We start from the raw sequence: 65,583 nt of genomic DNA on the forward strand, positions 1-65,583 counted from the left end.
TACAAGCTCCAATCATGTGCTGTACTTGAGCTTGAGTCTTAGCAGAGAGAAGCCCCTAGGCCTAGGGTGAGAGTGAGACGGTTACTTGGTAAAGGAAAAAGATATACTAATTGTTAAATATAAATACATAAAATAAGATGTATTACCTTCAGTGTGTGTGTATATATATATATATATATATATATATATATATATATATATATATATATATATATATATATATATATATAGTTAAGAATTAATTAATTAACTAAGAATGATGAAAATATTTAAATTAAGAATTCTATTTAATAAATATTCATAAAATTAAATAATTTAATTAGTAATTATATTTGATGATATTACTTGTAATTAGAGAGATTTTTTTTTCACTGATAAATGTGGCTTGAATTACTAATTTGTCTAAATATATTTCACTTGCATGAGAAATAAATAGATGTCTTATTTATAATAAATTAAGAATATATTTTTTCGTTTCTAATTATAAGACTTTTAAAAATTTGTTTGACCTTTTTATAAGATTATTTTTTAATTTTTCAATGTATTAAATTTTTTTCGTACATATCCTTATTAAATTATGTTAGATCATGTCAAGAATCTAGAAGGGGTTGAATTTTTAAAATCTTTACCAAATCATTCTTAACATTGATTAAAAATAACCATTTAAATCAATCAAAGTTTTCTCAAAAAACCTTTAGAAAACAGAAAATTTTATGATGATCTTTTGAAATCGATTTCACTCCCAAGATAATTACAAAACTCTAAGTTGTAGAGAATGAGAATCATACAAAAGTTTATGTTGATTGACTCTAATTTGAACTTACATCTAGTTTGTTCTAAGTCCTCTTAAAACACCTACTATATAGAGAACATTAGTACAAATACTATGCACACACAATTCTCTAATAGAAAACAAATATTTCTCTTGAATCCTATAAGAAAATATCCAGAATTAAAACTCTCAATTCTTCAACATCCCTAGTAACTCTAACCAAGAACAACACTTTAAAAAGATTAAAAGATAATGATCGAATACACCAAAAATGTGTAACTCTTCGATTTTCAATGTTTCTTCACATGTTGATCAATACATGATTGTAAAATGAGTGATTCTTTGATCAACTTTAATCTTTAGACATATTGTAGTGCTATTCTTCTTTAAGATTCTCTTCAAATATTTTTTTACAAATTCTGAACAAATCAAGAGTTTTTCTTTTTAAAAAATAAAACACACAAGGGTATTTATAAATTTTTTATAGTTAAAACAAATCTAATCAATTATAAAAACTGGTAACATCAAAATTCTCTTTGTTCTATAATTTCATAAATTGGTTAATTGATTATCAAAAAAGGTAATCGATTAATTTGTTTCAATATGAGAATATCGGTTCCTTTATTGTCTGGATAATCGATTATAGATCCAAATAGAGAACTTCTCTTTATTTCCTGAAACTGGGTAATTGATTATCAAATGAGATAATCGATTATCCTAAGCTGCATAATCTTCCTTTTTTGAAATTGACTTGGGCAATCGATGACCAAATGAGATAATCAATTAATTTGATGTTGCTAACTAAATTTCAAGTAGAAGTGAATTCTTAAAAAACTTAAAAACAAAGAAATATTCATATACTTCACAGCTGATCAAATATTATGCATGTAACAGATAAAAAATAAGATACACATATGCCTAGATTAAAAACAATCAATACAAATGCTTCATCAATCAAAATGTGTTGGACATTGTAAAACTATCAAACTAAAAATTAAATTAGGGCTTCATGCTTTTCAAGCTTTGTTTTAACAAATTATTCTCTCTTTAAACATTAAAAAACAATTATGTGAATAGAGAGATAAAAAAATGATAATTTTAAAATAATAATACTAATAATTGATAAATTTAAGTTAATTAGTAAAAAAAATTATGGGATGTGAAGGTGAATTAGTTAAAGAATTTTATAATTATGTACCGAAAAGTAAAAGATTACTCGTATAATAGTATAGAACAGTTTTTTTGGTAATATAAATCACTTAAAGATAAAGTTGGTTTAAAAGTGTGGGGCACGGAGAGGCGAGGGAGTGAGGGACTAGCACAGAAAGATATTGTTTGGTGTACGGTGGTGAGTGTCGACGCTGCCACTCTCGCCTGTGTCTGTGATGTGAGTTCCTTCCATTCCATCTCTCACTATGCATCTGTTACTTCTTTTTTCGATTGAATTTAAACATAATTACCAATTCAGTACTATTACTTTACACGTTCTTCTCCTTTTCTTTTAATTATAATTCCTCTACTCTTTTTACCACTGCTTTACCCATATCACCTCACCCACCTTTCCCCAGAATTATTTCTTATTTCTGCGATTCAGAAATTTGTGTTCTATTCAGGTTAGTGCGGATGATGATATGGATTCGGACTTAAAATGTAGCAACGTTTTTTATTAATTGTCTCACTTTCCCATTGTTAACTTAGGACCACTTGGTTTATTTATTTTTCGATGTTTCCTTTTAATCTTTTGAAAGGGTTGCTATTTTTTTCTTTCTTTTTTTCGTACAAATGTAATTAGCAAGATTGTACCGAAAGAAAAACTAACCAATCAGGTGAAGTTGCTTTAACCATTCAACTTAAAAAAAAAAATGTTCCTTTGGTAGTGCCAATCATGAATGTTTTTGAAAGTAATAAAGGGGTAAACATACAGCGTATACTAAAATTAACTTCAAAATTATTTGGATCTCTTTCATTTGGATGCTGCATTCCACAGCCCTACGAGCTCCAGAGGTCATCATCTTATTCTTTCTAGGTTTCTCATTTTTTTTTTTTTATGTTTTTTCGTCATTTTGTGTTGGAATGGGTAGTGATTGCATGCTAGTGATTTCATCCTGAGTTTCAAGTATATATAGATTAGAGAACTTAAACTTAATAGTAGTCGAAATTGTGCTTGGACTATCTTTATAGCTCCCACGATCTCTTATTTTTCTGGTTTAAAATTCGACTCTTTATCCATGTGAACAATTTAGTTGTCCTTCTCCAGGGTGTGATAATTTCTTTTGAAGCAACTATACAGTTCAATGATCCAACTGCCACAAAAATGCATATATTCTCTGCTTGCCATAATGATGTGCAATTATCCGTATGGATTTTGATTCTAATTATGACAAATAAAACTGTATACTTTTAGTATTTTGTGTATTAGGTATGTGTGTGAGAATTTGGAATTTTGGTTTGGTTGGAAGCAAAGTTTTAAATTGCGGTTATAGTTGTTGTTTCGTTGAAATTCTTGATGTTGCGGAAAATTGTAAACAAATGTGGCTGATGCAGCCACAACTGCAGTTGTGGTGACTCCAAAAGCCTTGACGTTGTAGTTGAAATTGTGCTCACAAACTGTTTTTCAAAACCTTGGTTGGAAGTGGATTTGATTAAATCTCAAGGAGGGGTTTTTTTTTCCTTTAGTTTAGTTTCTGTTGTGCTAGGAGATCAAGAATCCTTGTTTTCTCTGGTTGGTTGAGATGTTAGACTGTTATAGGGACGTATAAAATTCAGACAAGCAACCTTTTATGGGTACTGAACCTGTGATTCAACTAATAGCTGAGAGGTGCCGAATGAAATTGCTTTTGGAAAGTGTGGCCTGATGATGAGAACTTGTGTTTTTATTTTATATTTATATACTGTTGTATAGTTTACAGACTACTTTTTGGACAAAAATGTGCACGGTGTGATTGTGTATAATACTGAGCAAGTCAAGGTCCAATGTTTCACAGTCTTGATTATAAGCTAAAGCATATTCTGTTGGGCACTAATTGAATTGCAGCTGGAAAGTATTGATGTACAAGTTTTACACTTTAATTTTGTTGTTGCTTTGATTTACTGCCTCATCGTGTATTGTTCTATACTTGTTTTTTGCATGTGTTTATTATAAGAATCAATATGAGGTGGATTAATAAATCAAGAAGTTCTTTTTGTGAATCAGTGTGTTACTCAGAGTTTTGAGTGATGGTTATATTTAACAAAGGCACTTGTTAAATTTGATTTTTAAAACTAAATACACCTTTGCATCTTTACTTGCCATTGTTTTCAGCAGAAATGGAATCTGATGCACCGACATGGGGAGACAAACTCATGTTGAGGGGATTGTCATTCCATGGTTTTCATGGAGCAAAGCCTGAAGAAAGGACACTGGGCCAGAAGTTCTTCATAGATATAGATGCTTGGATGGATCTCAAAGCAGCTGGCAAATCTGATCACTTATCAGATTCTGTTAGTTACACAGAAATATATGAGTGAGCAACCAACAAATTCAGCGTGTCATTGTTCCGCTTTCATTGTTTGATTGCATAAATTGCTAGTAGCGCTCTTCATATTGGTAATTTGCTAATCTAATAGCTGTAGATCTTATTAACATATCAATAATTGGTGATGCAGTATAGCTAAGGATGTTCTTGAAGGGTCACCTCACAATCTTCTGGAGTCAGTGGCCCAAAAAATTGCAATCACTACTCTTACAAATCATAAAGAAATATCTGCTGTCCGAGTGAAGGTTGGAAAGCCTCATGTGGCAGTTCGGGGTCCAGTTGATTACTTAGGCGTTGAGATTCTTAGACGCAGAAGCGACTTGTCAGGCTAGAAATTTCATATTTATTGCTGCACAATTTTTATATTTTCACATTCCACTTGATACAAAAGTAATGTAACTCTTTCCTTCATGCCCCATTAGTCTTTTCTCTCTTAAGCAATCTTGCTAATGAAATTAAAAGATCAAAGTTAGGCATATTAAAGGAACTATACAATTAATTTGGATTCTCCAAAACAAAAAATTGCAGTGAGACAGTTATTTAATGAGTTGCCTAAGTGTGTGAGTAAATTTTATATGTAACTAATTAACTATCATAGATAGAATATTCAAGAAGCCTGAAAAGAATAACCTTCGGATTTCAATTTTTCCTTATGAAGAGAACTATGTTCAGTCTTCCAAAAAAAAATAAATTATGTTGATAACAAATTCTTTATTTGTAATTCCTCCCATATCTTTTATGGGCTTATAAAAGCTTGAATGTATAACTTTAATCACATTTCATAACTTTGAACCGAAGGAAATTCAAAGCCAATAACTATCGTCTTGTCGTCTTGATGTCGACAAAGATAATCAATGCATGATTGTAGCTTCGATTTATGATGCCTGACTCATCAGATGAAGTAGGCCGTTATAATTAATAAATCGTACTGAACAAAGCTTATTCAATGACCATTTCTTTTTCAGATTAGCATCCCATGCTAGAAACATTCTTGCTCTTCTTTCATCTTCCAAAATTCACAGACATCCGATATTATATCGTCAATTCGTCATCATTCATGTTTGGTACCATCAACCAATTTAGTGCTCAAAATTATAATACTAGTATCCTTTTAGTCTTGAAATTATCACACATAGGCCATTTTGATCCTTATTTAGTCCCAATTATCAAAACTTTAGGAACTATAATAACCATTATTTGATAGTTTTAGAAGCAAAAATGACATTTTTTTTTTAAAAAAATTAAGGATTAATTTCATTACCAGAAATAGGATATAGGAGAATCTTAAAATAAGTTATTTCTAATTCCTCAAAAGAAAAAAAATATATCATTTAGGTATGTAACATCATGCCCAATAAAATTACTCTACTTCTACAAAAGAGATTTTATTAATACTTTTTGTATTACAAGATTTGAGATGATTTACTCAACAAAGTTTTTTTTATTGAAGGTTGATTGTAAACTATTTTTCAATGTTCTTCAAAATGATATTACAACCTTGTTCCAAAACAATTTTTTACATGAGCTCTATTATCTTGCTTTGATTTTGAAATTATTTTGTACATTAAAAGAGAGAAAAATTATTACATAATTTTCTTACTGAATTATATTTTTAAGGAAAAGAATGAGTGAAAAATAAAAAACTTGAACAAAAATCAATACGCCCTCCTCTGGGACCTTTAACACTACCACTTCAAAATTTGATTCAATAACATTAAGAATTGTCGATCTATAAATTGTCAATATTAGCGATGTCAAATGAGTTAACTCAACTCAACTTGTCCTTAAAGATAAACTACTATTATATACATCAACTACACAGCAAATGCAAATAAATTATGCTACTAATATAATAAACTATTTAAATATTTTAATTTTAAAATTACAAAAAAATTAAAAAAAATCTGAACTTGATGGGTAACTCAATCCAATCGATTATTGACTTGTCGGATTAATGGGTTGCATTGGGATGAGTTATGTAAATTGGTGGATTTAATCATGCAATTCAACTAAACTCAGTTAAACGGATTCCTTGTCAATCCATTTGCTCAAATTGTTCAATAAGGGACACCACTACCTATAAAAAATCTTGTAGTTCTGTCTTACAATAAATTTATCACCATACAATATCACAGTATCCCTGTCAAACCTTTTTACCTTGTCTCCCCAAAACCTCAAAAACCTGAACATCTTTATCATGAAAAATCAGCTTCCCCCAATTCTCATCCTAGTAACTTGAAAGAGAATGGTTCCTAGAAAAATCACTCGATATATTTTTGCTCAATTGTGGCAATACCCTTGTCAAGATCCTTTGAAAAGTTGGAGATTCTATGAATTCATCCTTATTTACACTAATTCCATAGAGATTACTCACAATACCAATAAAGACGGGAAAATTATATATTCAAAAGTCAAGATTATTAAATTCTTAACTCCAAGATTACAAACAATCCATACATTATCTTATACCTTCTCAGGGTCCTTTAATTTCCAACTCTATAATTATCAAGATTATTGTTATATCTGATACAACATGCATGCTTTATTATAATTAAGCTTGACCAACACACTTGAGTCTTATGGTTCAAGAGAGGAATTTCTTTAAAATTTTCAAAATGGTTCATTAAATGGTTTTAAGACTTTGGATCAATAACAAACATCTTTCCTACTTATGCCAAAACCACCTATCAACCTTTCAAAGAAAATAGAAATTTTATCTTAGGATTTATCCTTGTTTCTTTTGTTGCAAGTCTAGGTATTAATTGGATTATATCTTGGGATTATACTATTATCAAGATCCTTCAAGGTTTAGATGTCCAATATTCGGTACAATACTACAATCAATAAAGATAAAATGGTGGGTCAAATTTGACTCGAAAATGCTCACCAAAGAAAAAGTAAGAGGATGACTTCAAAAATCACCTCAACATAAAAAAGAGAAGGCAAAGAAACTATTCAATATTAAAATGGGTGCTGGCTATGGTAAAGTAGCTAAAAACTGGTCCACGGGTGAAGCACTTTATTTCACCTGCTATCGCAGGTAAATGACCGGGTGTTTATTACAAACTAAAATTGCTAAAGTAGGTCTGTAATAAAATAAAATTGTTAAAAAAGGTCTGTTAATTTTAACAAAGGAGTCAAATGAGATAGCAGTAGTGAACTACTAATTAGTTTAAAACAGGTGCTTGATCATTCATAGTTATTAGATAATCTTATATTGAATCATGTACAATGTGGAAAGATAAGGAATTTTTTTTGTAAAGAACAAGTTCAGCCAATTAGCATATAACCCTTTCTACATTAAATAGAAAAATCGCGTGCACACAGTATGCAATAGAACACAAATTCGTCCAGAAATTACGAATTACAAAACTACGTTGAACACAAACGAAAATATTGTCATTTTGGGACCAAATTTGCCCCCAGAACCCTTCACGTGGCTTCCACAATCTTTTTCCATTGAACAATCACCAAAAATTTACAGAAACAAAAACCCAGACTCGAAGGAAAAAACCCATATCTAAGAATCAGGTTGGGGTTATACTTATAGTGCTTCTGTTTGGGATCGATAAATTATGGATACCATAAAATCAATCAAAAAATTAAACAAAAACCCAGATCTGGAGAAAAGAAACCCAAAATAATTAAACAAGAACCTTGTAATTTCTGAATGAATAATTTGCAAATTCAACCCTAAATGATAATTTTATATAGGGACTAAAATGCAAAATCCTTAAAATATACTAACCGGTTGCACGTAAAGAATCTAAGCCGTTTATTTTTTTTATTAATATATCTAATAGTAAATTGTAATGCGTCACCGGTGAAGCAGTTTTTAACCGTAGACAGAACCATTAAAATGAAGCATTGTTTCTTAAATACAAATCCAAATTAATGATTTCTTTAACCTCAACAAAGGATATTTTAGAAAGATTAAAACAGATTATGTCTACATAAATCACACACAAACACACGAGGCCGAGAAGATGAAAAGGTGGAATCTAATAGTGAGTATATCCAATCAAATGAGGATATGCAATCCAGCGTTTGCATTTTGAATAAAAGACAGATCACTAACAACAAAGAGGAACAATTTCAAACCTGATACAAGATAATAACATCACAAAATTTAGAATCGCATGGAACAAAATCCCTGGACTTTGAATCACACGAAAACTAGATATAAGAAACAAAGTCTCTTTAATTAATTAAGAAACACTAACCATTACCACCTATATCAATGATTGTTGGTGATAAAAAGATATCTCATTTATATTAAAACGTTTATGCTCTTTCTAATCGTGATGAATTCATATCATAAAATATTAAATAACTCTATGAAAATTTACTGGATCTAAAAATTCATTTTTAAAATACTCTTAAATTTATTAAAAATTCTTCAAAGGAATAACTTATTAAATATTCTTAAAAAAATAACATATCAGTACTCGATGATTTAAAAAAAAATGAAAACGTACATAATTGAATTTTAATTAATGATATCTGGTACATGTAGATATTATCTAGATGGATGATGCTTGTCAAATCACATTCATTCATGTCACCTCATTAATCGGGTCAACACAGCCGGATTTGCACCACTTGATTGGATTTTTTTAAAAAAATCACATTCAAAATATAAAAATTAATTATTTCAATTTACATCTCTCATAAATATTTATTAACATAAGTCAGAATTAGAGTATGAAATAAGTCTTATATGTATGTATATGTGTATGATCATCGATGAAAATTAATCACTATTTTTATCATAAATACTTTATATTAATATTATTCTTAAGAAGAAAACTTATTTTTAAATTTAAACTTTTCATTTCAATTTTTACAAGTTAGATTGAAATAAATCAAATTATAAATAATTTTACATTTAGGTAATAAAATCTCTATTTAATAACAGAAATTTTTTAACTTTCATTTGATTAAGACAAGAGAAAAAAAATATTAGAAAAAGTGTTATATTAGTCAGAAAACATTAAGGGACTTGAAGGGTTGTGAACCATTTAATCCCTATGAATCAACCTAGACAAACGCTCTTGCCTTTCAACTTTGTACTTAAGGGGTTATAAATTGTTGGATCACTATGGACCGATCTTTGCAAGCGTTCACACCTATTAGCTCAGCGTTAAGGAGTTGTGAATCGTTCAATCTATAGGTTGACTATGTTGTGCCTAATGAGAAATCTTTCACTCATTTGTTGCCTTTTGTACATTTGAGTCCTTTGTCAAGTAGATATGCTTAGTATATATACAATCGAGTTATCAAGCCTAATGTCGCACAAAATGAAAAGATGTGTATAGTGAAAAGGTTGTGTCGTCTTCTTACATGTGATAGACTTGGGCACAAATGCGTGACAACTATAAAGATCTTACCACTCTTTGACATATCAAGGTTATAAGCCACATTACAAATATATCAAACAATGAATTATCACCATTGTCATTTAAATACCCTATTTTTTTTTAGAGAAAACCACTGTATAAATACATTTATGCATCTGAGTAATGGGGTATTGGGATTTTTGAGTCTTTCTTTAGTTTTATGACTCTTCAGCAAGTGATTACACTTGAACATGGTATTTGATTATCATCTTGAGCATAAAATTGTGATTAGATATATCATTTTTTCTTAAAATAGATTGTTTTGGTAAAAGAAAAATTAATTAAAATCCAAATAATCAATTAAAAGAAAAAAATATATAATTAATTAAAAATTATTGACGATACTTTCTCTCATATTTTATTGTATAATTGGTTAAAATTTATTGAAAATAATAATTTTTTTAGATTTTATTTCTAATTTAATGATTTTCTCTTTTAATTTATATTAAATAAAAAATGAAATTTATTAATTTTTAATAAATTGTAATAAAAATAACATGAGGAAGAGCATTAAAGAGAGTTATCCCTAGCATTTCTTGTTAATTAATTGTATTATGTGTTTCAATTTGGGGGAAGAGAGACAGACACGTGCATGGTAAGTTGCTTGTTGTCTTGTTATGGTTCATACACCACCTATTGTACCAATACTTGTACTCACCACGTGGCCTGAGTCTTACCTTCTTTATTAGACTTGTAAATACCAACCTAACCTCAATTCAATTCATTGACTATGATACGTCACATTTTCTTCCTCTGCACCTTGCCCTACAAGGATTAACCATTCACTCATTCTCACCCTTCCTTCCATGATTGTTTCCACCTCGGGGTCTGTGTACACCCCTATTCTCATACACCTTTCCTTTTACCAAAGATGATATCTTCTTCTAAAAGGACCTTTAACACCCTCCAAACGGATCTCTATAAATAATCCAAACATACCATAAAACGACAAAATAACACTACCAGAAATCAGAATACTTTATAACTCACTTTTATTATTATTATTTATTGAAAGTTGTTATAAATCATACTAAATCACTTCTTATTTAATGTAGTAAGTTATATTTATGATTTTATAGTTTTAATCATTTTTAATTAATAAAAGTGAATATGCTGTTTCCAAATTCGAATCCATGACCAACAAGTCACCAAGGCACAACTTTACCGCTGCACCAGAACTCACCCTCAATAAAAGTGAATATGTATAAAAGAAAAAATTATTGTATTGTGTGAGACCAAAAGAACATGAAGTCCCAGCTAATTTCAATGAGATATACATATGTTATTAACTATTTTCTAAACTAAAAATAAATATGATCATGAAATACGTTGATCAATTTATATGAAATTATTTTAATTTAATAAATGATTCTGGGTTCAAAACTTTAAACGTTATTACATTAAATTCTCAAAAAGAGAATTTTGTCATATAATAGTAATTGTTAAAAAGAAAGTGTTCCTCATAATATTAAACTTGGTTTGGTTGTTCCCATGTCTGCTGGCCTCCGCATGGGTGTTTTCACTTCAGAAAACTCTGTCTCCTCTCTGAACGGTGAGGACAATTGAGTTACTCTTTGGTCGATGCAAATTTCAGCCTTTTCTTGTTAAAAACCACAAGTGATCCACCGAAAGTTTCGTGTAAGTGAGTTTTGTTTTAATAATAAAATTTGCTTCTTAGATTGGATATTAGCGCCTCTGTTTTAGCCATTATGAATGGTCTTTGAGTTTGGTTCTGCTCACGTGGCTTCATTAATTTTTGTCACCCTTCTTTCTTGGGGTGTGTGTGTCCTAATTCTGTTAACAAGTGGCTCAAATTTTCAATAATTTCTGAGTTCATTGGCGCAACCTTGGTAGCTCAGACTCAAATCTTCAAATGGATATGTCATACTCATAAGAGTTATGCATATAACCACTTTCTTGGCCTTTATTTTTTCTTTTTGTTAACATTAGTGGGGCTAGTGATGTGATACAATATGCTACTTTTGTGCTGCTTCGATGAGATGTGAAATTCAATTTAACCTTAATGGATGGCTAGCTAGTCTTGTTTTTGGAGAATGTTCAGTTCAGAATCTTAGAATTATTATAACATAAATGGTTGTTTAGCACATGACTTTCTGATAGAAGGCTCGTTCTTTTTTCCTTAGAGATATAGAGATGGTGAAAAAAGGAAACATTGTGCAGTATAGGGAAAGGTTGGACAACACCCTTGCCTTACCAGATCTGACTAATGAACAGACACTCAAAACGCTTGTCAAAAGTCAACTCCAACGTTCTTCAGAAGTGGAAATCGAGGGTAATAGCATTCCCTTATTTGCTTTGAGCTCTTTGGCACAAAAAAGGGTACTAGCTGACAGGTGTTGTTATTTTAGGTAGTTATGTTTATCTTTTTTTATATTATTTCTATATTTGGTTTTGCAGGATGTAATGAGAAAGAAGTAGAAACCAAGACTACAGAGCTATGCAACTTTCTTGATATGTTGAGAAGTGCTTCTGGAGACAATGGCGGAGGATCTGGTAGTACATCACACACTGATTGGAAAGTAAGCTATATTATGTTTTGTTTTCTTGATATTTCAATTGCTTATTTAGATCATCATCCGTTGACTTAGATCTTGAACATTCCTGTCTTGGTCTTATTTACCAGACAAAACTTTGATACAGTTTCACATTATTTTGTGGCGTTGTTCTCCATTAGAATTAAAGTTTTACCTAGATAATCTAAATTCAGTATATTGACATTTAATGAAATTTTTATTAAGCGGATTACCAAAGTAAAACTCCAATTTTGATTGAAAAACAGAACCAAAAACACCTATAGAATTACACCTATGTTTTGTCCTTATTTACCTAACTGGTGAGTTCTTTTAATAGAAATCAGAAATTGACATTGGCTGATCAACTTCTTGCTTCAGTGATTTACCTATTGATAATTCAATGTACTGATGCATTCTTGTGTAATATTTGTGTGTGCTGGGTGCTGCTTATGCTTTGGACAGTAGATATACGCGAGTTGTTCCATCAACTTGTAAGTTTTGACAATTTTACTTCTTTCAACAGTTAAAACAGGATAATGAAGAGTTTCGTGTTATGTATCGTGAAGGACCAGAGGGAACTCCCATTCATACATTGCTAGTTGAAGGCTATGTAGATGGACCTCTAGATCTTTGTGAGTCATGTTATAATGAGCCAAAAAAATTTAGCATCGCCCTTTTGATTAGTTTAATAACAAAGGTCATGTTATGATTTTAACATGTGAATTTGTTTTTGGTACTGACATGTGAAATGTTAACCTTCGTTACACTTACAGCTTTATGCCTATCGTGGGAGACCCCTCTCTACAAGAAATGGTAAGAATCATATTGCAATATGTGCTTTTAATTTTCTATTTAAGGTTAGAATTGAAGTTATACCAATGAATTCAATTAGAGTTACAAGCCCATCCTATTTGCATCCTTTTGACATTATTTTTGTATAGCATAAAAATTATTTGAATCTATGTTAGGGGATCACTATAAAAATCTCAGTGATACTTCTAGCTGATATCCTTTTCACAATTTTCATTGTTTCAGGTGGCCTCAGTTTACTATTCCCAGTTTCAAAATTTTAGTATCTGATCGTTTGCAGAGGGTCCAAATTGGGGAACAAATATCACTAGTTAGGTTTGTCTTTACCTGCATCAGTTAAAAAAGATTTACTTTTTAGTGTCACTGACCATGCTAAAAGCCTTTACTTTTGAATACTTATATTGCTCATTGTGGAAGAAAGGATGAAGGTTCCATGGCCGCTGGCTACAAGGGAGGCTATAGTGCATTATTATCTGTTTGAGTACTATCAAGATGACTTAGTAGTTATTCTTTTGAATACGGTAGTACCCTAGACCCTTCTTTATTTTTTCTCAAGAAAGTTAATTACTATAAACTAGATCTAAGCTCCAAGAAATGTGTGTTTAATTTGGTTTTAGGTTCATGAGTCAAAAATTGATGATTTAAACAAGGATGCAATTCCTGAAGCAAAGGATGTCGTGAGAATTGATTTGGTGGGAGGCTATGCTATGCAAAAGGTGACATCAGAAAGAAGTTATTTTCGGTGAGTTTTAAGTAAGTACTAAAAAATTACAAGTAACTTGGAGTGTGGAGATCAAAGGGGAAAACCAAAGATGAGTACAAGTATTGAGTAATCTACAATGAAAGTTGGTATGGTACCAAAGAAATCTAGAGTTTTGGTATAATTGTTTTTTATGCCAATATATAGTTGACCGAGCTTGCACACAGTAAGGAGAGGAGGAGAGAGTTTGTCGTACTGAATTCCTTAAATTTTCAGAATTATTATAGAATTTCTCGATGTGAATATGATATTTTAAAAAAATTCGATTATGAGTACAAAATATATATTAAATAAAATAAAATACAATTACATTAATATATATTTCTTATATTTCATGTATTTATTTTACTTTAATTCCTTTTTTCTTAATATAATTGATATTTATATTAATTTATCATTATTGTAATATTATTAGACTAATTGAACTGGCTTTAATTTATATACTAATGGTTTTGCTTAACTTCCAAAATGTGGGGAAAAAATGAAAAAGGATTTTGGTCAGCAATCGTTATTCCAACACTTTTTTTTTGTCAAATTTTGTAGGATAATAGCAAATTTGGATTTAAAGCTAGATTTTGTACCTCCAACCCTCCTAAATTTCATTTCAAGGCAGCTCATCGGCAGTGGTTTCAGGCTTTATCAGAAGGTTGTAGATTCTTTTCAGATTGTTTTTGTTATTAAGCATCATTGCATCAACCAATATTGACTTTGTTTCTACTTTCTGGCATCCAACTAATAAGATCAACAAATTCTTCTAAAAACAAAATGAACAAGTTATAAGTAAATGTAAGGCAGCATTATGTTTTAAATTCTAAAGATCGATTCTTTATTGTTATTGTTGTTAATATTATTTGATAAAAGAGTTGTTTTTATCACACGGAAATCAGGATTAGAGGGAAAAGGAAAAAAGGGATAACATTCGTTCTCATTAATACGGATTCTTTAATTGCTACATGTATTTAACTCGGGTCTTGCTAATGATTGTCTGAAAGACTCTTGTAAGGAGTATTTGACAATTGACACACAACTAAATACTTCTTATTACTTAAAAATGAAGTACTAAATAATGTTTATGCTTTTAATAATAAACACTTTCCTTTTCATTCAATACTTTCTATTTCTGTTTCTTTAACTGGTGCTCCAAGGGAACTGTTAACATTCCCCTTAACTTATCTAGGAGAATTTGCCCTGGCTCATGAACTTATAGTCACTTTATTTGCAATGGCTAGTTAGAAGATAGGTTGCAGCTTATTTACCATTTTCTGCTTGCTCATGTATACTGCATTCAGTGCATTGTTATATTATTATTTTTCATCACCTTTTGACATTAACCAATTTCTCATACTGTTAAAGGCTGTGACTTCTATGATGGGCAATGATAAAGATAAAGACTTCAGCAAGGCCTTGGAGGACTCATTGTATGTTAGAATTCGTGAAGCTCTATTAAGCACTAGGAAATCAAAGGCTATGGATGGTGAAGAGCTTAAGCAAGATGCAAGCATTGTTCCTACAGAAGAACTTGTTCAAAGTGAGGACGGGGCAAAAGATGTATCCTGTGATGATAGCAGCAACCAATGCGCAAATAATTACAATGGAGAGACTTTAGATGCAGGTAGTGAAGAGATTGTACAAATTGATGAGGATGTCAATAAGGTACTTGGCGTTCCAATTGAGGAAGGTGATTCGTTGAGTGTACTGATGGAAAAGGAAAATGGTGAGATTGTAGATGCAGATAACGAAGAGATTGTAGAAACAGTTAGTGAAGAGATTGTTGAGACTGAGAAAGATGTCAACAAAGTGCATGGCATTCCAGTTGAGGAAGATGATACAAAGAGTGTACTGAAGGACAGAATGAATGTATATATACGCTCAGACGTGAGAAATGCTATAGAAACAATAGAGAGGGTTATTTCAGTAGTTAGAAAATGTGGATTTCATCCCCTCGGGTCCACTTTAAACTCTGCTGGTGAAGAGTTCCCCTGCATGGAAAAAGGTGGCACAGTTGATTCAGATTCTGCAAAAGTTATTGAAGTATGTTTGAAAAATGAGGATAGTGCCAAAGTATCAAGCAGCAATGTAGTGGAGGAAAATTTAGAAGAACCTGGGACGATACAAAGCTTCAGGTGATTTATTTTATTTACTCTAACTCTTGTTATTTAAAGGAACAAAGATTTTTGAATAATATTTTGGGAACATCTAATGCAATATAAGCCAACTAGTTCATAGTGTAGTTTTATTATGAATATGTATTTAACTGATGCTCTTGTTCTTTTTGGTACCTTCAGGCACACAGGAACAAATCCTAACTTAAAGGAAGTAAACTATAAGAAAATAGTACCGGCTTCACCAGAGCAGAATCTTTCAATACCAATTGAAACAAGCCAGGCTGATTCATATTCTTTGAAAAATGGGACAATTCTGGACCAAACAATATGTGATAACAAGCAATTAAACAGTGACGCAGTCCAAGATATGACTTCATATGACCTGAAAAAGTCAACCAGGGAGATGAAGTATCGATACTGTTGTTTTATGCATTAGCTAAAAAGAGAAAAGTTTGAAAGCCAATAACAAGAAAATAGGGTACTTAGAGGCATGAGGTCCACTTGCCAGCATGTTTGGTGAATATTTTGTATTTATCCGAAGATCACTTGTATAATGGTCATATATGTTGGACTAGTTTTGTCCCTTATTCTATCAGAAATATAATATATGTAATGTCAAATTACTGTTATTATTGCTGCTCAGTCTTTCTCTAGAATTAAGTTTATTTAGAAATATATGATTGATTAATTAGGTATTAGATATGCGTAGTCTATGAATGTTATAATTTAGTTTTATTTTGTTCCTAGCATACTTGGTGTGACTTTTATCCTCCATTCACTAATTAAAAATAATTTATATTGTGTTATGATATTTTTTAATCATTAATATTTTTTTTATAAAAATATTGTAATTTAGATTAGAATTAAAGCTATGTTAAATTGATTCGCAGGTCCATATTTTTACAAAATTCAGTTTGAGTTCCTAATTTATTTTTTGTCAATTGGTCCTTCTATTTAATTATCTATATGAAAATTAATCTTCAATTCAGTCAATATTTTTTTAAAAGTCTCTAAATTGTTTGGCTCGAAAGTTAAAAATGTACCGAAAACTCTCAAAGTTGCCTCATTTGTTCTTACAAGTTACAACATACTCTCCTGTCTTCAAAGTATGTGATTGATTTTTCATAACGACAATTAGACGAAAATATTCAATTGAAAATAAAAAAAAAATCAGGATCTAATTAAAACAAAAAAATAGTTGAAGGATCTAATGGAAATTTTGGTAAGAGTAAGGGAACACACAATATAATTAAAACTTAAAGATATAAAAAAAAATAGATTAAAAGAGTTAAAATCTCGTGTTGAAGCTCCTAAAAATGCCATTATTGAAAATTGACAACTAAATGTTGGGCTTGGCCCACTGTACTTTGTGTTTGAAGCAGGAGCTCCCTTGAGGCTGTTACTTCCTGCAACCGCTTAGTATATTAAAATAAAATTAAACCCCCAAAATACCCTTGACATTTCACGCATCTCCCCTATCGGCTTTCACGCGCTTTGTTGGTTGTTGTTGTTGTGTGGTTGATAAGATGGGTAAAATGAAGCCCAAAAGAAATAAAATTAAATGGTTTAAAAATTTTATTAGTTGGAGTTAAATATGCATTTTATACTTTTTATTTTAAATAATGAGATATTGATACATGAATAACATTCATGAATTAGGATCAATTTGGATTATATGGCAGTGCTGATGTAAATTTGTTCAGTTTTGAAATCCTTTAGTTTTGGCCAACGTGAGTGCTCCCTTTGAGATGTGACTTGATTTTTAATTATCTAGATTTTACAAGGCAGAAAAGAAATTTAGGAGGACCATAACTTTAAAAATTACCGCGAATGTCAAGATTAATGCTAAGAAAATCAAATTGGTTTTTTTTTTAATAAGCATGGTGATGAAGGCAAAGTCTGTAAGATTAATTACTTACTATTTTTAATATGAAAAGTTTTTACAAATTAGTTTATATATAAAATCCTGAATATTGAATTTACTTAAACAACATTTTAAAAAATTCAATCAAAATTAAATTCATTTGAATATTGAAAGCTCAGATCACAAAATGGTGGAACAAAATTCAAATTCTCTTGGTGAGGTAGGTACTCACATAATTAGTATTTGACATTGTCTCAAATATAATTGCCTATAAAAGAGGATACTTATGAGAAATAAAAAAACATATTTGAATATTTAAAATTACCAATGAAATTATATTCTATTAACTAAAATAATTTAATATTATTCAAAACTAAAAGTTCAACAACGATGGTAAAATATTTTTATTGATTAATCATTTTAAAAAATATTTTTTAATTTATGTTTTACTACTTGCATAGAAAAATAATATTCGAATGAGTAAATGATATTAATGTCTTTTGATTTTTTTTTAATTGCACACGATATTCTTCATTTTTCTGTCACTATATGAACCTTCGCAATCGTTTGAAAACATTATGAAATCTTTTATACTTTACAATAATTCCTTAATTTGTTTGAATTTTTTTGCATCATATAGTTTCTATAAATAAGATGTTGTCAACGTTAAAAAACAATGATATATACTGTGTTCAATGCCTTTTTTTTTTATTAGGATGATGTGAATGTCTTCTACTATTAAATACTATTACTGTATATAAAATAAGATTGGTTGTTATAAAAATTAATAAATTAATTATTAATATTTTACGGGGAAAAAAACTTGTACGGTATATAAATTCATCTAAGCGTGATCGCAAAACGCACCGTTTGAACCCGAAGTCTTGTTGTGCAAGTACAAGTCGCGAACACAAAAGCAAGCAGCTATAAGGAAGGAAAGGAAAAGGAGACTTGGTGCGAAAGTTGAAAGCACGAAAATGGGGTGGGTTTGGAAGGATGACAACAGCGACGATGTTCGACGCGATAACTCTTCGGAACGATGCGCCACCACCAAGGTCGTCAAATCTCAGTGCAGAACAGAGGAGGTCGAAACTGGAAAGTTCGTCAGAAAGTGCGAGAAAACCGAAGAGATTCTCAGGAATTGCATCGGAAAGTAATATTTCTTTTTTCCTCTTCTTTATCACTTATTAAAATCGTTTTAATTTTTTGGCAATACTTTCAAATGTGATTCCCAAGAAAATACGATTCATTGATTAGGTATTAGGAAGAGGTTTGCTATGAATTCTAGCCTACGGTGTGTGTGTGTGTGTGTGTGTGTGTGTTTTCCTTGATCACAAACTAATTTGATGAATTTTTTTAATCAAAATCTGGATATAATTGGTAACGGATGCACTGACATCTTTGCTCCGTTTAAGAATTAGGGTAAAGTATGTTATATCTTTGCTCTGTTTAAGAATTAGGGTAAATTATGTTCTATCTTTGCTCCTGTTCTTCTATTGATGCAGAACAGAAGCAAAACTGTATAACTAAGATTGCCATTAAACTCAAATCAATATATTACTAATAAATAATAAAAATTACTTCCTTTGGCCTGCATCACACCTATTCTATTTCTCTCCATCTTATTTTGATTTCATATATCTGCGTTCATGCAAAGCCAGGTGAAAAATAGCTTGTTATTTAATATGACTACGGTAAATGATTTGAAAGTAAGAGTAAGGCATACTATGTAATGGCCGGATTAGTTTTTTAAATCTAGTTTGTTTAGTCTTTTTAAGATATAACTTGAATGATTAATTTTTTTATCATGGTAGACAAACCAGATAATTGGCTTCGTAATATTATAGAATTCTGAATAATTTCTTGTTAGGTTGTTGGATGTCAAATTATTTTCTTATGATGACTCAGAGATAGAGAACTATAACCTTATTAGAAGTGGAAGATGCAATTGATTTTAATTGTACGCTGTTTCAATTGAAAAGCAAACTGATATAATGTTCTGTATGGAAACGTGGAGGGAAAGAGAATGATTCTGGTCACACTTACACACACACAGAGGATTCTTCCAATTGAGCTTGTCATCAGTGAGTTGGTCCATACTGCACAGTTGATATTTGATGGCCAAGCAACCCTAGTTATAAGAACCTTTGTACCCTAGTATTGCCTTGTTTGGATAAACTTTTTCATAAATACTCATAGGAGATGAAAATAAGAAGGTAAAATGAATTGAATTTCTCTCATAAGTTTAAATCAACTTAATCAATTAATTTTATAGAAGTTTTCTCATCCAACTTCTCCAAAAGCTGAGGAGCATGAGTTGATTTTAACTTATGCCTTATGGGTGAAGCTCTAGTCATTTTACATTTTAAGTGCTCATGGAGAAGGTTATTCAAAAAGGGTCTAATTTGGTTCCATTCAAATTTATGATAAGGACCCATCTCTATTTGTATGTAGGTGCACTTGTATGTTTATGTGCATCAGTGGAATGTGGATGTGCTTTTATTGATTTCAGTTTTCAGGCTTTAGGTACTGCAGAGCCTTTTAGAGGTGCTCCTTTGGAGTATTTTCATATGGATTTTTAAAAGATTCTGTTCTTTATAGGTTGATTTTAATGTTTGGGCATTAAGATTATTTGAGAATATGGCTGGACTATCCAGTTACCCTCTCTTTTTAAATGTGACTGAAATATTCATCTCATTTTTACCTCCGACGCTTTCCAGGCCCGCCGAAGTGTTGCAATCAAACAAAGAGTATACTGAAGAGGATATCACAGATGAAGTACTTAAAGGAAGGTCTGTTCCATTTAGCTCATCTGACGGTGCCAGTGGTGTGGTTGACTTTCCTGGGCTACAAAATGATATTGAAGTCATGGAACGTAACCTGTTAAGTGGTCTCAGTCATTTCTTCGACGCAGCGAATGGGTTTTTTGATGTTTTTTCCAAGTCTCCAAGCATCTTTGATGCAGAGTCATCCTCACCCTCTGTGAGGAGAGGGATACCTATTGAAGAATATCGTCGGCCAGAAGCTTATCCTAAATCCAAGGAGAAGGAATCAGGAGATACTGATTTTGTTGCAATGGCTAAAGATGTTTAAACCTTAAATATGCCCTGGGTATAAAATAAGTTTTCTTAGTTTTGTATTAGATTGTGGACATCTGGACCACAATCAAGTCCTCTAGTAACATGTTTCTCTGTATTAAGTATTAACATGTTTCTTTTTACTTTTTATTTGAAGTTGTTTCTGATGTAGCGTGTGACCAAATTTTTGTTTTCCCCCTACACTCAGTTGTAGGCAATAAGAATGATTAAGCAATTCATTTTTAAGCCAAATTATCAGCGGGTGGATGGAAAGATATGTGCATTTACATTCATTTTTCAAATATCCCTAATATAGCGGATGATTGGATTAATTATTTCGGTTAAATTATCGATTAGTTGAGGCAGCAGAGAGTGAACTTTGTTTCCCTCTCGCGTTGACGAAAGTTTATTCAAAATGACTCCAGACAGCTATTGTATGATTGATCATTGATGGGTTTGGATGAAATTCTTGGATTGATTTGATCGTAAAGAAAATGAAAAGGATCAACTTATGACTTTTTAATTTGTTTGATTTTATTGTTTCATTCTACTTTTATTGTATATATATTTTTAAAAATAAATTAAAATTAAGGTGTTATTTTATAAATAAAAACAAAATTAAAAGATAAAAGTATTTTTGCAATTAAATGCAATATATACTTAAAATGTTATAAGGTTAAGTTTGATTTTTTGGGTTAATGTGATCTATCAGATTTATTATTATTAGAGAACTTGATTGATCATTAATATGATTTTTTTTTTCTAATTATTTTTTTTCATTGATGAGATTCTAATATGAGAATTTAAGTTTCATTCATATCTCAAGAGTTTTAAGTTGAATTTTATTCATACCAACACTTGATAAATCTTTTTCTTAAATAATGTAATACTATTATTAATTTAAGAAAAGTGATTATATTTGAAAATTATATTTAAAAGTGATTTTATTAACACAATCTAAATAATATTCATTATGTTAAAATCAATTTTTAAATTAAATATTTTAAAACAAATTAATTTATTCAAATCTATGTTTAATTAAAATTACTTTTATCTAAAATTAAATTAAATTTTGGGCTAATTGAAAGTTCAAAACTATTTGGGATTCTGTATCAAAAAGTGCTTTGAGTCTTTAACACTTTGACTCTTGCTGTGGAAGTGGATGCCATGTTGCACGATCCCTTTAACTCGTAGTAGTGGCTTTGCGTTTCATGCTTTGATCACATCATTGACGCCACTTTGCTGTCTTGAAGATGAAGACTAAAAGTCCTCAAACTCCAAGGACTAGGAGCATAACAAAATTCTGAATCGATTAACTTTGTTCGTTCCTCTGAAAAAACACGTTCAGAAAGTTCAGTCGCTAATGGAAGTTAGTGCGGCACCACTTATCTGTTTGACTTTTTTTCTCGTAAAATCCATGTTCATGTCCCCTTACCTTTTTTTTCTTTTTCTGTTAATTAAACTGTTAATTTTAAGGTTTTCATTTTGATTCGTTGATAATATAAAAACATTTCCATTTGATAACGTGTTGTTAGTTGTTAGATCATCAAAGAGTTATGGAAGTATTCATTGATGAATACAATGTTCATTATTTAATTTTTATTTGGATTTATTAACAAATACTACTGACTGGTGCTGAATCATGAATGGGTCGCTTGCAAAAGTATGTCCAGATGGATTAGTCAACCTTTGTGTCGATGATGACATATTTGAATTGATCAAATATATTGAACATCGAGTACCAAGTAAAATTTACATTTTTTATTAATAACTAATAAATATTACGTATATTGCATGAATATTTGTAAATTTAAATTAAACGTGATAAAATATCAACTATAAAACTAAAAAAAAGATAGTTTAATTAATAAAGACTACTTTATTGATAATAAAAATATTGAATTAAAAAGTATAGGCCTTTAAAAAATTATTCTAAAATATTTAAAATTAATACGATTAATATAATATTTTCAATAGTAAGTAGTAACTCGTATATATCTCATTATATTTAACTAAAAAAATCAAATACTAATTAATGAAATTAAGAACCGGTAAAAAAACAAGAAAAGTAAAAATCTTCTTTAATTGAATAATCAATTAAAAAGGAAAAATACAATTTTATTTTGAAATGAAAATTCCAAAAGCATGTAATACAAAACAAGACATTGAAAACTATATAGAAACGTTATCCTATATTTAATTAATAATGTAACATACAACTTACAAGTGTGATTATAATTTATATTTTTCTTTAAAAACATCATTATTTTAAAATAAAATTATTTATTCAGCATTTGAAACTCTTTACTTTGTAACCAAAAGCAACATACTTGTTAAGGTATTGTTTTTCTGGTCTTGTTACATTTTAAGTAATTATAAGTGAAAAGATTTATTAAAAAAGGAAATATTATTATAATTTTAATATAATTTTTTTATTTATTGGTACTTAAAATTCATTTTAAAGATTGATGCTAACAAAATAGATTTTTATCCCTTCTTAAAATAACGTCGAAAATAACAAAGCATAGAATAAAATTTCTTCAAAAACTATTCGGTTCGTACAAATTTGTTAGATTAATTATCTCTTTTAAGTTCATGTTGGATTTAAACTCTTGACTTAATTCGTAAGGCAAAACTATTACATGTGTATAGTACATGTTTCTAATCATATAAAAAAACCTTTAATAATGCACATCATGATTGTACTGAAGAAGAAGAGTGCCAAATAGCAATGCGAAGACCATGAGTAGGAACAAAAAACAACAACTCGAACTCGAGTAGAATAAAGAAATCTGGAACGTCCAGTCAACACGTGGGATCCCTTCATTCCCATTGGATTGGTTCGCTCGCACGCACGCGTTTCCTCCAACATTTCATTAACACCTTCCCTCCTTTTTGTCGTACCTAATCCCTCTCACTCTCACCCATTGAGAATCTTAAATTCTCACATCTTTATCTCTTTCTTCTTAAATATACACAATTTTTTTTTAATATAACTTGATTCATTTCACTTACTAATTTCTATGAAAAATACACATTTCCCACGTGTAAAAACTAAAAAGTCATCATGGAAGGAGCATTCGTTCTCCTCACTCATCATGAAAAAGGATCATTTCCATTTTGTTAATTGCGTACTCGAGATTGCACACGATCTTTTCCATCTATATAACATCAACACTTTCTCTTATTCAAACGCCAACAATTCCCACTCGGACTCTGTCTCACAAGGGTCGTTTTCCCTTTCTAGTTTACATCTTCCACTCCTTTGAAAACTTCTACTTTTACGCTTTTAAAACCATCCCTTTACACCTCTTTTCTTCGTCCATTTTCGTTTCCATAAAGGGTTTCATTCGTTAATGCGAATCATTCTCTCCTTCTTCTTCTTCAAATCTCCACTGATTTTCCTTTCAATCTTCACATACTCGCTTTAGGCTATAGTGGGGTTGGTGCAGAAATTCGAATTTGATTTCGGGCTTCACCTGCTTCTTGTTTCTTATATGCAAAGGCAGTGACAAGTGCATGATGGGAAACAATTGTGTCGGATCAAAAACCTCAAATGATGCACTATTTCCCTATGTTCTTCCGGGTTCATTCTGGTGGCTTCATCAAACTAGTGTCACAGAAATTTCTGATGCACCTTCACTCGTGACTAAAATTCAAGACACAAATTTTCTAGAGAATGTTCAAGAAAACCCACCACAAGTAGTGAAAATTAACCACGAGGAGATGAAGCTGAAACCAACAGTTCCAAAACATGACAAAGAGACTAATATGCCTTCAGAGGAACAAACAAGGCACATGCAGAAAATGCCTCACAAAGTTAAGAGGCTACCAATAGGGCTTCAAGCAGAGTCAATTTTGAAGAGAAAAAATGGTAACTTTAAGGAGTACTATAACTTGGGACAAGAGCTTGGGAAGGGTCAATATGGAACAACATTCCTATGTACCGAGAAAGCCACAGGGAAAAACTATGCATGCAAGTCCATTCCAAAAGTGAAATTGGTTATGGATGATGATGTGGAGGATGTGAGGAGGGAGATTGAGATAATGCATCACTTAAAAGGGTGTCCTAATGTGATATCAATCAAAGGGGCTTATGAGGATGGTGTTGCTGTTTATGTTGTGATGGAATTGTGTGAAGGGGGTGAACTGTTTGATAGGATTGTGGAAAAGGGGCATTACACAGAGAGAAAAGCAGCAAAACTTGCAAGGACTATCGTTAGTGTTATAGAGGGGTGTCACTCCCTTGGAGTGATGCATCGGGATCTTAAGCCTGAGAATTTTCTTTTCGTTGATGGGAATGAAGAGTCCACCCTTAAAGCGATAGATTTTGGATTGTCTGTTTTCTTCAAACCAGGTTTGGATAAATCGTTCATTTTATTTTCCCCTTTTTTGGTCTAATCAACATCCTTCTCTTATTGTTTTTCTTCCGCCAACGTTTGTTTTTGTTTTTGGGAGGGTAATTAATTAATTAACCTGCTCTTTTTACTATTTTTTTCAAATAAGCAAAAGATTAAGATGTTAAACCCATGTTAATTTACTATTTTATGTCTTCTTATTTAAAAAATAAAAATTTAAGAGAGTTATATTCTATTTATAAAAAAAACAAAATATTAGGATATTGAGTGTGTTAATCTGTTATTTTATTTATTTTATTTAAAAAAGTGTACAACTGATTTAGCTACCAATATCATATGGAAATCTCCTTGATTAGGCAAATGCTTGCGTGTACCACTCACAGGGAGTTATTTGATTTTTCCTCTCGTTTTTGTCAGGGACAATGTATCTGGGTGTCAGTCTTTTTTTCACAGTGAATGAGTCAAATTTGTTGTATTAAGATAATTTAATTTATGAACGGAAAGTGTAAAAAAAATATTTTGTTATCCAATTACAGCTATGGGTCATGTATGAAAAAATTGTTAACTTTAGTTATAACTATTTTAAAAGTTATACCTAATACAATTTCTAATTGTTTGATAATATAAGAGTTAGTTTGATTTGAGAACATGCAGAGCTTTCCCGAAGAATTAAATTGTAGCTGATGCTTCCCTCAAAATAATTACTTGAAAAACTTACATTTTCTGCTTGTTTAAGTTACATGATTGTTATGTGTGTTTGTCACTAACAATTTTCATTTACAGGAGAAGTTTTTAAGGACGTGGTTGGAAGTCCTTATTATATCGCACCTGAAGTTCTACGTAGGCATTATGGTCCAGAAGCTGATGTGTGGAGTGCAGGTGTGATCATATACATTCTCTTATGCGGAACACCTCCATTTTGGGGTGGTAAGAGTTCTTAAGATATCTAGCCCTTGAATGATACAATCATTTTTCTTAATTTGTATTCCCTTTTAAGTTTTTTTCTTGTTCTAAAAATTATTTTCCTTGGTAACAGAATCGGAGCAAGAGATATTTGAAGAAGTTTTGCATGGTGATCTTGATTTCTCTTCAGATCCTTGGTTTGATATCTCTGAAAGTGCTAAAGACTTGGTTAAGAAAATGCTTGTTAGAGATCCTAGAAAACGGATAACAACACATGAAGTTCTTCGTAAGTTTCTGTACTCATATTCCATTGAGATGCTAGTGAAACACATTCCAATGCCACATTTGTCTTTAGCATGGCCATATTATTCTTTTAATTGCTGATAGTTTCATTTGATGCACCTTCAACACATACAAAGTTACAATGATTTTTTTTTTTAAAAAAAATTACTGTGCTGTTAGATCTTCTCAGTTTGATCAAACACACTCTAAGAAGGAATTTCTTGTATTAAGATTTCGGACAAAGTATTAGGCATTTTATTAGACTTTCTGACTAGTGAGTACTAATTGTCATTGTCACGATATCATAGAAGTTGAAGTTTTGCAATCACCTTGTAAATGATAATGTGTTGATTCTTTGCAGGTCACCCTTGGATTCAGGTTGATGGAGTTGCTCCAGACAAGCCTCTTGATTCTGCAGTTTTGAGTCGCCTGAAGCAGTTTTCTGTAACAAACAAACTAAAAAAAATGGCTCTTAGAGTAAGTAATTTTTCTAACACATAACTCTGCACTATAACTTCTATTAGGAAAGTAGAATACATGAACATACTTCTACTTGGAATTGTTAAATCGAGCACTCATAATGCTTTCCTTGTTGTTCTCTTCAGGTTATTGCAGAGAATCTCTCTGAAGAAGAAATCTATGAATTGAAAGTAATGTTTAAGATGATAGACACGGACAACAGTGGTCAAATTACTTTAGAAAAACTCAAGGCTGGATTGAAAATGCTTGGTGCAAATCTCAGTGAACCAGAAATTTTGGATCTAATGCAAGCTGTAAGTATTAGCAAGAATTATCTTAAATTTTCTTAATGTCACAAAATAAACCTACATTTTCTCTTCTTTTTTTCTTGTTTGGCCAAACAATTTCTCCTTATAGTATTAAGATTCTTATTGTTTTAGGAGCTAGGTATAATTCTTAATATGTAAGTAGAACTGTAGTAGTAGTCCTATTGGACTTCACATGTTCAAGTTGTAACTTGACCTAGATCATGATTAGTGTTTCTAATTCCATTCCTTATGATTAGTCTTACAAGGGAAAGATATTTGAGTACCATTTAGTCCAACATTCTTATGCAAGTAGGGAAAAATAAAATAGTAAATAGCAACCAAAATGGTAAAGGTAGTGTTAATCATTTTTAGTATCACATTTTTATAATCCATTTGTCCCATTTTTATTTTGTTTTCTGATTGCAGGCAGATGTTGATAACAGTGGCACAATTGACTATGGAGAATTCATAGCTGCAACATTGCATTTAAACAAAGTTGACAGAGAAGATCATTTAGTTGCAGCTTTTTCATTTTTTGATAGAAGTGGAAGTGGCTACATCACTCAAGATGAGCTTCAAGAAGCTTGCGAAGAATTTGGCATTGAGAATGTCTGCTTGGAGGAAATGATCCAAGAAGCTGATCGGAATAATGTGAGTACATTTTATAGTAACGTAATTTTATACTACCAGTTGAATGTAATGTAAATCAACATTCTAAACAAGGCTTTATTTGCTATTTGGTTTTTTTATTCTCATAAGTGACCTTCACAAGTTTTTTATTTATGTTCAAATAAATATATGCTGTACTATATTTTTCATGTTTTACCCTTTCAGGATGGCCGAATAGACTACAACGAATTCGTGGCTATGATGCAGAGAGGCAATGCAGATTTAAGTAAAAACGGTTTAAAGGGTGGCACTGATTTTAGTATTGGGTTTAGGGAGGTACTATCAGTGTGTTGAGAAAAAGTGGAAATATTTTTTATGCTTTTTCCTCGCGGTGGGGTGAAATTAATTGCCCTTGAAAAGCTTAGTCAGGGGCTATTATTCTGTAAAATTGTTGATAGGTTTGTTATAGAGGAAAATTCATTTCAAACATTTGGGTTTCAACTTGTTGACATCTAAATTTCAGCCATACCAGCATTTATTTAAAAGTGTTGAATGCATCATTATTTTAGGAGAATTCATATCAGCAAGTTTAACATGAACTGATGAGACTTGATAATGGAGTTTGGTAGAGGGAGCTTTTCAAGTAGTGCCTGTCATGCTTAATACTTAGGGTTCAAAGGATTATAATGAGTTGCCTAATGTCAAAAATATCACTATCTGAATTTTATTTGTCTCGCCTCTGAATGTTTTATAGATAAGAATTATAATGTAAAACAACCTATATATAAAAGGGGAAAAGGTTTAATCAATTCAATTATAAATCTTTGCAATTTAACATTTAAGATCAATGGCCAAAATTTAGTTGATAAGTCAAAAAGAAGGAAAAGAAAAATTGCAAACTTTCCAAATCCCCTTATTCAAAACAACCTTAAATGATCGTCTGTCTCAATCTTATAACTTGGCCATGGTCAATGTATCTTCATAGTGATTTTTTGGATTATAATTGTGTGTGAGAGAGAGAGACATAGGATTAATTAACAGTGGACAGTAGGTATCAAAGTTTATACCTACACCAAATTGGAAAATTCTCTCTCTCTCTCTCTCTCTCTCTCTCTCTCTCTCTCTCTATTCTACCTTAATCTAAAGATCAAGATCTTATCATTAAATTAAGGTGACTTGTTTCTCCTCTTTCCTCTCCACCCATTAAGCATCAAAAGCATTTCTTTATGTTTTTTTTAATGATTTCATTGAGCATAAGCATTAACTAGAGATTCTCACCATTATCAATCTCAACCTCTACTCCAATTCACAAACAAACTGAAAAACATTATCATGAAAATGCACAAAAAAATTACACTACAATTGTTTGTAGTCCTCAAGAAAAACTGAAGTAAAGAATTTGGGGTAAATGCGGAAAATTCCAAAGGAGAAAAAAGAAAAGAAGGTAACAGCACCATTAAAACAAGAGAAATTATACTTGTACAACAAAATACAACTAAAAGAGAGAAAGAGAAAAAAGAAAGATAAATTTGAATTTGAAACATTATAAATGATAAAATAGAGTAGAAACATAGACACAAAATATAATGTTATATAAGTTATTATATAATTTATTATACGTGTATCACTTCTCACACGTGACATTTTACTAAAATTTGTTGTTCTCATAGCTCATGAAAAAGAAAACAAAAAAAAATGCTAAATGGGAGTAAAAATCCTTCACAGGTTTGTAGAATTTGCCATTCACTGTATATGTACTCTTATACTGAGAAACATACCACGCGGGCCTTTTGATTCCTATGCTTGCTTTCAAGTTTCAACATATCCTCGAGCATTTTGGATGAGGACAATGGAAGGTCCACTGAACGCTAGTCAGTGCCTTTAATTTGTGGGTATATGCATATGGCTATATGCTGATCTTTAAATTATCATTGCCTCTTGTCTCTTTTCTCTCTCTCCTTTAATGTAAAATGAAAGTAAGGATGTTTAAATCTAGAATCTAATGCAACCTAACCAAATCTTTAACAACTAGACTCTCTCTTTCTTTTTGGCCTTCAGTAATTGGAAAATTATTTGAGAAGATACACCATAATCCTTTCAATGTATAAAATTTGTTATTAAGATGGATAGAGGTTTGGACAAAATTCAATTTGCATTGATTTCCATTATATAATGAAAGAAATCATGTGGACATCAATATTTAACAAAAACATGATGCCTACAAGAAGGCTGAGTGATAGTGCATATCCCCCTTTCATTATCCAGGAGTTGGCTTGAGTGTAATTGTCAATATATGGGTCATAAGTTCTGGCAGATCAATGAGTGAGATTTTGGCTGTCTGATTAATTATGAAATTCTTAAATTAAGTGAGGATAATTACTCCAATTAGGATTTTTTTATTATGAATTTTACTCAAATTAGGATTAATATTCTCTTTTATGGCATGTAATTTTACTCAAATTACATTTTGTGGCATGCAATTTTGTTCCAAGGTTGGATACTCCTTGTACCCTTATCCTGTTTGTTTATAATAATAATTTCTTTGCTAATAAAAATATATATCATCTTTTATGTACAAATTAGACTTCAATATCAAAAGATTTAACTCAGTTGATTAAGTATAGTGTATTAATGTTATAAATCTTATATTTCCTCATACTGTATTCAATTTTTACGTATCAAAAAGTTAGGCCTCAATTTTTTCTTGAAGGATTTGGTGACTATTGTCTATCACTTGGTCAAATATATCCCAGCTTCATAATCGAATCACATATAAGAGGAGTGTTGTCATCATGCTTGCTACGCGGTCAGCTATCGAGGGTAAGTTCACCGAGTGAACTAATACGTTTTTCCTCTCCTCATAATTTCTTCCTTTGCTTTTCTTTGTCTATAGGTATTGTATTTTTTTTATGTACATTTCATGTTTTATATAAATTAGGAATATTAGAAATAAGTGTAAGTTTATTTTATAATGATGACTGAGGTTTGAACCTACATATTACTCTAAACTTTCTTACTAGGCTTACCCTAGTGGTTAGTGTAAGTTTTGTTTTAAAGATGATTGACTTATATCTCAAATTCTGAACTGAAAACATAAATATGACTTGTTTATTTAACAAAAGCCTAATTTAAAAGTACAGTATTTTATTAGTATTTTGGAAAAAAAAATTATATTAAGACCTTTTTAATTGGAAAAGTCAAATTCTTTCTCCATGAGATATAAATATTTACTATAGGTTTAAATTATGCCATTAATTAGAAAATCTAAATTCTTGTAATAAATAAGAAATACAATTTAAATATAAATCATATAAAAATTATATCGACTAATTTATATTACATTAAATATTAATGACAACATATCTATAGTACAACTAAGAAAAAAACAAAAAAAAAAATAGACCAAAGAAACAATAACTAACAAAAATAATATAAAAAACTAAAAAAACAATTTTACATACTAAATTTAGTATGGTATATTAATTACTCTATAACATAAGGACTTGAAAGCTTTACCCTAACCGTGCAAGTCAAATAAGCCAATTTAAATAGTCAGTTGAAAAAGAAAAAAAATTGAACATCTGAGAAGGACGAAGGATAAAAATTGTCTTTTCTAATCTGAGTTCACTGACAAATAAAAATATTTACCAAATATAATGGATAAATTGATTGTAAAGCAATGTGCTGAGCCTGTTAAAAAAACAAAACAATAATTAACATATATATAGGAAAATAAAAAAAGTCCAAAATAGAAAGAAAAAAAAACGTTTTTTTATGACACTATTGATTCTCATTGCTATTGGAATAAAATAATAAAGTTAAATTAATCAATTGGTCCCTATTTGTATTTTAATTATTTTTAGTCCTTACTACAAAATATATATATATATATATATATATATATATATATATATATATATATAATTAGCTATAAATTAGTTATAAATTATCAACTATTTTTTTATTATAAATTATCTTGCGATAAATTAGTTACGAATTATTTGTTAGTATTTTTGTAGTTAATTGTAATTATAATTAATAATATTACTCATATTTTGATGATAAGGACTAAAAGGGAATTAAAATATAAAATATACGGACTAAAAAGATTACTTTGAAACTATAGAGACTAAAAAGAAATTAAAATTAAAATTATAAATATTAAAAAAATTACTTTCAAAATACAGGAACTAAAAAGAAAATTAAAATGTAAACTAAGGACTAATAAAATCACTTTCAAATTATAGGAATTAAAAAGATAACAATGGTAAAACTATACGGATCAAATGAATAATTTAATCAAATAATAATAATCATCACCTCTATTACCGCTTCATCATGATCATGATCGTAATTAGGTCGAAAAGGATTATAACAAGGACTTAGGTCTTCAAATTTTTTATTAAACTGTAATTTTTTGGATATTTTTGTTTATAATTTACTTTATGTTAATAAAATGTAATATAATATAAATCAACAATAATTTATAATTAAAATTTTAAAAATATTATATATATATATATATATATTAGAAGTAACAATGCACTATAAATCATGGAAAAGAAAAAGAAAATATAGATGATCAAATCTCTGTCAAACAATGTGCATGTTAAAAAATAGTACTTTATTTGAAACATTACTATTTACAAACATAAAATTAGTTAGGGAAAACTGGAGAGAATATTTCAAAATTGTTTAACCAATCTTGAAATTATAAGGATAACATAATAATTAGTAAAAATAATTGAATAAAGTACAGGTAGAAAATTGTGTATGAAAAAATATGTTTAAAGTATTACCTTTGTCCTTATGTAAGAACTTTTTTCAAAAATTATTTGTCCTTTTTTTTTCTTTTAATACAAAGATTTGGTGCAAATGTAAGGTCTCGCTCCATTCACATGAGTGAGAATGATGGATTAGCATGAGAATTTGTATTCAATTTCTACCATGTGTAAGTTAATAACTATCTCATATTACAAGTGAAATTAATCTTTAGTCCAATAGATTAAGAGACATATTTCTTATACAAGACCAAAAAAATTATTAATTATTTTTTCCCTAAAATACTATTAGTTAATTAATAAATTGTGTAGCCAAAAATACTAAATGCAGATAAATTGTCTCACTTTTATTAGGATTGGAGATGAGTAGCAACAAATTACAAAATCATTATTTTTTCTCTAAACAAGTCATTAGTCTGAATTACACTATAGTTTGATCTCCTAAGATAAAATCAGATGTTGGCCAGGTCAGTCCAACGACAAATAGGGTCTAAAATAATTTTTAAAAGAAAATTTTTACTTTAAATAAGATAACCATATATTATATCTTTTTGCAAACACATGTGACATTTTTTACTTTATCAAACCTAAAAGCAAGTATTAATTTTGTTGGTGGATATAAAGCTTGAGAGCTTTAGTTGCTTTATCTTTGAATTTTGAAATCGGGTAGATAAAAAAATATGACTAGAAGGTCAGACTCTACTAAAGATAGTAGTCAGATTTAGCAAGATAAATGAATTGTAACTAATTTAAAATTGATCAAAATAAATAAATAAAATTTGAAAAAAAATAATATTTCCGCACAAGATAAAACTGGGCTATTAGCGGATTCGATTGGAATGCTTTAAATAGGATATTTGAATTGGAAGGAAAATAGAAAATAACAGGAGGAGCCGGGAAGTTGGATGGTGTGAAAGCGGCACGTTCTGACAGCTCACGCGCGGTTGATGGGAGGTGAGGTGAGGTGAGGTGGTGGGGTACTTCTCAAGACCAATCATGTTCCTTGCTCCCTCCTGCCATGTCATCCCACAACACTCACTCCTTACCATTCCCATCTTCTCATACACTACACTTCCCCCTTCCCTTCCTTCATTCCTCCTTTTTCAAACATTCATTTCTACCATCATTTTTTGTTATCTAACTTATTACCTAAATGAAAATTCAAGTATTTTATTCTACATGATTTCAATCTAATTGTAACGCTTATCAACGGGGTTGAATTTAGTAGAAAAGACTATTTTTTTACAACATAGTAAATCAATATTCAAAATTTTTTATTGAAAGAAAGTATTTATATTTAAGGTCTAACTATATTATAAGAGAAAAAAAAAATTATAACCCCTCCTCTTTTGTATAATATAATGCTGAGGTGTATATGCTTGCCAACTTTCATAATGAAGTACTTAAACAAGGTATAATGAGTTCATTATTGATGTAATAAATAATAAAATATGAATAATATAATGTGATATGATCGATAAATAATCTTATTTTTTAAACATATAATTAAATATTTAATCTATAACTTATGTATATGTAAAAACATATATTAAAAGAGATTAATTTATTAAGTGAATCTTAGTACTTCGAGAAATTAATCAGTAACTTTGATTAAGAAATATTTTGCTTAAAAAATGTATATGCAAATATGTGTTTGATTAATCTTTATAATCAAATGAACAAAACCAAGAGAGTGATTTGTTCCACACTATAACTAAATTCATAGGGGTGTGGACAAGGTAAGGTTCTCTTCTTTCCCGAGAAGAAACAAGCATTATCCTATTCATCAATAATTGGGTCAAATTGGTTGAACCATAGTCAGCATTTTGTAGACAACCACAAATGCCTGTGCCAAAATCTCCAAACCAAAAATATTACAAAGAAACCTTCCTTTAGGAATTGATAATAATTATGAGAGAAATGATTGATTAATTAAAATAGTGGTGATTAACAAAGAAGGAAGAGGAAGAATGTGAGACGTTGTTTCCGAAGTCATGTAATGTAATTTAATTTCACCATTCATAAGATGGGTTGCAGTGACAGTTAAACAATAAAAGAAATGAAGTTTGCTTCCAGTGACAGTTACGGAGTGGTAGAAAAGTCATTGTGGCAGTTCCTCTTAATCCATTTATCCCATTCATTGAAAGCTAGTCTTTCCACAAAACAAATCTTGAGTTTTCTCTTTCACACCTTTCAAATTCAACAACTATATAATCGATCACACTTTAAAAGTCTTCTCTTATTGTGCTCATAATCCAAACCACCATCAATACTCACATTCTACTCTGTTCTGTTCTGTCTTCTGCACTGCCAATTATAAGCACAATACAACACAACACAATCTTTTAGTTCGTTACGCGATCTCCATTTCACTGTTTGTCCACGTGAGTCTTTATTAAATCAAGTCCAGTACTCAAGAACCACAAGTTTTAGAGGTAACCGTGGTCTATACTTTATATCTGATTTCTGGTTCTGAATTTTTCACATTCATGATGTTTTACATATGCATTTTGTCTTCCTTCCATCCATTGTGATTTGATTCTACAGTTGCTTCATTGATTGAATTTTGTGTATTTTAGATTTAGATCAAGTGAATCTTATCTGTTATTAAATTTGCGGAGTGCGGGGAATGAAGTTCCGTTTCATTATTTATTGCTTGTCTTATTTCCGAGGATTGTAAAAATGCAGAGACTAATCTTATATGAACGGACAACGCTGAAGTCTAAATTTAAGTAAAATCATCACACACACACGCGCGCGTATAAACCGCATCAAATTTACGTAGCAAGGAAGGTTTCGAAGTTTAAGTGTTTTTTTCTTCTTTTTTTTTACGGAAGTTTAAGTAAAAATTATGAAAAAGAAGATCTCTAAAGTAAAGTTGTCTTGTATATTTTCTAGATCTTGCCCTATTAAGAACACCTATAATGAAATAAATTGCAATGGCATTGTATGCTTTTGTTCTCTCATGGGCCATCATTTCTTGCATATATAAAACATAGCCCAAATCATAATAACATCCTGGAGGTTTTTTCAAATAACACAATAGGCTTCTTTATAGGGGTCTAAGTGTAATTTTTAGTTTTCAAACATTAAAGGCTATTCTAGAAATAGAAAAATAGAAGTGTTGTATGTAATTTAAAAAAACTCAAGGAGAGGACGAGTGTAATCAATAGTATTATAATATTTGTTCAGTCGTCATCACGAGACAATTGGATTGTATTTTAGAGTTTTTTTTTCACTCTCTTTTTTACTTTCTTTTTTTACTCTCTTTTTGTTGTTTTCTCTTTCCATTGGAACTGCACGATTTTTGGAGCGTGGAAAGAACGAAGGGTCTCAGCACCTTCAAATTTGTTCTAAAATATATCTTTGGTTTCATATAAAACTTAATTTTAGTCATTTTAAAAAAATTGTTCATTTTGATCCTATGTCATTTCTTGCATATATAAATTATAATTTTAGTCTTGTAGCAAATTTAATTTTATTCATTTGATTTTCTTTTTATTTTTTATTTTTTTTATTATCTTTATAATTATTTTATTTTTAAGTAATGATGTAACATATTTTCGAACATATTACACGACAATCATCCTAAGATGACATGTGATATAACACGTAAATACATATCACATAATTAGTAAATATATATTTGATTTTTAGATGAAAAAATATTTTTAAAATAAAAATAATTTTATCAAAGGATTATGATCTTTGTTTTTGTTTTTATTTTACTTTATCCGTTAATTTGTATTGAAATGTGTGTATAACATTTCTAACGTTAATCTAAATAACATATGCTAAGAATCATTTTGAAACCTTTTAAACTTTTTAAGGCACAAAAAGAAACAAATTCATTTTTAGAGCTTAAAATAATTGTATTCATAATGTAAAAAAATAAATTTAGTTATCCTAAAAGTTAACAAGATGATCATATATGATAATATATTTTGTTGAGTAAAAACAATTATATTATATATATATAGTGTTATCTCTTTTTTATGGATTAAAATTAAAATGTAAGTATAAAAGAAATTACTCCTGATGGGTATAGTTTATGGATTAAAATTGTGTGCATCAGAAACAGAGAAAAATATGCCTTTTTTTTTTTACAATGGATCATCCTTCAACTCGACTTTACTTTGTGAAATTTACAGCACAATGGAATCTGAAAACAGGGTTGCTGTGGAGGTAGAGAAACGTATTATTGGGGTAACAACCAAGGTGGAGAATATAAAGAAAGAAGTAGAAAATGACTGTAATGGCGCAGAAATTCAGACTAAGAATGAAGTTTCTAAACCCACAGTGGATGCTAAAGGCCCCATTTCTGCTGGTGACAAAGTTGTAATTGAAGCCTCTAAAACTTCTGCAAATAAAAATTCAAAAGGTGCCAAGGTACCATACAGAATGTATCTGAATTATTATTATTATTTGTTTCAACTTAACTACTGGTCATGATGAGTATTTACACTTACAACACATAATATAAGCGTGGTAAGGGGTTCTTACTAATTTAGTTAACGTGATTAGGAAACTGGTGGTAGAGCAAGTGTTGCTTCCAGGAGCAACAAATATGCCAAAGACAAACCCATTTTGAAGGGTCCAATTTCAATATCTCAAAAACTAAGGCCATCCCTTTCACAAAGCCTTTCTTTCCCAGCCAAATCAGCTGGTGAAGATGCTATGCAGAAAAGCATTGATGGGTATCTTGTGAAGCCAAAAGTTAGACATATTCAAGGTAATGGGATCAGAGGTGAGGGCCACATTCGTCATTTAAACAAGTCAACAAACTCTGAAGTCAACTCCCTGGCAAAAACCAACACTGGCATGCCTGCTTTGAAACGCTCTGCGGTAGAGACTTTCAATTCTCCTCATCGTCGTTTCTTTGTGTAATTTCATTGCCTCTTATCAATGGTTTGTTTCTATGTTCATGACATTAGTTTTTTGTACCAGTTTGGTAGGTCCACTACAGTTACTGCATTCACCAAGAGCCAAACTTCTGAGGCATCGTTGTAAGTTACAACCTCCCAAGATTAGGATTTACTAAATCCATCTTTACATTCTGTTTCAGTCTTAAGGTTTGTAGTGTTGCCATCAAGAATTATCGATTTAAGGTTTTTTACATTATTGCAGACCCGTTGATCAGGTGTCAAGCACAGCAAAAACTGCAAAAGCAAATAAAGAGGATGATGATTCTCATTCCACAACTTCGTATGATTTATACCCTATTACTCTGTGGACATATTGTCATCCTTGCTCTTCTATTTCTTATAGGATTTGAGTTCTTTCAATTCTTAATGAACTAGCTTCCTTTCTTCTCTGACTTTAGCTAAAATGTTGGTGAAAACTTTTTTATATATATGTTAGCAGAAGTGCTACCCCTTGTCTGAGAAGCAATGGAAGTGGATTTTCCTTTAGATTGGAAGAAAGAGCTGAGAAGCGGAAGGAGGTTGTTGCTTGAATTGAACCTTACAGCCCCATTGATTTACTATTGCAAATGCCTAAACCAGATGTTAATCCCATTTTATCCCTTTTTACTCAGTTTTTCTCAAAAATTATAGCCAAGGAAGCAGAGAAAACTAACCTACAAGTTAAATCAAAGGTATATCATCATTCATCACAATAACTTAACTAAACTATCTTGGAAATATTATAGATAAACTTATCAATAACTACTTATAAAGAAAAAAAAATAAAGAGGTAAATGAATCAAACTTTCTTTTAAATTAAAATTAACTGATGTAATGCCAACATTTCTTAAAAGATCTCTCATCTAATTTTTTTCATAGGTTGAAATGCATTAATTGATTCTATTTTTCTTCTCTCTCATTAGTACTTGTTGAAAAATTTATACAAACTGACTTCAACATATTTCTATTTCATCTTGATGCTTAAGTTTTCACTAACAGCTTATCTGCTGCTTTAAGCTTATTCTCTCCATATTTTGTTCTGGATTTCCGGCAGGAAAACCAAGAGGCAGAGATCAAGCTATTGAGGAAGAGCATGGCATTCAAAGCAACTCCAATGCCAAGTTTCTATAAGGAACCACCTCCCAAAGTTGAGCTGAAGAAGGTAACTAATCTAAAAGTTAACTTCCAATTGTGGTCACGAAATGTTTGTCTACATTCACAATCTACCATCTATCCCTTTTCCTTAATTTTTTATGGTAATAGATTCTCATCTTGAAGTAATATAATATAGCTATCTCGTATTGCTACAATGTTTTTAATCTCTCTCTTGATATTCTATCGTTTTTTTTTTCGTTACACATTCTGATGTATTTTATCTACCAATTAGATACCAACAACACGCCCAAGATCCCCAAAGCTTGGCAGGCACAAAGAACCTACTATGAACAACAATTCAGGAGAAGATAAGTCTTATCTTCGGACTTGATAATAAAGATGTGGTTTCAAAGAAACCAATCCGGAAAACCCAAGCCAAGCTGAATTCTAAGGAAAATGTAACCACAGAAAACAAAGAAGAATGCCAAGATCCACATGATGTTAACAATTCTGAATGCAAAAATGAAATGGAGTTACAATCTGAAACAGTTCATGCACCAAATAGTGCACTGCTTCTAAATTGAACAACACCCGAACTTGTGTCATATAAGGTTACTGTTGGAGTGTAGATTTATATCATCGGACTTGATAATTATGTAAGATTAGAGCCCTATGTTGTCAACTATTTCATTATCATTGTGAATAGAGGTTGGTTCATGTTCATCATAAACGTGTATTGCAAATAAGAGTTGTTTTATTATGTTGAGCTTTTACCCTCCGTGATGTACATTAAAATGCCTTATTAATTCATTATTTAGCAAGTCGTCCATGTATTTGACGGATTAAAATTCTCTCTTTTTCGTTAATTGAAAAATGACACTGGAAGAAAAATCTCTTACAACTCTTTTCTTAGTTACAATTGTGCTTTTAGTAAGGTGTTGGAGGAATAAAACATGCACTTGAGACAAATGATTTGATTCAGTAACATACACATGTTGAAAGAAACACCAAGACATTTTAGGCTACGCATATAGAGTAGTCATTGAAGCTCAGTACCTCAATTTTTACTGCGCATATCTTATTCCTTTTTTTATGTTCATTTTGAAAGAGAGTATATAATTAAAAATTTAATCAGTATTCTTGTTTATTATAAAATTATTTGTAACTAATTACTAAATGAATTTCCGTTTCATTTTTTTTTTGTTTTTTTTATTTACTTAAATACCCTTTTATATATAAAAAAAATGGTGGCCTTCCATCACCATACTGATAGATGTCTTCCTTTTCTGCATTATTAGGGTATGTTTGGTTTGCATTTTCATTTTTTATTTTTATTTCCTGTTTTTATTTTTTGAAAATTGTTTTCATTTTTAAAATATTAGAATTCTGAAAACATGTTTGATTTGACTTTTTATTTTCTGTTTTTATTAAATAAAAATATTAAAAATTTATGATATATTGACTTCTTGTCTTTTTGTATTTTTATATTTGCTTAAAATTACATTCATTGTCATCCCGCAATTTCATTTTATCCGAAATAAGATTTCTGTTCTCAACTGAAAACACTAAAAACAAGAATTTATTGTTTTCATTTTCTGATTGTTTCCTATTTTCATTTTTACTGGAGATGTCTTTAGAAATCCAACCAAACACATTTTCATCACTTAATAAAAATAGAAAACAACCAAACCAAACACTTGCACGTAGGGATAGCATGTTATACTTTGGATGCATCAGCAGAAGAAAGATATATATAAACTGAGAAACGATTTGATTGGGTCTCTTTGTTCACAAAATTTGCAGTTAGGACCTTTCTAAAAATTGACAAATGCAGATTTCATTGAAGTTATAGACTTTGAGAGAGGCACTGAATGCAAATATTACGGAGACAAGTCAAATTACATACATTATGTTCTAACCTCGGATGGCTATGGAATGTTATTCACTAACTTTTGTGTTGAGGCTATCATCCAACCGAATGTTCTTAATCGTTATATTGTTTGAATTTCTGCTACTATAAAAAATCATAGCTCCTTGGAATATTTTTTATTCTGGAGCAATACTAGAAAGCAAAAACTATGTTCTAGATGTTAGTTTCCCTAACCAAGCAAACAATGATCCGGCATTAAGATTCCGGAACGAACTATAGAAAGGAAAAAACAAAAAGCGGGGAAAATGGCAAGAGGCATACCTATCGCCAGTGAATAAAATGAACACAGGAAAAAAAAACGTGTGATTGTGGGAGACGATAAAAGGAAAGTGAAAACAGGAAAAAAAAAAGAAAAAAAAAAAGAAGGAAAGTGAAGTGAATAAAGCGTCTTATAAAAAAGAGAAAGATAATTTTCTGAATAGGATAGGGTATTGTAAAAAGGAACGATATCTACTCTCTCCTGAACTCATTAGAAATGAAATATAATTAAAATCATAATCAATAATAAATAATAACAAATTTGATATGAGCTTTCATTCTTTTATATATATATATATATATATATATATATATATATATATATATATATAATCACATTATCTCTTTATTTTGACAAACAGTGATAATAGGACTAAGGATACTTATAGACTGCATTATCTTTTTTGTTATAATAAATGATAGCCATAATAGGTACTCACCCATATGTTACATTCTTTTTTGTTGCAGCAAAGAATAAGTTCTAAATAATAAAAAATAATTTTTATACTTATTTTCATTCTCAGGTGTTCATGAAAACCATAATCACAAAGAGAACCTATTTTAAAATTTAATTACCTCTCCAAAAAACATTACTTGAAGTGGTGTTTAAAAAAATACTACAAACTAATAAAAAAATTTGTTTATCAAATACTATCTATAGGTCAAACAAATTTTTCATCTAATAGAACAATTAAAAATTAGCTTTAATGTTTTCTCTGCCATAACTTAGAACCTAAGTTGTTCGAATATTTGAGTTAAAAAACACTTGCTTACTTTAGCAGGATGTTTAAAATCTATTATGAGATTAGGTTCTTAGGTTTTAGACTTGCGGCCATGTAAATTTGCTATATATTAAAAAATAAGAGACAAAATGCAGAGAAAAAAAAATTGGAAGCAAAATTCTTAAGAAGAGAATAAGTTGGGTATAAATATACAATTAAGCCTATTTTTTATTAAATTGCCTCCACCATACCTAAGTCCTGAAATCGGCAATAAACAAATAGAGAAAGACAAGATGATGACGTGCAATTAGTATGCAAGCTAGGTTTTGTCAACGAATGTTACTATAGTGTAAGTATTATACAAATATCACCTCTTGGCTAGTACAAATGTCAATGCTTCCAAAGGATTACAGATTAGGATAACATCTAAAGGTCTAGCACGCACACATACAAGGAATACGTCTAGCTAAAGGACTTTTCTTACGCGAGAGTAAAGGAATAAATCTTGGGTGCAAGAAAGAAAATTAACTTCGTATTGAAATTTGAAAGTGCTGTAATTTTTCTCACTCCATAGTTTAATCGGGAAAGAAATTTGGAAAAGAGAGTAGAATTTGTTAGATCTATAAAAGTTAGGGTCAACTTTAAGAGTAATGGTTTCCTACAAAAGCACAAACGTGACGTTACATCAAGAGGCTTTAATTTATTTTTAGTCCATTAAGAGGCTTTTATTGAATATTATAATAACCGGCACCAGCTTAGGCCCAGCAATGCAAGACCATTGGCTGCTCTGTCTTATTCGGCAAATAATTAATCCCACAACTACTTCCTTTCCTTCCTGCCACAGTATCATCGCCACCATTGCTTTAGCTTTCCATGAAATAAACCCCTCAACAACAGCTTCGCTTACAATCACAAGGAAATGAAGCACACACACACCTGCTTCAAAACTAAGCACTGGTCCATTTCTTTCCTTTCTTTTTTTAGAAGAAAAAAAAATTTAGTTCAGATGTCCACTTCATTAGTTTATTTTAAATAAATAAATCTTATGCTGTCCTTTTCATCGTTAGTTGTTCTTCTTTTTAAAAAAATGTGCTAAAGAAAACGAGTTGGAAATTGAGAAGGCATAATAATCATTTGGAAGGCATAATAATAATAAAGTAGATTATGTATGAATTGATTCACATACATACAAACAAGAAGAAAAAAAAAAAAAAGGCAACCAAGAAGGGGTGTCGGTTATTTACGCATAAAGACGGAGAATCAACATAAAATAAAATTTAATAAAAAAATGGTATGTAATTACAGTATGAGACCAAAATGACAGAAAATTTGTTTTTGTTATCTTCGGTGTAATCGCTCTCCAACTATAGATTCACGATGCTTCCATCCTTTTTGTATTGAAATCATTACTCTACAACTGCATAATGCATGGGGGGAAAATATGAATCAGATCAGACCTGCTATTGCAAGAAATGAATAAAAGCAAGCAATGAGTGGTGGGTAAAAGTAAAACTTACCATTCATCGAGTTTACATACATGCACTCTTTATTATTTTTGTAATTAGTTGAGAAAGCGATTTCATTGGCAGACTTGTCCAAAAGATCCAAACATGCTACAGGCGACTTCCACCAACTTCCCTGCCACATACGTTTAGGTAAAAAATAAAATGTTAAGTCAACTAAATAGCCAGGCAATTCTATTACACTTTCACATGCATACAATAAAAAGAAAGAAAACAAGTTTTTTTATTCAGAAGGTGATTGGAAATTTGGAATCAATGAATTTTATATCCCTCCTAAATTCGTACCAAACAATTAAATTAAAAAAAAAAGGAATCCAAATATATGTAAGTTGACTAGAATTAATAGAGTGTAAATAAAAGATATGAAGCAACAAAATGGAGGGTGTGGGTGTATATAATAATCAGATTATAATATGGACAGAAAGACTGTTTTAGCACCTAAGTTGGGCTGGGTGGGGAAAGTAGAATGTGGCTTACAGCTTGGCACACCGAATTATTCTTATTAATCAATCACATGGACTAGCCAGGACAAAGAGACAGGCTAATCAGACTATACAGAAATGAAAATTCATTTCACCACCCTTTTTGTCTGCATCTTTGATATTTGGCAAGTTCCTCACCGCTTCTAAGAATCTCACATAGATACATAGTGCTTTACTCAACAGAGCGAAGCTTTTCTCCTCTTCAATTAACCCGAAATAGTTTAATAATGCGTTGCAAAGTGGATACCAAAACCCTAAACTAGTTTACCATACATACACGCGAATCACAAAAACTCTCTTCCGAAAAAAGTGAAACGAAACCATGGCTTCACACGTGGTATTCTATTCCACACCAGTCCTTTCCGGAAAGCACAATGCCATAAATATAGACACGAATTGCCGGCCAACATAAAAATAAAGGTGCTTAACCCAAACAAGTTTTCCCTCAATTCACTCCAACCAAACACTAGTCACCGAATACCAAAAACTAAATGAATCCCTAACAAATAAATAATTATAATAAACTGAAGCAAGCAAGGAAAACTAAAAGCATTGATTATTAATTAATTAATAAAAAGGAATACCTCTTCTTGGTTTAGGAGCAGCAACCTTGACAAGTGGAGTGATGCGGCGAGTGCGTTCTTCTTCTTCTTCTTCGGGAGGGATAAGAACGCCGTCAATTCCCTGAACGGAGATCCTTCCATCGGTGTAAATATCAGGGTCGAACAGGTAAGCGGAGGAATCGCCGTGACCGAATTTAACGGAGCCGTCAGACTCCTGCGCCAGAACCTTGTGCGGTAAGCGAAGTGTATCGTAGCTAACCTTACCGAACCTTCTAACCGCATTGTACATACTCTCTTCGGTTTGATACTCAGGAATAATGTGATAGTACATGATCTGTTCCGGTGCGCCGGGTTCGCTCAACTGATCCGTCGTTAACTTCGCCATGGCTTCGTCGTTTGGGGCCAAAACGGTGAGAACGTAGCCTTCCGAAACTAGCCTTCCCATTTCGGTGGCCAGAGACGTTAGGTTTACCAGAATATCAGCCATTTCGTTGTAGCCTCCGTAATGCAAGAGTGTGTGGATGAAGTCCTTCACCTGACGCTCGCCGTTGAAGTGGTGTTTCGGGCCTCCCGGTCCCGGCGCCGGCGCAGGAGCGATGGACGGTCCCGGTGCCAGGGCGTCGTAGATTGGGAGGACCGGAGGCGCGCCAGCGGGGACGGGAGCGGGCTTCTTGAGGCGGTGAGTGCGGGGATCGACCTCCGGCGCTCCCTCGGGGAGGACGGCGGAGATGGCGGCGAGGTTGCGGCGGCGGTTGAAATCCTCCTGGACGGATCGGGGGACGATGAGGCGCTCGATACCGTGGATGACGCCGTCGGGGCGGAGGACGTCGTCGGCGCGGAGGATCTCGGCGGAGTCGACGGTTCTCTGGCCGGAGGGCTTGGAGGCCAAATGCAGGTGGTGGTCGGAGAGAGTGCGGTGGAGGAGGTCGGCGGCGGGCCAGTGGTGAGAGGCGATTCGCGTGGGGAGAATGTGAGACATCAAGAGCGTCTGGAGGGACCTGAGATTGCGAGGCTCGAGCAAGAAACGCTTGAATTCAGGGTCTAAGTCGCGTTCAAGGGCTTGGTTTCGGGGGGCGAAGATGGTGATGTTGTGGTTGCCGACGGCGTCTTCAAGCTGCTGGAGAAGAAGCGCTTTCTCAACAAGTTCGGCGAGTTCGGTGTAATGGGAATCGAGAAGAGCGACGAGGATGGAGTTAGAGTTAATCTGAGCTGAGGTTGTAGAGTTGTGAGAGTGAGAATGGAGAGGTAGAAGGAAGAGAAGGAAGAGGGTGAGGAAGGGTTTGTGTGAGACACCATAGATGGAAGAGAAATCCATGGCGCTCATGGAGGGAAAGAGAGTGTGGGGAAATGACAAGAGAAGAAGGATGCGTGGGTGTGGGGTATGGTTGCTCGGTCTCTATCTCAACTCTTCCTTTGCGTTCATGTCACATGAACATATAGCATATACTATTCTTTTACAGCCTGTGTGTGGGGACCATACGGCAACTCAGAGCTCCATGTGTTTCTTTCCAAGCCACGCCACAACTCCATTTTAGTCAAGTAAGTATAAGTACTAGTATTTCATTATTGGTCTAATTAATCAACAAATTGATGTAAACTACTACTATAACATTGTTTAATTTAATTATTAGGCTTTCGTCTTAAATTAAATGACAAATGAAGATGAAAGCAGATGCATTGTTTTTGAGGGGCGAGCGGAAACGTGAATGTTGTGTGATGTGTGTTAAAGGCAAAGTGTCGGTGTTCATTTATTTTCTACGCTCCCTTTCTTTCCATTTCAACCGTGACTCGTGATTGTGTCACCAAAACCAAAGCCTCTCTTCTCTGCCTTCCTCGGAGACGACGGTGACTTCCCTTCCTGCGGTGGTTCTTTTGTCAATTTTCATTTTCACTTCTCACTTACAGTTTGACGTCCACATTTCTTTTTCACTTGCTCTTCAATCACCGTCTGGTTTCCCTCGCCTTAAACCGGGACATCTCCCCTCTTCTTAGAACCTTCTTGTTTTTAGAAAAATCACAAAATTTAAAGCAACACATTAGCAAATTATAATAATATCCACCTTCCAACATGTGCTTCATTCTATATCTTGATCTCTACAATTATTACGTTTTATATCTTTTGTACATAGATCCAGTTTCATCGTAAACTTCTTTTATGTATGAAATAATTACGTGTGAACTTAACATTACAATTTGTATCTGGATTTCTGATGCTTGTTTCTTTTGGCAAAATTTGTCGCGATCACAAGAATCACTTGTGTACAAAACACTTTTATAACATAATTTTTATAAAGTGAAAACCTAATTTAACTATATTTTTTTCTAGAATTTATAGGTTAAATTTGTTCTTTAGTTCTTTAATTTATTTTTAAATTTTTTTGGATTTAATTAATCTTTTAATTTTTTAAATTAATTCAATTTGATTCTTTATTTTAGATAATAAAAAATCATATTTTGTGATAATTCAAAATCACAAAAATGAATCAATTTTAAAAATTAGATGATCAAATTAAATTTAAAAAAAAATCAAATGATCAAATTAAATTAATTTTAAAAATTAAATGATCAATTTGTATTTACCTGCCTTTGAGTTCTTCTTAAATGACATTCACACCCTTTTTAATCTTTACTACTTCCTTCTCTATATATAAAATCATTTTTATTTTATTACTTATTTTTTTTATAAGATCATCTTCTAATTATTTGTTTTCTACAATAATTAATTATATTCTCTCTCTTATTAGGATGAGAGAATAAAACAAATCACATTGATTAAGTGAGAAACAATTAAATTTAAATGAAGAGAAAAAGGAAGATAATCTTAAAAGAATAGTATAAATTGCTGATAAATTTAATATGATTAATTAAATTAATTGTTTTTCTTAAAGAAGATATATTAGTTAAAAAAATCTTATATATTATAAAACCTAAGTAATAAACACTAACTGCTCCATTAAAGAAGGGGTGTATATCACCTTATTACTATAAGATTTTCTAATTTTACATTTCCTAGATAAAAATAAAAAGGGATGTGCCACTTTGTTAAATATACAAAGTGTGTAGATGTTTTTAAAAATTAGAGAAAGTGCAATTTAAGAAACCACAGGAAATATGAGTGTAATTTCCCCTACTTTCCAATTAACGCCTAATATTAAGATTTTATACATTGTTACTCCTTGACCTCTAGCTTCAATTATTAGAAACTGAAACAACTACTTGTTTAGGCTTTTCACTGCAACCGCAAGTAACCGTGCATATGAAATAGTTGAAATGTTGCAGAAACAGCATGCAATCTAGCTGCCACCTTCATCTTATATCGACTTATTGATAAGCAAAAAGTAAAAGAATCAGGACAAATCACGGGCATAAGTTCTGTTGAATTTCATAGCATTTTTCTCCCATGGATAGATTGATGTCCAGAGTACATGCCAGTTTAAAAATCCGTTCACCCAGACACGCACAACTCTTCACTGTTCCAGGCATAATTTATATACATAGAAACATTAACTTTTTAGCTATAAGCACAGCTGTTTTTCAGATCTTAATCTTTATTGCAAACCACGACGTAAATGCCACACGACTATTTCCAAAGCATCTGCTCCTCACCATGTCATGTCGTGAGAAAGTTACCTGACGGGTTAAAAAACTTGGGTGAGACCAAATATATAATACGCACCAAAGGTTAGTAAAATAAAATTGATCATTTAGTTTTGTTTCAACAGCGTGACAAAGAAGTTATAATCATGCTAGACTGAAATATCACACCATATGAAATAACACAGCAACAATTTATCATAGCTTCATCCTTTAGGAAAATTTAGGAAGAAAAAAAGGCATCAAATGTGTGACTTCTGGTACCAATTCAACTGAATTGGCATTGGAAATGGAATTGAAGGCTATAGAGACTTCCCCCTTTCATGTGGAAGTTGGCAACGGCAGAAAAATCCATAGGTAAATGTCCTAATTTGACCTTGTTGATACAGGGTTTTGATAAACAACAGGACTTGGACTTCTTCATTTATTTTTCCTTTTGGAGAGGCTGAAGTAATGTTGGGAATGGAGTAGCTATCTATCAAGCTTAGGGAGATTACAACAAATTTTAATGAGCTTACAATTAAAACTCCATAGAAGGGTGGCGCCATGGATTTAAGAAGAGACCCGTCATTGTCTAGAACCTCAGCATCATTTAAATCAATTTTGAAGGATGGGATGGAATTTTATTTAACTTACACTGCAAGTAAGAGGAGAACTCTCCAATAATTGAGGAAATATTGATGGAGTACCTTAGAAGGCATGATCATAGTCCTCAAGGAAGGAGCAACATTTCAAAACCACCATTATCAAAAGAATAGAATGGAGAGAATGATTAATGACATGTTGATGGCTTGAATCATTAGACCAAGTAGTGTCCCCTAATCAAGCCCTGTGATTTTGGTCAAAAGGATGGAGGGGGGAGGTTTTATGATGACTATCCAGCCCAAATAAATTTCCCATCCCTATCATTGCTGAATTATTAGATGAATCGGGTGCTGCCATGGCTTTCTCAAATCTGTTTATCACCAAATTATCCCTAAGACAGCATTTGGTACTCATCATGAAGGACAACATGAATTCTTAGTGATGCCTTTTGGTTTGACAAATGCTCCCTCAACCTTCCAAGCTTTGATGAATGAGTTACTTATTCCTATGAAAATTTGTTTTGGTTTTTTACAATGATATCCTAATACACATTTCTAAGTCCTTATGCCACCTGAACCAGGCAGACTAAACCCTTCAGTACAAAGGTACCCCCCAGTAATTGGTGACGTTTATAATAAGAACCAAAGCAGCTATTTAGTTAATAAACTGAAGGCAGGATCTGTTAATTCTGTTCTGAAGGTTTAGACATAGATCAAAGCTTACCTCCAAATATGAGATGCTGAGGAGAGATGCATTAACGGAAACCAAAAAAGAGCTCAATTTAAATGTGAGTTAGCAGAACAAGCAGCTGGAGTATTGTCATCATGTGAAGAGTTCTCCCCTCTAGCTTCAACATTGTTCTGGTTGCTCACCCCTCCTATGGAACAACCCTCCGTATGATTTGACAAAGAAGTACCCACAACTCTATTATTTTCACTAGTTTCAAGGGATTCCATCAATCGGGATACACTAGCAATTCCAGAATTTATCTCTCTCCTCCTTGTTTCTGAACCAAGTTTTGACATGGAAGAACTACGAGAGAACAGCCTCTCCTTCCATCCCCTTGTGCCTTTTGAGATTGACTCTTTGTATCTTAGTCACAAAATAGGTTAATATCAGATAAGTTGATTAGACGAATACAGTTTGCACATCCATTATATTCTAGAAAAACATACCTCATGGACACTGCATTAAGTCTGGATCGCAGAGAATCAGAAAATGACTGCAACTCTGATGGCTCTGCTCTATCTTGGTTTGCTGGTGAAGAACAAGCAGTAGAGCCTCTGCAAGCAAATAAATGCACAGGGTATAATTTCATTAATCCACATAACCAATAATTGATCGAAGAATATAAATTGAGTAAATTACTCTTCCCTCCTTATGTTTATTGTGCATACTTTGCCTCTGTTATGAAAATCTACATAAAACTCTATTATATTTACAGAAATACTTTACAATGAAATTCAGACATTAACAGTTTCTAATTCTGATAATGAATCCATTAGGCATGACAACATTTTGGATTTAATTGTACCATTTTATATAAATACAAATGAATTTTTAGTAGCTTTTCAAGATAGAAAGAAGGTGTGCCAAGTAAACACATTCTTAAGATCTCACATCAACTAGAGATAAGACCAATGTAGTCCTTATAAGGTGTGGACAATCCTCGCCTTTTAAGCCACTTTTGTGGAGTTCATTTAGACCTTAAGTCCAAATTCTAATATGGGATCAAAGTCTATTCTACATTTGTTATTTGGCCACCTGCAAGGCCTATGTCTAAAGTCTAAAATGGTATTAGAATATATCTTAGATTTGTTATTGATCCACCCATATTTGTTTATGCCCTAGATGTTTATTCCTAGGCGAAGGGATTGATGTTATTTGGCCAACTACATTTGTCCACACTCCAGTCTCCAAATGCCCAGTCTTGGACGTGATGAAGTGCGTTGAGATCCCACATCAACTAGAGAAATGGTCAATGTTGTCCTTATAAGGTAAGGGCAATCCTTGCCTTACAAGCCAACTTTGTGGGTTGAGTTAGGCCCTAAGTCCAAATTCTAAGACATAATGTCAAGGAGAGGAGAATGATTTATGAAAATAAATAATAAGGCCATAATGACCTTTCATTAGAGTAAATTCCTCGAGGATTTGTAGCCATGACAGGAGATCCAGAAGCTGAAGAAGAACTTTGAGTTTGAAGGTGCAGGATCTGCTGCGATGCTTCATTTCCAACGGATGTTATTGGGGTAGATGGACTTCTATTAGGAATTGCAGTTGGGTCATTTTCTCCTCCAGCAACTGATGAAGGTGCAATAGGCTGATTAGAGAACACTAAGAATTGTGGATGACCATGAGCTGATGAACGAGCTCGCTGCCCTTCCCTCCAACCAAGTTGGTTAGCTCTCCTCATTGCTGCAGCAGCAGCTAAATGTTGAATAATTCTCTCTTCAAAATCAGCATCATTTAGACTCATGCGTAACTGCACAATGATAAAAAAAAAAAAAAAGTAGTACTAACATAAACAAACAAAAGATTTATGATGTGCTTAAGATGTAAGACAATCAAATAGACACAAAGAGACTGGTAACTGACATGCTGCAACTCAAAATCTCCAAAGGCAGGGTGATGAAAAATAGCAGCATTTCTTGATGGGGTAGCCCTCAAGCTTCTCTCCTGCTCTACTACCTCAAACAATTCCTGACTGCCACAAAATGCATAAAAGTTTAATAACACAATCAGCAAAAGAATGATAACATAGATCCTACAAGCAAAATCATAACCAACCTAGTAGGATCCTTCAAGCTAATAGGTTGCCAACACATAGGACACTGGGAGCTTCTCTGACACCTGGAAACAAGAGCCAGTAGCAAAGGCTAGAGTATATTCTTCCATTTTATTTTATTTTTTGTTTATGAGAAGAGAAACTTTTAATGCATTAACTATTAAGAAATACAGATATAACAAGAATATCTTCAACAGTGAAAAGACCCTCCTCCCACTCAAATCCATACTAAAAATTTATAGGCCAGTTGACTAATTTTCCAGACAAAACAATCAGCAAAGTCCAATCTCAGATCACAAGTCATAACCAGTGTGAATGGCCTTAACATTGATAAAAGTCAGGAGAATGGATTCTGGAAAAACATACAAAAATAGAAGTCTGAATTTTGAGAGATAAAACATATGAAAAATTAATGGATATTAAGATGTACCATTCGAGAATGCACTGCAGATGAAACTCATGCTTGCAGGTAGTGACCTGAAAAAAGCAAGAGAAAGAAAAGAAGTAAGCAAATCTGTTTTTCAAGCAAGCCGTATTTGATTTTCAATATACTTGAGAAACAAAAGTGGATATTACCGTCGAAGGATCACTTGCACCAAACTCCTCAAGGCATATGCTGCAAGCATCATCACAGGATTCTTGAATCCCCCCTTCAACAAAGGCCGCAGCTGAACTCATATGACTTTCTGTCTTGTCTTCCATCTCTACAACTTTCTACATATCAGCCCACAACCTTAGTAAGATGCAATACTTTGAATTGTGCAAGGGGTGCTCTTGAATGCACAATATTGTGAACACAAAAGGAAATCCATTTAGATTCCTTATCCAAAAATTCATTTCAATAAGTACATGTAAAATTCAGATTCTACCCGAAATCACCTAGCGAAGCAGAAAGCTAACAAGGAAATAATGCCTCACAATACTACTCTACTTCGCCAAACTCCCAACTAGTTTGAACTAAGTACATAATCTCACCATTTCAATTATTTCTCCCCATCACAATCCCCAGCACAGATGATAAAGTAAAAAAAAAGGGTCCAACTAATAGAAAGTTCACCGGAGAATAAAGAACAACTGTTGTTAAAATGAAATAGAACAAACAAACACAATAAAATGTAATAATAAATGCAGTTTCTTACATTCTGAAATTATTTGATGATTAAAAAAAAAAAGCATTTCCGTTTCGGAAGTATGGCTCGAACATTTGATCAATTCGTTAACAGTTATCGATTATCCATAAAATATAAGATGGAATATATAAGGCGGCAGGAAACCGAGGTTATTCATTCTTCTTACGTATACATCACAAAAATAAAACTGTAAAATACCAAAGGAAGAGGATCATATGTAAGGACGGAATCAAAACCAACCCCGTATAAAAAAAAGTGTTTGCAATAAGGAATTTAAGGGGAAAGAAATAGAATGGATGAAAAGATAGATACCTGGGAATGCATGGAGAAGAAAAGAACGGGTCAGGACAGAGGCAAGGAGAAAAGGAAGGGTTGAATGCTAGAAATCCATTGCAGAGAAATGAATCGAATCAGTAATGATGACGAAAAAACCAAAAAAAAAAAAAAGAGTGCGGTGGTTCACCTTTACCTTGAGAAATGACAAACCCTCCCTGTCCCCACTCCCCACCGCATCAGAGACAGAGGGGAGGGAAAACCCAAAACTATTCATCTTTCTCCTGCTTCATTTACATATCCACTCAATTCCGTTGGACGCAGTTATTTTTGTGTTTTCCAAATATCACTTCATTCACCATTTTCATCTTAATCAATATCCAATAGTAATTTTTGTTTCAGAAAATACTTATTTTTTATTTTTTTATTAGAATTAATCTTATTTAAATCATATAAAATATTATAAACAGAAAAAATTTTCTTCAACTATTTAATATAATATCTTAAATAGTCTTATAGAAAATATTGTAATTAAAGAATAAAATTAAATATATAAAAAATGAATACCCAATAATATTAAATATTTTATTTAGTATATATAATATGTAGTCAAATTATTAAGCATATATACAAAAAATAATATCAAAATAAAGATATTATAAGTAAAAATATATTTATAAAAGATAAACGGATTCAAATTATTAAATTTAAAAATTAGGAGAAAAATTATTATATATTTATAAATTCATTAATATTATGTTAATATATTTGAAACTTTATTTTAAAACATTTTTCATAAGTTCATGCTTTTTAAAGTCCGTTTTAAACTTATTTTGAAGTGTGGTCCTTCTGAAAGTCATTCAATGGCCCAAAAACTCTTTTTTACCAATCCAAAACAAGGCCTGGTCATCGCTTGGAATGGGCCCAAATCAACAGTCCAGTTGATTATAAGACTTCAAATTAGGATAAGAATGAGATCAATTTTAAAAAAAAATTAATTTTCAGTAAGAAAAAGTTTGCTTTTGAAAGTGATACTTTTTGGCCAATCACATCTTAGAATAATTTTGTGTAACTAGGTGATTGGGTATAACTGAGTAATGTGTTGGCGTTAAGTCCAAGTTTGATTCTTGACGAAAATAATTCTTAGTCAAACTTTATTTATAAATAAATTAAATATTCTAACACGAGTGCACATTATAATTTAATTGATGAATTTTGTTTATAAATGTTACTACTATTGGTTTATTTTGTATAATTTTATAATTATTACGTGAATACATTTTGTTTTTAAAAAAATAGATAATGATGAGTCTATCTCATATCATATATTTAATAAGACAATGTATTTTTGTGGAAAAATTTTAAAAAATTGTATTCTCTTGTGTTCTATATGTGTGACCTCATAAAAGAAATAAGTACTTTGACATGAGTATTATTGACTAATTTAAATGATAACATTTAACCTTTTTAGGTGAGAATGATAATGTTGAATGATCCTTAAATAAAAATGAATGTTGAGATGAAAATATCAACTTGAAAATTCACTTAGGCCAACATCATCATCCTTATTGTTGTTACCATGAAACCCCTCCTAGTGTTGCTATCGTCGTTATTGTCGCTATCAACACTATTGTTGTTGTTACTAGCGCCACTAATAACAACATTGATGGTAACAATAACGACAATGACAATAATACTAAAAGTACCACTACCTATGTGAATATTCATTTGAATCTTTTAATCTTTAACATCTACTATAATTTAAAGATTAAAATTGTGATAGTCATATCTCACTTAAAAATAGATCACATAATCCTACATTATGAACTCTTAACTTGAAACATGGATTCTATCAAACTTTTAAAATAAAAATATATGCATCCAACATAATAAAAAGTTTATGATAAAAGAAAAGCACTTATACCACACATCACATACTTAATTAAGCTGAAATTCATAATCAAACTCATAAGCATAATTGCATAAGTCAATGACTAAATAAACTCCACACGTAATTCAAAAAGAAGTAAACTGACAAACAAGGAAACAAAACAACTTAAAATATTGCTATAATGCTTAGTGCCTACCCTCATTACCAAAACACAACACATGAACACCTATGCTAGACCTCTAAATTGGGGTTAAAAAACTTGTTTTGAGTTTTGGGCTTCTAGGGTTTAGGCTTTCAAATGACCAAAAAAAAAAAACAACAACTTGATCTGCCAAACAGAAATACAAGACACACATTTCTTTACTTCCACAATCTTCCGCGGCGATTGTATTGTATCAACCATTAGGTCTTTTGTGATTCTATGTGGGAACAAACTGTATAGTTGTTGTAAAGTCGCAAAGTCGCACGATTCTGGGAATTGAGTTTATCATGGTTGAGACTGGACATCCTTGTTATCATAGTATACACTTCCTACACACATATATAAAGTAATTTTGCACTAGAATTTAATTTAAATACATCAGTAATTTAATTACAAATTATCGTATTAGATATTATTTGTTTTTGTAATAAATAAATACTTTATTATTTAAGATGATTTCTAATTAGTTTTCTGTATAAAATTATTTACAATACAATGATAGTACATAAAAATTAAAATCTACACTTTATTATTTTAAATAAAAAATAAACTAATTTTTAATATATTATTCTTAAATATAAATTATTTTTTAATATTAATATTTTATTTTTGGTTAGAGGATGAAGTGTGCACACATATATGAATTAGTATCAATACGTAGTGAAAGAGAAAGAAAAGGTTGATAACCGAAAGAGCCAAAAGTTAAAAACATGGATGGGTTTTGTGTGATATTGGTGCATATCAACTGGAGGTCGATCAGCGCATGAGCAGAACCGTAAAAGATACCATTTATATTTTTTTACGGGAATAAATAAATGTTTCATGAAAATGGACCATCAACATAACTAGTATGACGGTATGACCACAACCAACCAAATCACTGGGAAAAGGATTTTAGCCTAAAGGGTAAATAATATATTGATAAATTCTATACAGTTTCATTCTCTCAGCTCAAGACAAGCAATAAAATTTTAGTGCGTATTTGTATGTTTATTTTAGGTTATTTTAGTTTTACAAACTTAATTTCGATCAAAAATAATTTTTAAATGAATTTATTTATATTTACCAGTTTATTGTTAAAAAGTAAAAACATGTTTGTAGTTCTGCTTGAAAATAACGAGGTCACCAGAGGCAGAGAGGCACTTTAGTATCTTTGAGAAAAGAGGATTTTATGGTGGTTCAATTGCAAACACTTAGACACTCAACTGACTCAACTCTCAAGTATGTGTTCAATGCAAAAGCTTAAAAAAATAGAGCATAACCTGAAGATGGAGATGCAATAATTTTCAAACCTCTTTTAGAACTTGATTGCTAACAGTATCCCTTTCCGTCGATTGCCTTTCGAATTGTTTCTAGTCTTTTTCATTCTCCACTTGGTCATTGGTTAATTATATTATTTATGTTTTTTTTTCTATAGTATATGCTTTGGGTTTTTCTTTTTTCTTTAATGTCATTGGTTTTGGCAATTAAGTTTTAAGTCATCGTCCCTTCTAGAATTAGCATGGTACAGCTGTTGCATAAAATCAAATACTAATAAAGAAGCAAAATCCTCGTGAATATTTTAGTTTTACCTAAGATTTTTTTTTTCTTTCGTTCAAATATGTGGCTAGAAATAGATGAGTTTCAGAATGCTTCACGTACGGAAAATACTTTTAGAAGCATTGGCCCATATAGCATGTTACAAATTGAATCCTTAACAATCCCGTTCAATTTATTGATCATAGTTGTGCCAGATCATATCATCTAGTGATATTATATATGTACCATTTGTTAATAAATTATTTAAAAACTTATTGATTATATTTGCTTGGATGAGTTTGACACTAAAAAAACTAGTGAACATATCAACTTCATTTGCATCAGCAGTTGTAAACTATCTATTCAGAAATTCATCTACGACAAAAACTTCTGATCAATTTAAAATACGATTCAAGTAAAGTCTATTATCAACCAGCCATTTTAGTTAATAAATAAATTATCACTCTTTTTAATATGCAACATTTACTTATAGAATGTTTATAGCACATAACAGGCACATATAAAAGTAAACAAGACTAATAAAGCATCTTTAATACTAGATATTAAGCAAAGATCTTGAATTGAAGCTCTAATCTTATATAGATCATATAATAAAAGTGTTGATTTGTAGGAAAGAGGAGGGAGGAAGAAGGGGGAGAGGGAGGGGGAGGGGGAGGGAGAGGGACAAAGAGGCATGAGGGAGAAAGAGAAGAAAAAATTAAAAGTGGAAGTTGAAAAGAAAAAAAAAATTAAAATTAATTATATTTATAATTTTTTCTTTAATGTTTTATTAAAATCAATTACTTAATTAATTATATTTAATTTAATAAATAATTAAATAAAATATTTAAAATGAAGTGCATGTAAAATCTAAAAAATTATCTAAGATTTAAAAATGAGATTTATCACTAAAAAAAATATAACAGATCTCCTTAAGAGATCTTCAATCATATAATCATATATAACACTACAGGTTCTACCAACAAATAGTCTAAGATCCAAATTTATAATTTATTACTAAAATTGTTAATATTTAGTTATCCGTCAAATTATTATCAAATGAGACAAATTCAATAATTTAACACAATATGAAGGTAAGAAAAAGATGATGATTCATTAATAAAATTACATTTGACCTTTCCAACTTGTACTTGTAGCCAAACATACTTATACATTGGGGAGACTATTGTACCACCTGATGACTTAGAAAATGCAAATTTATTTATTTCTAATTCCTGTCAAAGAATCAACACTATTCACAAATAACTGGCTTTTCTTTCCTTTTCTTCTGTCGAATTTTCTGTTTTCAGGACTCAATGAAGCACTGGTAACATAACATTTAATGACTTGTGTTTAGCCATGTTGTGAACCCTTGTACTTGGCATCTCTAATGACCATTATCTTAGTACTTCGATGGCAACTACCACGTACTGAATCATTTCCACAAGACATGCCTTTTACCCATATTAGTATTCCAGCGTTATTATTTGAATCCCCATTGGCCCCTATCTGGTACCGTCCAAAACAATGCATCAGAATAATTGGGAGGGAAATTTTAGAACAACATTGGGGAGAACAAAGAAAGAAAAATTGGAATGGTACAAAGGAAGCGTGGTATCCATGTCTCTAGACAAATTACAAGGTCCCATCTCACAGGGAGACAAATGGTATAACGTGGATGTTTAGCACGCCCGGACCCCCCCATTTGGTTGCACCCTGTATTAACTCAAGGGTCTCATAGATTAGACAGCGATTTTTTTTTTTTTTATCAATTTTTATCCTTCTTCATTTTCTTTCATCCTTAAAAGTCTCTTATTCTTTATTATTAGATCGATTTTATATCTTGGAGTAGAGACTCTTTATTGCCATGTATATGGTGTCTCAGTTCATCCGCATCACACACATTACATTCAAATTACGTGGAAAACACAATTAAAAAGGAAAATAAGCGCAACGCAACATGCTCGTGATAATCTCACCTAAATTGGTCTCCATTAGCGAAACTGACAGTTTGTTCACAAGTTAGAATATCTATTTTTTTTTCAACATCTTTCTGTGCCTCTAATCTTATAGGTTATGACTTACTACTACCCCAATCAACATGCGGCCCTTCGATGCAGGTAAAACGTATATACAGGTGTAATTGTAAAATTAAAACCCCATAATGCCCACAATAATAAAATCATTTATTAGGCAATAATGGTGGAATTAAAATTAAGGCTAAAAGTACTATTTTAGATATGACATTTTTTTAATGAAGTTAGTGTGTTAAACTTATAAAACAGTGGTTAAATTAGTACAGTAGAAACTCTTTAAATTAATAATCAGTAAATTAATAAACTCTCTAAAATAATAAATTTGTCTGATCTCGACTTGGGTCAATATAAAAAATTAAAAAATTCGATAAAATAATAAGATAATAATTTTTTGTGAAATCCCTTTATAATTTTCGGTTCCAAGAAAATCATAAATTAATAATTCATAGAAACTGAAGAAATATATATTACACTCTATTGAAGTTTAGTTGTCTGTTTTCTTTTAAAGTTCAAGTTTATTTGAAACTTATCCCTAACTTTTCTTATTGCATCCAATGCATATGAACACATTAGTTACTAATTTAAGTTGAGTCTCAAGATTCACTGTAACATAATTCTAAGAAACATAGATTAATTTATCTTTTTATTTGGTATGTACATCATAATTACTTAAAAATTCTTTAAATTAATAATTATTAATTTATTGATAAATTAATAATTCTCTAAATTAATAAATTTCTCTGATCCTAACATTATTAATTTATAAAATTTTAACTGTATTTTGGTTTTCTAATTTATTGTTTAAGTTTAATTTTATTTTTTAATTTTTAAAATTGATTTAATTTAGTGTCTAATTTTTAAAATCAATTATCTTTTTAATATCTATTTTGTAACGATTTAAAATCAGATTTTAAACTGTCATAAGATGTTATTTATTATAATTTAAACTAAATGATCAAATTAAATCAATTTAAAAAATTAAAGGATAAAATTGAATAAAATATTAAAAAATTAAATTAAACCTAAATAATAAATTAATGAACCAAAATAATAATTCAACCTAAAAGAATTAACTTAACCTAACATGATATTTTATGGTCATTTCCATTCAGCAAGCCAGTTTTTTTTTTTTCACCTTTTTGAGATTCTTCAATGAATTTTACTACAATACATCACTCATATACTTTTTACGGTTTAAATAACTGCTTCTGTAAAAATTTCACTGAATAGGTCTCTGTCTCTCAAATAACTTCACCTCGTTGCATTCTATCACTACTTCATAAAAATACATGAAACTCACGAATTTTTAAAAACTTTGAGCTTATATAAGCAGCAGCTACTCTAGAAGTAGTACTTCCAAATGTTCCAACTTCAACGAAAAAGTCTTACTAAGCAGTGATATTTAATAAGAAAAACTGAGATAATGAAAATGCTTTAAAAAATGGTCAATTTTTCCAATAAAAAATAGTCATTCATAAATATTAAGTACTAATAACATGATTACTAAAATATACACCAGAAATATATTTTTAGTTTAAACTAAAAATATACACCAGAAATTAGTATCCTACTAGGTTTTGGATATCAATCAATGAAACTGCATCTTCTCTTTTTCCCTTCTAAACAATGATATTCATCAAAGTTGAATCGAAAATCTACGATACATTCATCTACCGGCAGAAAATTTTGTGCACCATTGGAAAGTTTGATCATATTTTACACAAGGACACCCTTGCACACAACCTAAAAAAAGCTCATTGGAAAACGCAACACAAACTAGTAGAAAAAGGAAAGAAAGAGTCTTGGAAACCAAAACCAAATATGAACAAGTTGAGTGTGATGAACCAAAAAGCTCAGAGGTGCATTCCCAATATAAAAAAATGAAAATTGCGCATACAAATTGTGTATGTAGTAGGGTTCCTTCAACTTGGACTTGAAGCAATTTGGGAGGGTTCTTCTACTTCTCTTACTTCTCTGTTAGAAGAACTTCTCCAAAACCCAGTGCTGTAAAACTGGTCCCACATCTCTTTCTCGAGCGCGCGCGTGGCGTCATCGTTGTTATCAAGCTCCGTCGTCGTCGAACATAGCCGTTTGACGTCAACGGCGTCGTTGGCGCACATGGGGTATATTCTGGACCCGCTAACGTCGTCGCAGCACCCGCACGAGCAGTGGCGGCGCGTGGGCTTCCTCAGCCCTTCCTTCAGCATCTTCTGGTGCCGCCGTTTTTTCAGCACTCGCCGGCACAGCCCCGCGGGGACCTTGTAGATTGCCAGGAGAAGGAAATTCGCCACGCCGCAGGGGAAGCAGCAGCACACCGCCACGCACTCCGCCGCCGTGCCTCCCACCACCTCCCCCACGCGCGTCGCCGCCTTCGAGGGCCGCCGCTGCTGCAGCGGCTGTCGCCGGTTCGTCGACCCACCTGGCTGCCTGAGAATTATACCGTTCGACATCCGTGGGGGCGATCAAAGATTCAGTCTTTTAGGCTTATGGATTTCGGGTTTCAGATTTTGAGCCGTGTCGGCTCTTTCTTTCTATGGGTGTGATTGGTTTAACCTTGAAAGTCAGTTGAATTAAAAGATAAGAATTATTATTTCTTAAAAAACGTGTATGGAAACTAGTGTGTCGGTTTAACCTAACATTAAATCAAACACAGATATATTCTAAGGCTTTGCAGATATTTTACTTGAACACTGTTGAAGAATTGGTTGAAGCTTGAACGTAATATAAAGATTGAAGAAAGATTGAGTTAATAGGGTAGGGGCATAATTTGAAGGGAACGGGGTTTAACAGCAATGGGTTTGGTTTTTTGGTGTGAAAGGATTTTTATTTTGTGAGTAGAATTTAGGTGTGATGTGAGGGGCATTACTAGGAGAGACGTGAAATATGGAATTGAAAAAAAAATAAAAATGAATGGAGATATGGGTGAGGGAGTGTAGCTAAATGAAGAGGGTGAAGAAGACGTGGACTCTAACAAATAACGTCCTTTTCCTTTACACTTCATCCATGCGGCCTGATCGGGCCCGGAATTTGTTTTTTAAACGTAAAAATATGTAATCGGAACTCAATTTTGGTTGAAGAAGATAATCCTTACAAAAACAAGTTGACTTTTTTGTATGTGACGAAAAAATTGAAACAATATTTCTGGTTTTAAATTGCTTTTAAGAGATTCATTTCCTTGTATAAAAAAATTTAATGAATTCCTTGTATAAAAAATTTAACGAATATAAATTAATTTTATTTATTAATATTAATAAATGCTAATGAATGTAATTAAATATTAATGGATAAAATATGTATGGAATTCCCGTAAAATTTAAAAAATATTAATTTCATTTTCATAAAAAAAAATTGTATTAATTTGATCTATGTAAAAGTAAAATATATTTTTCTTGATTTTTATTCAAAATTTCATTAGACGATTTCTTTATATGACTAACCAATTTAATTATTTTTGTTGTTCACTTTGTCAAACGTACACAGAAGACACCAGACATTATTTAATTCATTCTCGAGATTTTAATCACCACAAATTATTTAATTAATTTATAATCAAATTAGATATATAAGTTTGTCAGTCACTTCAAATCACTGTTTATTAGAATTACAATAAAAGAACAACAAAAATATATTTTATTTTTATAGTGACTAAATTAATACGAAAATTTTTATGAGGATGAAATTAATACTTTTAAAATTTTAGATGAACCTCCAAACATATTTTTCGCTAATATTAAATTATATAATTAATTTATACTTTTTATGGTCTCAAATATAAGAAAGAAAGAAAATATGACACACTAACTAAGATAGTTAACTGCATCAATTTCAAATAAAAGGAATTTTTTCCAACTTATCATTCGTTAGAATTTGGTATCATGGATAAGAATGAGTCATTGAAATTAACACCTCAATTAAATAAAAGATATTTTAGAAATAGTAATATTAAATAAGATTAAAAATAATTAAATTTTCTTATATTTAACACTATAAAAAATGTGTTTTTCTTCTTCTTGTATTTGAGACCAAAGGTAATATTTATTAATATTAAATTATTATATTCTTTGGAATATTAATAATGTATGTGTATTCATTTATTAGTATTTAATAATAAATTTATTAATACTAGCATTCTTAGACTCCATCATGAACCTCATTCACAGGCAATGGTAACTTTCCTTTCAACACACCTTGCGGGTGGGGGAACCAAAGTGCAGATTTTTTAGTTAAGCTAGATGCCTCTAGCAATGCAACTTTATTTGTTTTAGATTCTAATCCTCCTGCTTATAGAAATCGATCATCATCTTTATTTGCTAAGAAGTAAATCATGTTTCTTAATTCAAACAAATATTACCTTCTTTATTTTCTTCTTTTCTCAAATTTTCTATTTATGAAGTTTTGTAAATATTCTTAAACAAGATTTTAATTTAATTATTATTATATTTTTAAAATATTATATATTTTCAATCAATATTTTATTTATTAAATTTCATAATTAATTAAAATGTGGATAACGAGTATAGGCATTTAGGTATACAACGGGGAATGACACAAATACTAAGGTTATTATCCACTCGAGCATGGATTCTGGTATGATTTTTTTTAAGTGCATGTACGGAATGGAATATCTGCCTAAATGGTCATACATATTCATTGTCATCCCTAATTTGATATTTATTCTTATGATTTTAATATCAATTGAACCGAATAATTTAACAAGTTGTAACATAGAAAATAATATATATATATATATATATATATATATATATATATATATATATATATATATATTCAAAATTCAAATACACTTTTAACATACATTTGACGTATCCTCTCATGCTTTCAAGTTTTAATATCCATTAAAATTTAACTTTTTATTTCTTTCAACCTATCATTTTCTACGTCTTTAGTTTTAATTTGTATTTCAATATTGTTTTTTTAAATCAATAATTAAAAAATAACAATATAACATAATATAAATTATTTATCATAAATTTAAAATAAATTTGTATGCTTAAAACTATTTATTTACTATAGATTTTAATTATTACATAATTTATATATTTAAAAATATTTATAATAAAATAAAGTAGTTATATAAAAGATCGAAACATTTATTACGTGCAGTGCGAATGCTTAAACACTAGTATATTGCTATTAAACTTCTAGCTCCTATTAGTGGCCTACGAAGCCAAGATAAGATGTTGGTTCCTCGAGAGAAAAAAAAAGAGTAAATATCTAATTTATTCATTGAATTTATAAAGTAGTAACACTTGGGTCCTTGAATTATCGAAAAATAAAATTTTCTCTTAATTTGTAAAATGTGTAATAAATTCATCTTATCCTTAATTCTCATTTATTAATCTAAACAGATTTATCTATATGTCATGAGACTTGATTACATGTGACATCACGTACACAAATAAATAACTACATTGGTAATAAATGGAATGAACTAATTTGTCACCAAAATTTTAATGGACCAATTTATCATTATCACACCAAATTTCTCCACCTCTTCTCCTCTAATAATTGTTGGTCACCTCCAAAAATGATTTTCGACGACAACCTTGCATTTCAATTTTTTTATTCTTTTTCTTTTCTTGCCACCTACTTCCTCTCCATTGATCTCCCCTTGCTGAAATTTCCTTTCGCAAATCATGCATATCCTAAAATGCCAAATTGAGGCTATTTCTCAAAACATAAACAACATCAAACTAATACACATTATCGAGAGTGCATCATACTTGACTTGACTAATCATCAATATAACAAGAACCAAATGAAAATGAAAAAATAATCTCAAAAGCTAGAAAAAATATCAAAATCTCAACAATAGTCATTGTGGTCCAACGACATTGCCACCATTGCCGATGGCACCCCTTTGTGTCGCTGGAAGCCACCAAGGAGGTCCTTCCATGTGGCAACTTCTCCATCATCCACCTCTAGTAAGGCAACAACACCATCACCATGTATGCGCATGTCACCAACGATATCTAATGGCCACACCAAATCCATGAGTGACCAATTATCCATGAGAACAACAAGCTTCAATCATGATTCTCTTTCACCAAGACTTAGTTCTTTTTCTCCATCCAAAGCTTCAAACCATTCTCTCGAGAAAAGAAGCCACTAACTCAAACCTTGGTGAGAACCTAACACAGGTTGGGCCTCACAATGTGTTATGTTCTAGGAAGAACAAAAAAATCTTAAGCAATGGAACTAGAAAAATGAGGGATATCAAGAGTTTGTCAAACCTTGAATTTGAGGAGCTAAAAGAGTTCATGGATTTGGGGCTTCTTTTCTAAGAGAAATAAAGACTCAAGTTTGGATTCAATTATTCATGGGTTGCAAAGGCTAGGGAAGAAGGAAGAGAAAGTCAATGGTGGAAGCCTCACTTGTCAGTGGCGAAAGCTTGCTTGTTGTAGGTGATGTTGTAAGTGAAGGCAGTGGTGGTCGCAAAACCAAGGTCGGTGATGACAATGGTGATGAGAATGGAAAAGAGGGAGAATGAGAGTGAATGGTGTTGTCTGGAAACGATAGAGGCCGAAGAGAGAAAATGTTGCATTTGAAAATTTAGTCCCTCCACCTCTCTAAGACACAACAATTTTTTTGATGACAAATAGGTTTAGCAATGTTGTATAAGTTTAGCCGTTTGAGTTAACGGAGAAAATTAACAGTAGGATAAACTTATCGTACTTTTTATAAATTGAGGTACACTTTTTTAGATAATTTAGGAATCCAAGTGTCAGTGTCTTGCAAATTCAATAACTAAATTGAGCATTTATCCAAAATAAAAAGAAGAAAAATGTTGGTCCATTTTTCTCAACAACACTGCTATGGCCTACTAGTGCATCTAGGGTAAGAAATTTTATTATGTGCAATACTATAGGTTAAAATACTAGTTTTTTTGTTCTTTTTTATCCACAAGATTAAAATAATAGTTAATATATAACATTTTGAAGTATATACTTGATTGTGTTGAAAGATTCAAAGATTTTCACCAATAAATTTCTAGCTCACCAAACAAGTGAACTTGACATCACTTTCATCACAAAATCTTAAGATATTAAATTTGTGTGTTTTTCTTACTTGTATGTTGCTCAAGTTGCTAATTCATATCTAATTGTGACTTTACTTCCACACTTATACACTAGTATATTGATTTAGTAATAATTTTAGGGATGATATAAGTACATTAATTAATTTAGTATGAGAAAATTTAGAATACATTCGTGATTGATTTTAGTAATTTCATAATTAACTAGTTAAAGCATCTACAAGACCACAACGCAGTTGCTTGTGTAAGTCACCTAAAAAAATAAGTTTGACGTAATATTTTTGTACAAACATGTTTGCTTAACTTTTTTTTTTTTGATCGATTTTTCAAGTCAACAATTAGCAAAAAAACATGAGAGTTAACTATTCACTTTAGTAATCTTAATGTTTGGACTGGATTTTTATGTGGGGTTTTTTAATCTATTTTTATGTGGTCTAAACAATCTATTTAGATTAAGTTGTTTATCTTATATTAATTGACCTTTATAATATTACATCAT

At 31.2% G+C, this 65,583-nt stretch overlaps 8 protein-coding genes and 1 long non-coding RNA gene across 16 annotated transcripts; 6 read left to right on the forward strand and 3 right to left on the reverse strand.

Annotated features, from left to right (window-relative positions):
• Positions 1-2,020: 2,020 nt before the first annotated feature.
• Positions 2,021-4,826, forward strand: LOC100527653 (uncharacterized). 4 transcript variants are annotated; one of them, XM_006576143.4, is made up of 3 exons: positions 2,021-2,159; positions 4,077-4,275; positions 4,418-4,698. In XM_006576143.4, the coding sequence occupies exons 2-3, from the start codon at positions 4,079-4,081 to the stop codon at positions 4,617-4,619; spliced, it is 399 nt and encodes a 132-aa protein (XP_006576206.1). In that variant the 5' UTR covers positions 2,021-2,159; positions 4,077-4,078; the 3' UTR covers positions 4,620-4,698. The 4 variants fall into 4 exon arrangements, with proteins under 4 accessions (XP_006576206.1, NP_001235504.1, XP_040869709.1 ...); NM_001248575.2 differs by having other exon boundaries at positions 2,076-2,159; positions 4,074-4,275; positions 4,418-4,826; XM_041013775.1 differs by lacking the exon at positions 2,021-2,159 and adding an exon at positions 2,515-2,776 and having other exon boundaries at positions 4,074-4,275.
• Positions 4,827-11,133: 6,307 nt separating this feature from the next.
• LOC100813944 (uncharacterized) lies at positions 11,134-16,515 on the forward strand. 2 transcript variants are annotated; one of them, XM_006577040.4, is made up of 11 exons: positions 11,134-11,324; positions 11,831-11,979; positions 12,105-12,226; positions 12,744-12,852; positions 12,994-13,033; positions 13,256-13,345; positions 13,452-13,551; positions 13,648-13,772; positions 14,334-14,436; positions 15,144-15,913; positions 16,076-16,515. In XM_006577040.4, the coding sequence occupies exons 2-11, from the start codon at positions 11,841-11,843 to the stop codon at positions 16,329-16,331; spliced, it is 1,854 nt and encodes a 617-aa protein (XP_006577103.1). In that variant the 5' UTR covers positions 11,134-11,324; positions 11,831-11,840; the 3' UTR covers positions 16,332-16,515. The 2 variants fall into 2 exon arrangements, with proteins under 2 accessions (XP_006577103.1, XP_006577104.1); XM_006577041.4 differs by lacking the exon at positions 11,134-11,324 and adding an exon at positions 11,387-11,582.
• A 2,197-nt stretch (positions 16,516-18,712) lies between these two features.
• LOC100526913 (uncharacterized) lies at positions 18,713-21,005 on the forward strand. Its single transcript, NM_001248966.2, is given in 2 exon segments — positions 18,713-18,912; positions 20,480-21,005. Coding segments are annotated over 2 exon segments (549 nt in total). The 5' UTR covers positions 18,713-18,736; the 3' UTR covers positions 20,853-21,005.
• Positions 21,006-24,018: 3,013 nt separating this feature from the next.
• LOC100814475 (calcium-dependent protein kinase 26) lies at positions 24,019-28,300 on the forward strand. The gene is made up of 7 exons (XM_003520674.5): positions 24,019-25,193; positions 25,978-26,121; positions 26,231-26,383; positions 26,741-26,856; positions 26,985-27,152; positions 27,573-27,797; positions 27,981-28,300. Exons 1-7 carry the CDS (start codon positions 24,356-24,358, stop codon positions 28,107-28,109), a joined length of 1,773 nt encoding a protein of 590 aa, XP_003520722.2. The 5' UTR covers positions 24,019-24,355; the 3' UTR covers positions 28,110-28,300.
• Positions 28,301-34,627: 6,327 nt separating this feature from the next.
• LOC100815009 (protein WVD2-like 4) lies at positions 34,628-39,426 on the forward strand. 2 transcript variants are annotated; one of them, XM_014773927.2, is made up of 9 exons: positions 34,628-34,971; positions 36,688-36,925; positions 37,061-37,381; positions 37,484-37,542; positions 37,664-37,741; positions 37,898-37,979; positions 38,073-38,132; positions 38,495-38,602; positions 38,828-39,369. In XM_014773927.2, exons 2-9 carry the CDS (start codon positions 36,692-36,694, stop codon positions 38,924-38,926), a joined length of 1,041 nt encoding a protein of 346 aa, XP_014629413.1. In that variant the 5' UTR covers positions 34,628-34,971; positions 36,688-36,691; the 3' UTR covers positions 38,927-39,369. The 2 variants fall into 2 exon arrangements, with proteins under 2 accessions (XP_014629413.1, XP_040870096.1); XM_041014162.1 differs by having other exon boundaries at positions 34,630-34,971; positions 37,901-37,979; positions 38,828-39,426.
• A 3,152-nt stretch (positions 39,427-42,578) lies between these two features.
• LOC100800956 (fasciclin-like arabinogalactan protein 15) lies at positions 42,579-45,587 on the reverse strand. Of its 2 annotated transcripts, XR_413676.4 has the most exons (3): positions 44,035-45,587; positions 42,963-43,083; positions 42,579-42,862 (listed from the first exon to the last, which is right to left on the reverse strand). XR_413676.4 is itself a non-coding variant. In XM_003521455.5 (2 exons), exons 1-2 carry the CDS (start codon positions 45,335-45,337, stop codon positions 43,025-43,027), a joined length of 1,362 nt encoding a protein of 453 aa, XP_003521503.1. In that variant the 5' UTR covers positions 45,338-45,496; the 3' UTR covers positions 42,579-43,024. The 2 variants fall into 2 exon arrangements, 1 of the variants encoding a protein (XP_003521503.1); XM_003521455.5 differs by having other exon boundaries at positions 42,579-43,083; positions 44,035-45,496.
• On the forward strand, positions 45,416-45,741 carry LOC121174613 (uncharacterized). Its single transcript, XR_005890801.1, has 2 exons — positions 45,416-45,552; positions 45,645-45,741. It is a non-coding gene; the product is annotated as an uncharacterized lncRNA (long non-coding RNA).
• A 1,612-nt stretch (positions 45,742-47,353) lies between these two features.
• Positions 47,354-52,728, reverse strand: LOC100800419 (E3 ubiquitin-protein ligase RHF2A-like). Of its 2 annotated transcripts, none has more exons than NM_001369155.1 (10): positions 52,577-52,728; positions 52,420-52,486; positions 51,554-51,691; positions 51,408-51,454; positions 50,980-51,042; positions 50,788-50,896; positions 50,316-50,674; positions 49,368-49,475; positions 48,916-49,284; positions 47,354-47,643 (listed from the first exon to the last, which is right to left on the reverse strand). In NM_001369155.1, the coding sequence occupies exons 2-9, from the start codon at positions 52,429-52,431 to the stop codon at positions 48,969-48,971; spliced, it is 1,152 nt and encodes a 383-aa protein (NP_001356084.1). In that variant the 5' UTR covers positions 52,432-52,486; positions 52,577-52,728; the 3' UTR covers positions 47,354-47,643; positions 48,916-48,968. The 2 variants fall into 2 exon arrangements, with proteins under 2 accessions (NP_001356084.1, NP_001242536.2); NM_001255607.3 differs by having other exon boundaries at positions 52,571-52,728.
• A 6,883-nt stretch (positions 52,729-59,611) lies between these two features.
• On the reverse strand, positions 59,612-60,966 carry LOC102660779 (uncharacterized). Its single transcript, XM_006577656.3, has one exon. The coding sequence runs from the start codon at positions 60,475-60,477 to the stop codon at positions 59,950-59,952; it is 528 nt and encodes a 175-aa protein (XP_006577719.1). The 5' UTR covers positions 60,478-60,966; the 3' UTR covers positions 59,612-59,949.
• Positions 60,967-65,583: the final 4,617 nt, after the last annotated feature.

Source organism: Glycine max, chromosome 3, assembly GCF_000004515.6.
Source record: "Glycine max cultivar Williams 82 chromosome 3, Glycine_max_v4.0, whole genome shotgun sequence".
Taxonomy (NCBI): Eukaryota; Viridiplantae; Streptophyta; class Magnoliopsida; order Fabales; family Fabaceae; genus Glycine; species Glycine max.

Bases quoted from the DNA above. Each gene is read 5' to 3' on its own strand.
- LOC100527653 (XM_006576143.4), top strand. From the start codon at position 4,079: ATGGAATCTGATGCACCGACATGGGGAGACAAACTCATGTTGAGGGGA. The intron at 4,276-4,417 runs GTGAGCAACCAA...TTGGTGATGCAG, and splicing joins AGTTACACAGAAATATATGA to TATAGCTAAGGATGTTCTTG.
- LOC100813944 (XM_006577040.4), top strand. From the start codon at position 11,841: ATGGTGAAAAAAGGAAACATTGTGCAGTATAGGGAAAGGTTGGACAAC. The intron at 13,034-13,255 runs GTAAGAATCATA...TCATTGTTTCAG, and splicing joins ACCCCTCTCTACAAGAAATG to GTGGCCTCAGTTTACTATTC. The intron at 13,552-13,647 runs GTAGTACCCTAG...ATTTGGTTTTAG, and splicing joins TAGTTATTCTTTTGAATACG to GTTCATGAGTCAAAAATTGA.
- LOC100814475 (XM_003520674.5), top strand. From the start codon at position 24,356: ATGATGGGAAACAATTGTGTCGGATCAAAAACCTCAAATGATGCACTA. The intron at 26,857-26,984 runs GTAAGTAATTTT...TGTTCTCTTCAG, and splicing joins TAAAAAAAATGGCTCTTAGA to GTTATTGCAGAGAATCTCTC. The intron at 27,153-27,572 runs GTAAGTATTAGC...TTCTGATTGCAG, and splicing joins TTTTGGATCTAATGCAAGCT to GCAGATGTTGATAACAGTGG.
- LOC100815009 (XM_014773927.2), top strand. From the start codon at position 36,692: ATGGAATCTGAAAACAGGGTTGCTGTGGAGGTAGAGAAACGTATTATT. The intron at 36,926-37,060 runs GTACCATACAGA...TAACGTGATTAG, and splicing joins AAAATTCAAAAGGTGCCAAG to GAAACTGGTGGTAGAGCAAG. The intron at 37,543-37,663 runs GTAAGTTACAAC...ACATTATTGCAG, and splicing joins CAAACTTCTGAGGCATCGTT to ACCCGTTGATCAGGTGTCAA.
- LOC100800956 (XM_003521455.5), bottom strand. From the start codon at position 45,337: ATGAGCGCCATGGATTTCTCTTCCATCTATGGTGTCTCACACAAACCC. The intron at 43,084-44,034 runs GTATTCCTTTTT...CGTATGTGGCAG, and splicing joins TGCTCCTAAACCAAGAAGAG to GGAAGTTGGTGGAAGTCGCC.
- LOC100800419 (NM_001369155.1), bottom strand. The intron at 51,455-51,553 runs GTAATATCCACT...TGCTTTTTTCAG, and splicing joins GTGCAAGTGATCCTTCGACG to GTCACTACCTGCAAGCATGA. The intron at 49,285-49,367 runs GTATGTTTTTCT...TTTGTGACTAAG, and splicing joins CTTAATGCAGTGTCCATGAG to ATACAAAGAGTCAATCTCAA.
- LOC102660779 (XM_006577656.3), bottom strand. From the start codon at position 60,477: ATGTCGAACGGTATAATTCTCAGGCAGCCAGGTGGGTCGACGAACCGG.